This window comes from Odontesthes bonariensis, chromosome 18 (genome assembly GCF_027942865.1).
Source record: "Odontesthes bonariensis isolate fOdoBon6 chromosome 18, fOdoBon6.hap1, whole genome shotgun sequence".
Taxonomy (NCBI): domain Eukaryota; kingdom Metazoa; phylum Chordata; class Actinopteri; order Atheriniformes; family Atherinopsidae; genus Odontesthes; species Odontesthes bonariensis.
This window is the reverse complement of record NC_134523.1, coordinates 28,424,709-28,485,656: the sequence shown is the minus strand read 5'-3', so window position 1 is coordinate 28,485,656 and position 60,948 is coordinate 28,424,709. Positions and strand designations below refer to the sequence as shown.

Here is a 60,948-nt window from a genome sequence, read left to right as displayed (position 1 = left end):
AGGGGACTCCATTTGGCCCTGGGGCCGACGAACCCTTTGCACGCCTGACTACCTCCTCAACCTCCTTCCACCTAGGTGGTCTAATATCCATCTTATGAGCTATCTCTCCTAATGGTGGCATGTCAGGTGGAAGGCCTACTACTCTACGCTGCTCAAGATCTGAATATGTATTTCTTAGATACTCTTCCACCTCTGACTTTGTTGCCTTAAGCTGCCCTCCCTTTTCCTGGTTAAACAATCCTTTAACAAACTTGAACGGGTCCCTGTAAAATGCCGTCCTTACATATTCTTTCTTCTTTCTCTTTTTCCTAAGACATTCAGCCCTTCTGAGTATTGCTAGCCTGCCTCTCAATTCTTCCTGCAAAACATTAATTCCCTCTCTCTCTTCTTCTGTAGCTCTTTTCCACTGCTTTCTTAAATTTCTTCTTTCCTTAACCAATTTCTCCATCTCTTTTTGCCGTCTAGACTTAACAAAATGTACTCTTTCAACCCTCTTTCTATCTTGCACCCCAAATCTTTCTACACCATAGGAATAAATTATATCTCCCATCTTCTCTAGCCTATCTCTTGCATTTCCTCCTAACCTACCTAATATTATTGACAAATCTTTATTGACTGCCTCCCATTCTTTGTTACTACTTGCCCTAGGCCACTTAACTCTTGCTTTCTGCTCCATATTTCTCTCTTTAACTGGCCTATTCACCTCAGTATCAGCTGCATCCCTTCTTAGAACCTCCTCCTCCCCCTCCGTAGCTGTGTTATTGATATCCTTCGGACTGTGGTTTTCTACCTGTCGCTGGACTTCATCCGACTTACTCGATTGACTTTTTAAAAAGTACTGATCGATACGGCCACACTGCCCTTCTTTTACCACACATCTCTTTCTTCCCTGATGCATTTTAAGGCCTCTAACTGATGTTACTTTCTGCCAGCCACAAGGACAAACCTGGAGCTTACTTGCCTCTAGCCTACCACTTTTATTATGTCCAACAATGGTCTCTTTCCTCTGAGAACTATTCTGGTCAGTTCTAGCCCTAGAGAATAGGTCCGTGCCCGTATCCTTCACTGAGTCGCGTATCCACCTCTTAGTCATGTTCGTTCCAGTGTCAGTTGCCATGTAGTCTGCCTGTGAGTCATCTTCCGCCCCTGCTCTCGCTGACTCTAGGGGTATTCTCTTTAATCTGTTTGTAGCTTATGTTGGTTGTAGCAAAGCTGCTAGGCCTCGCTACCGCTACCATGGATTGCTAGCCCATGGCAGCACCTTTGAGGTCTTTGCCTCCTGTCAGCTGTATTTCCAATCTGTCACATGGTCTTTCCCTTGTTGTCAGCTGCCCTATTCAAAACAGTCACTAGCTAGGCTAGATTTGGATTCAAGGTAAACACAAGAAACTTGTGCTAAAGAAAAATAAATAAATAAAAGGACCAGACTCAGTGAGTAATTCCCTATACTACTTATATAGACCAGTGAGCAGTGCTGACCAACATATCATTGGGGTCATCAGGTGGGAACCTCCTTTCATCTGTGTTTCGTCTAGTTGGGCCCACGACACCTCCAGGAGGCTAGACAATGACCACTGGCGTCCCAGAGTCACCCCCCTAATGCCAGCCATCACTGCTCCCCACACCACAACAACCATCTTTTACAGCCACAAGCTACTTCAGCCTCTCACCAACTGCACACCAGTCACAGCGGGGTGGGGATGCAAACCCTGGTTCGGGTAGGGGGAGAAATAAAAGAGGTAAGATAAGCGGGAATGGGATTAAAACCCTGGTTCGGGTAGGGGGTAATGAAAGTATAGAGGGTGCCAGAGGTGGAGGCAGGACAAGACACACGAGCAGACACACGAGCAGATTCAGCAGACAAACTCACCTAAACAGTCCTATAATCAGCAAAAATGCCAGCAAAAACTAAGCCATACAACTCACTCAAAGCCAACTCACCCAAAATGGCCGCCTGATTTCAAAAGGATCACATGGGCCAAACCCTCCACTTAAAGGGACACTATGTAATAAATTAAGTCATTTATTAGCTCAAATCAACATATTCATTCATAAGTTAGTCCTCATTGGTGTAAAATGATCTCTGTCAAAAATCTCACTTATCCTCCTGAGTGAAGAATAACTTGTCTGTATCTACATAGAGCAGGTAAGCTCTATGGAGGCTGCCATGTCCTTCCGGTCTATGAAAAATGACGAAGTGCAGAGAGGGACATAAAGCACTTCGAATCGCGATTTGCCCACCAGGCCTACAAGCAGAAATGACGTCATTGTGACGTCATTTCCGCCAAATGGCTTATTACAGCCGCTAATGCTAAATAGATTTTATTCCTTGGCACATATGTCTTTGTGTTCATTAGCTTTCTTTTTGTAAGTGCATCATCTTCTTCTTTTTATCATTATTCCTATGCTCCCCCTGGATATCTTCTTTTTGGCGTTATGCTCACATTTGTAAACTGTTATTTTGTTGATTTACTAATAAAGTTGAAAAAAAAAAAAAAAAATGCTAAATAGATTTTATCTCGTAAATGATCCCACTAATAATGCATTGATTGTCACCAAACTTCTGCCGTAGTACACATAGGCTCTTAACTCACAAAACGAGGCATTAGAAAGTTTGTAAGTTTACCGGGAGTTTATTTACCGCTGCTAATGCTCCTATTGCTAACGCAGGCTAATGCTAACGCTGCGTCGACGTCACTTCCGGTAACTCCCGGAATATGACTAATTGCATTGCTTGCACACCAAAGGAGATGTTATGTTATCTGACATGTTATCTGTCATCTGTATTCATAGTGTTGTTGTATGTGTGTTATGTAATCCTTTGTACTGTGTGTCTTGATTTCTTTTTGTTTGTATGGACCTTGAGTCTGAAGCTATAGCTTCTTGAATCTTGACACATTCCGCTTGCCGTAGTTCAAGAAGTTGCAGTGCACATTTGAAAACGTGAGGCGCTAGAGAGCAAATTCATTCAACTTTGCAAAATAAAATTGCACCACTAGATGGGGGAAGAAATTACATAGTGTCCCTTTAAAGCTGCAGTCTGCAAGATTTGTTGTTGTCATACGTAAAGTCCTACTTTTTGGCATTTTAAGAGTTTACATGATCTATCAGAACGCTTGAAGTTGAAAACGGTGACCTCCGTAGTCGCAAAATGCAAGAAATGCTTATTTTTTAACCGAAAAATAAAAAGTTATTCAACTTCCTGTCCCGCCCCTTCAAAACACATGAGAACTCGTGCACGTAGACGTGCACGCCAGATGCGCCTACAGGACTCCTCATTCATCAACTCACCTGTCATTTGCGATCATGGAAGACACAGTAAGTAGACAAGCCCGTAATGAAGTTCAATAGTCTAGATAAATAAGCGTGGGGACGAGCCTACCTTGTATCGCGCGTGCACAATCGGTGATTGACAGGCAGCAGAGCCCAGCTCGTAACCTGATTGGTTATCTTTTACCGGTCCGGTCTGCAATTTTGTAAACAAACCTGCTGGCTTTGGAGGGACCTAGCGGGACATATAGGGGACCTAGAGAACTCATTTTTTTTTGTATTGGGGTATTTAATGTACTACTTTCAGAATCCCCGGACAGTTCCAGGCATTATGCTTGAAAAAGAGTTGCAGACTGCAGCTTTAAATATCCTGAATTTCTTCTTTGCTTCTTCCAAGACTCTGCTTACCCTAAGTGCTCCCCCTGCTGGGCCCCCAGCTGCTACTGCTTCTTCTTATCCAAATCCACTGACCGGATTTTACTGCTTCATCTGACAGCTCAAGGCAAGGGTTGGTTCGCCCAAGGTGTAAATCTAGCCAGGACCGCATCCTCATCATTCACACCTTCAGTTTAACTAACTTTAGTTTTATTCATTCAACTCCAAATTACACCAAATGTCACCAAAAGATGCAGTTAATTTACGTTAAGATACGAATAATTAAATTCCAAATTTAGTGCAATTCATACAAAGCCAATTAAAAGGTGTGATTGGTCGTTAAGAGCAAGAATTTTAAATTCTATTCTGAATTTAACAGGCAGCCAATGAAGAGGAGCTAAAACTGGAGAAACGTGATCTCTGCTGTTTGTTCTGATCAAAACATTTTGATAAATAACGGAAAAGGTGATTTATGAGCCTTATGGCGTTCCGTAGTTTGGTTTGTAAACCCGGAAGTGGTCAGCGGGGTCGGTCAGCTGGTGCTGCTGCACAAACTTCAGAGCTTCACCTGCGCGTCCCTGACAGTAAGGTGTGTAAAAGGACAAACGTGCACGTCAGGTTGTTTTATGGGGAAACAGTTAATATTTGTTGAGTGTTTCTAATATTTAGAGTCGTGCTGTTAGCTAACAGCTAACGTTAGCCTGTGGACAGAAGCAGCTAAAAGAGCTTCAAAACAACATGAAGAATAATGTTTTCATTTCATTCTTTTACATTTTTCAAACAAACATTAAATGAATAAACGGGTTTATTCACTAAAAGTAACTGAAAACTGTTCTGATAAATAACTTTCCTTCCTTTAAAAACAGAACATGTTGTTTTTAACGGGATATTTTTGTATTTTGAACTTTTTAACAATCTCATTATTTAATTTCTGGAATGCTAAAACACATATTTGCCACTTTTTTAAATGTGATGTTGGCAGAAGCTTTTATCCAAAGCGACTTGCACTCATATCCCAAGCGGTGGGCAGTGTGAGGGGGGTCTCGCCTAAGGATCCCTGCTGGAGGTAGGACCTTTCATGCAGGGGATTTGAACCCAGGTCACCCACATGAAAGGCAGCAATCTTACTCAACTCAACCCAACTTTATTTATAAAGCCCTTTAAAACAGCCGTGGCTGAAACAAAGTGCTGTACATGAATAAAAACACGAAATATAAGGCATAAAACACTACTATTAATAATGGAGCGTCGCTTTAACTGTTACAGCTATGAATTGTGAGATAGAATGATTTCCTGTGGGTTTTCTATTGTTAAAATTGGCTTTGTTCTTAGACATTATAAGTGCTGTACTTTTCCACTATGCGCACGATATATGACCTTAAATGATCCAGGCATAGGGAGACAAAACAATTAGCCTGGGAAAGCAGGTGCAAGATTCACACACTCACATTGTTTGGCTGATCCAGAGAATATGACAAAGCATGTTGAACCTACTATGTTTTTTTATTTATTTTTTAAAATTTTTTTATGATTTTATTGACTTGTTGTGATTTTATGTGAGATGAGATTCAACTTTATTGTCATTACACATATACAAGTACAGCATAACGAAAAGTAGTTTTTGGCATCTCACCAGAAGTGCAAATAGCAGCAATAAATAAATTAAGTAATGTGCAAGTGAAAGCTATAATATAGTGCATTTTTACAGATTAATAATTACAGATACAAATAAATATACGTATTAAAGTGCAGTGGTAATATATACATCTATATTGAGAGATTGGGGAGCAGAGTTCAAAAGGCAGCTGTAAAGCACTTTGAATTGCCTTGTGTACGAATTGTGCTCTACAAATAAAATTGCCTTGCCTTGCCTACTCATGTCCAATCATACTCGGTTGAATGTGAGTCCAACCTATGTGAAATAATAAGTCATATAAATACAAAATATACCCGGAAATCAAGGCTCGGTCTGACAGATTTCCTGCGAGAGGTCTGTCATACTGGGTCCAGATCTGATATACTCCATTTGGTACCACCAATAAATACTTTATTTAACTTGAGATTCCTCCGGCTTGTTCTTGAGCTTCCAATGAAAGAATCGAGCTAACACTATACTAAAGGAGGTGATAAAGGAGGTTCTGGTGCCTCGACCGGCTCTACAGTAACCGCCACTCAAAGGCTGTGTTCGAAAACGCATACTACATACTACATACTGCATACTCATCGATCAGACAGTATGCAGAGCGTTTACCCACAATGCATTTCGCTCCTGCCCGAGCCGAATCAGCTGGCCTGAAGCTGATTTCCCTTAAGCTCTAAACTCTGTAAACTTTAGCAACATTTGAAACATTTTCAGGCGAGAAAGTAGTCGTTTAGATCCCCAACGTGTTGAAAACTTGACAAAATACCGGCTATTTACAATTTTGTTCCCACGAATTCGGCGCTACTAAAGCTAGCCGCAGTGAGCAACGCACTTCCGGTTATTTTCACAAAATAAAATACCCATTGCCTTTTATCATAGGGAAAGCCATTACGATACAATTGGTGCTTTTGTTTTGAAAACAGGAAGTGAACCTACCCTCGTTGTAGCTAGCTTGAAACTGCCGTTTTGACAGGAAATGACGATCGGCGACGTCACGTTATGTTGCATCTTGGGTAGTTTGAGTATGAGTAGTAACCTCATGATGCATACCCAACATTTCAGAGAATCTAGTATGCATCCGGGAACTTAAAAAAAGTTAAAGTTATTGTGAGTAGTAGGAGAAGTAGGCGGTTTCGAACACAGCCAGAGACTTCAGTCGGATGTGTGACCTGCAACACCTGCAGACTGAACCGCAGCTCCCAGGCTTCCTTCTTCTTCTTCTCTGGTCAGGAGTTTGCACCATCTGGATGTTGAGCGCTCGGGCTCTGTTTGGGATCGGCTTCCTGGTGACCTCGCGAGCCGCAGCAGCCCTCGCTCAGACGGGGACATGCCCGCTGTCCGGTGCAGCTAACCACCAGAAGAAGGACTGTTCCAGCAGCAGACCGGCGTCCACCATGGCCCAAAGCATCAAATTTCTTGGGTGAGGCTGTAAGCGGTGTGCATGTCGGGGTAAAACCAGACTGTGTGAGCACGTGGGCGCCAAACTGACCTGTGGGCGTGTCCGCAGGCAGGAGGAGGCGCAGCACATCGACGAGGAGCTTTTCAGCGAGTACGGCTTCAGCGTGGACCAGCTGATGGAGCTGGCGGGGCTCAGCTGTGCGACCGCCATCACACGGGTCAGAATCCATCATGGCCGTTTGAGTAAAGCCGTTTCATTTGTTGGATTTTATTGACATATTTCTGTGTTTTATTAGCTTCTAGTTATTTTCACGTTTGTTTCTCGGTCCTGTTTGAAAGTTTGCTTTTAGATTTTTTTTTAATTTAATTTTAATTTGATTTAATTTGCTTTAGATTTTTTTTTTTTTTTTAGATTTTTTGCTTTTAGTTTCTCCGGCTGGTTTCTCCAGGTTTTAGATTTAAGTCGGATTACAGGCTGAAGTGGGGATTAATCCGATCGCTCCAACTCCACATCGGAGGAAACATTTCTCTTTGTTAGCCGTCGTAAAGAACATGCTCTTCTCCTTTTTTAATTTCTTTCTGTTGCACAGATCTGCATGTTTTTCCTTCTTTTCCTGCAGGCGTATCCTCTTACATCGCTGGTCAAGGCCAGACCTGCTCTGCTGGTGATCTGCGGACCGGGAAACAATGGGGGCGATGGCCTGGTCGCGGCCAGACATCTGAAACTCTTTGTGAGCGAAACAAAATCGAGTTGAAGTGAAATACTCTGAAGCAGAACTGTGTGGCAGAGTTAAAGGGATAGTTTGCCTCTTTTGACATGAAGCTGTATGACATCCCATATCAGCAACATCATTTATGAACATGTTCTTACCCCCTGCTGCGTCCTGTGAGCCGAGTTCCAGCCTCGTTTTGGTGTTGATGAAGGTAGTCCGGCTAGTTGGCTGGGGTTTAAAAAATAAAGCGTTTTGCTTCTCAAAACAATATGCGTTCAACAGAGTAATACATTTGCATCACAAAATGGTTCTCCAGGAAAAAGTCAGACCTCACAATCTCTTGGCACTGTGTCGCGGCTTTCTAAGTTTCCAAACTACATTTTCTAAGAAAGGCCGTGGGGGGCAACAGGTGGTTTGATTCTTGCACTTCCGACTTGATTGTTTAAAAAATATATGGAGTTTTTTCCAACAAAAAATATGAACAAAACAATAACTAAAAAATCTCTTACAACTTAGATGAAAAACGAAAGTTAACTTAATCTGATTTTACGAGCTCAAAAAGAGGTAAAAAAATAATTTGACCAAAACCGTCTTCACAGCGGACATCTGACCAACAAAAAGCTCCTCCAACACGCCCCCCCGGTGTGTTCTTAATCTCTCTGATTAATGGCAGGGTCTGAAAGTTACCAAAATAATCTAAACAATTTCAAATATAAAAATGAATTACAGATTATGATTCCAAATTAACTAAAGTATATTCTAACTGCCCAAAGAAAACTAAATTGATAGAACTTATGATTTACAAACAGAAATGGCCACAAAAAGCACTATTTTCTCTCCCTTCGTATCACTGCCTGCTGCCGCCTGCCGACAGCCGCGCCTGTTATGGTGTTTGCTGCTCGGAAGTAGGGGACTGCTCGGTCTGCACTTCGGTCTGCACAGCAGGCAGTGATACGAAGGGAGAGAAAATAGGGCCAAGCGATTGTGAGGTCAGACTTTTTCCTGGAGAACGATTTTGTGATGCAAATGTATTACTCTGTTGCACGCATATTGTTTTGAGAAGCAAAACGCTTTATTTTTTAAACCCCAGCCAACTAGCCGGACTACCTTCATCAACACCAAAACGAGGCTGGAACTCTGCTCACAGGACGCAGCAGGGGGTAAGAACATGTTCATAAATGATGTTGCTAATATGGGATGTCATACAGCTTCATGTCAAAAGAGGCAAACTATCCCTTTAACAGGACAGTGGCTGAAAGCTTTTCTTTACTCAGAGCTGCTGCATCAGTCCCCCCGTTTGTGTTTTTTTAACACTTTGTCATTTCTGGAAGTTATTTTTCAACCTTAGAAAATGATTTCCTGTTACTTTGTGTGTGGTGACGCAGGGTTACGAGCCCACCGTCCTGTACCCGAAGAGGCCAAACAAACCGCTGTTCCAGGGTCTGACCACACAGTGCCAGAAAATGGAGATACCCTTCCTCACCGAGATGCCTGAGGTTCGATGGTGATCCACAGTTACACTTCAGTTTGAATGAGATGAGGAGTCGTTTCAGACTTTTTACTGTACTTTGGCTTCACATATGAAAAAATGCATCTCAGGGGTTGTAAGTGAACCCAAATTTTTTCTTTGTCTCAGGCCAAAGTGATCGATGAAGCTTACAACGTGGTGATAGACGCCATCTTTGGCTTCAGTTTTAAGGGGTCCGTGCGCGAGCCTTTTGGCTCCATCCTGGACGTGCTGAAGAAGACCACGGTGCCCATCGCGAGCATCGACATCCCCTCAGGTCAGTCCTCTCAGGCTTCTCCTGTTTCAGAAGTTTCCTCAGGTTAAACTCTGCAGGTTTGCACAGGAGCTTCCTCGTCGTCTGTATCTGTGTGGATAGTTATTGGCTGACCGGAAAAGCAGACGAATCAAAGCTGTCACTGATTTGGAAAGTTTACCATCAAGTTAGAAAGCTGTTTAAACAGTAAATGAACAGAATTTGGTGAGTTTTAAGGTATCTAAACATTGTATTTAATTGAAAATAGCTAAAAGACAACATATCAGATGTTGAAATATTGTTTGACCTCTTTGTTTCCTGCCTTGAGGATGTGGGAAACCTCGGCTGTGAAGATTCTGTCAAATATTTAAAGCGGCGCTATGCAACTTTCAGTAATACGGGGTTTGTTTACCATGCAATACACACCCCAAAGCTGTAGGGGGAGCTCCGTAGAAAATAAGGCGACAGTCTAGCCAGACTGTCGTAAACCCACCAGAGGCAATTTACGGTTTATTTTTCAAGAAACTGGCAGAGAGTTGGAGAGCCGTCGACAGCTAATGGAGAGGGGGTGTGTCTTATCAGGCTACCTGGCTCGGCTCAGAGCCCTTTACGACCTGCCGTGAAGCAGTAGTTCTCGGCTCTTGTGTGTCGCGAGACTTCCAGAGGTAAACAAAGCACGCGGCGCCACAGGCAAAGTTGCAAGCGCTGTTTCGGTCTAGGGCCACCAGATAGAGATGGAAATGTTACCGTTTTCATCAGAACGGGTCAGCCAAGCAACCTGATGACCATGAAAAAGTTGCATTGTGCCGCTTTAAAGAAACGGAGCAAAAGTTTTGTTTGACCCACACAGGCCGAACACACGTTCGACTCTACGTTCTCATCAGATACGTCGGCACTTTGTTAGAACACCTGCCATCTCACCAGAGTTATGCTGCTCTGAGGAGCAGTCGTTCTGAGGAGCAGTCGTTCTGAGGAGCAGTCGTTCTGAGGAGCGGTCGGTCGCTCTGAGGAACGGTCGGTCGCTCTGAGGAACGGTCGGTCGCTCTGAGGAACGGTCGCTCTGAGGAACGGTCCCTCTGAGGAACGGTCGCCTCTGAGGAACGGTCGCCTCTGAGGAACGGTCGCTCAGAGGAACGGTCGCTCTGAGGAACGGTCGCTCTCAGGAACGGTCGCTCTGTGGAACGGTCGGTCGCTCTGAGGAACGGTCGGTCGCTCTGAGGAACGGTCGCTCTGAGGAACGGTCGCTCTGAGGGACGGTCGCCTCTGAGGAACGGTCGCCTCTGAGGAACGGTCGCTCTGAGGAACGGTCGCTCAGAGGAACGGTCGCTCTGAGGAACGGTCGCTCTGAGGAACGGTCGCTCTGAGGAACGGTCGCTCTGAGGAACGGTCGCTCTGTGGAACGGTCGCTCTGAGGAACGGTCGCCTCTGAGGAACGGTCGCCTCTGAGGAACGGTCGCTCGTGTTTCGTTCCCCCGGTGAAGCCGACTCGTGGGCTGGATCGTGATCTCTCGTTTTGCTTCTTCTTGAAGGTTGGGATGTGGAGCAGGGCAGCGCAGACGGGCTCCAGCCCGACATGCTCGTCTCTCTGACCGCGCCGAAGAAATCGGCCTCGCTGTTCAGAGGACGTTACCACTTCCTCGGAGGTCGGTTTGTGCCGCCCGGCTTGGAGAAGAAGTACGAGCTCAACCTGCCTCTGTATCCCGGCACCGACTGCGTCTTTCAGCTGTAGCAGCCGCACGGCGATGACCAACAGAAATGCATCAGCTTTGGCTGATACGGTCTGTTTTTGAAAGGGAAGAGAACATCAGCTCCACTTTCTTTAGAAACAGATTTGATGGTTTGTTTGTGTGATCTTCCTGTTGTAAATCCAGTGTGATTGAGTTTTCTTCATGATAAACCATCAAACTTCATCAAAATTGAGGCAAATGAAAATATGTGATTAAATATAAATATGTTATTGATTAGAGGAAGTGTTGTTATTTCTGTAACAAGCTGTCGATATCATGAAATATTGAACCAGAATAACAGGTTGAAGTAATGTTTCCTCTCATGGTTGAGGAGGAATCTCGGCCCACTCTTCTTTGGTATCCAGAGGAGTTCATGGTGGACTCAATGACTGCGAGGTGCCCAGGTTCTGTGGCTGCAGAACCAGCCCAGATCATCAGCCCTCCACCACATTGCTTGACAGCTGGTGTGAGGTGTTTGTGCTGATATGCTGTGTTTGGTTTCCTCCAAATGTGCTGCTGTGCATTATGAGCAAACATCTCCACTTTGGTCTGCTCTGTCCAAAGGACATTGTTCCAGAAGTCTTGTGGTTTGTTCAGATGCAGCTTTGCAAACCTAAGCTGTGCTGCCATGTTCTTTTTAGAGAGAAGAGGCTTTCTCCTGCAGCCCTTCCACACAAGCCATACTTGTTCAGTCTGTTTCTGACTGTGCTGTCATGACCTTTAACCTTTAACATGCTGACTGAGGCCTGCAGAGTCTGAGATGTAGCTCTTGGGTTTCTGACCTTGGGGTGACCTTTAACCTTTAACATGCTAACTGAGGCCTGTAGAGTCTGAGATGTAGCTCTTGGGTTTCTGACCTTGGGGTGACCTTTAACCTTTAACATGCTAACTGAGGCCTGCGGAGTCTGAGATGTAGCTCTTGAGTTTCTGACCTTGGGGTGACCTTTAACCTTTAACATGCTGACTGAGGCCCGCAGAGTCTGAGATGTAGCTCTTTGGGTTTCTGACCTTGGAGTGACCTTTAACCTTTAACATGCTAACTGAGGCCTGCAGAGTCTGAGATGTAGCTCTTGGGGTTTTTGACCTTGGGGTGACCTTTAACATATTAACTGAGGCCTGCAGAGTCTGAGATGTAGCTCTTGGGTTTCTGACCTTGGGGTGACCTTGCTGGGACGTCCACTCCTGGGAAGATTGACAGCACTGGTTCACACAGAAGACTTTTTCCACCATGTTTTCTCCATTTTTATTAATACTTCTTTAAATGTCACAACTAGCAGTTAAACTGGAAATACAGTCTATCGGAGTCCATCGCATTCTATGTTGGAAACAACAGCCGTAGAGTTCGTGTTGTGCGTTTCATTTATACATCGGGGGGGGGGGGGGGGGGGGGTAAAGATTTAGTAAAAAGCTTTCTTTATAATCAACCTCTTGGAGTTCCAACAGACCACTGCTGTCTCAGCCGTGTGACTACAAAGACTGATGTAGCTGTATATGCTTTCAACAATGTGGCTCATTAATGCATAATGGTTTCTTATATATGTGCTGAACATGCTTCGACAAGCAGAATACTATATACAGTGCTGGTTCCATGCTCTGTTCGTACGTCGTATCCATTCACGGTGTTTGCGGAGCAGAGGGTGAGGCAGAGACTCGAGATGAAGAGGAGGATTTTGTCCAGGTTGTCATGCGGGTCAGCAGTTGGAAACGTGTTTTCAGTCCAAGAAGGAAGCCTGAAGATAAAGAGAGAGAGAGAGAACGCTTCATCAGTCGGAAAAACAACGAGAAACCAGCAGATTTAAGGTGATGTTCAGCTCCAGCTTTGCAGTTCGCCTCTTTTGACATGAAGCTGTATGACATCCCATATCAGCAACATCATTTATGAACATGTTCTTACCCCCTGCTGCGTCCTGTGAGCCGTCGTTTTGGTGTTGATGAAGGTAGTCCGGCTAGTTGGCTGGGGTTTAAAAAATAAAGTGTTTTGCTTCTCAAAACAATAGCAGCTTTCGGACTGTAGGAGCCTTTGGCAGTTCTAATAACCTTTTAATCCGCGGGGCCGTTTTCTCCCGTGTTCAGACATACAGGAACTCGGGGCTATCTCCCTTAGTTCCTATAACTATTTAGCTCCTTCTCCGAGGTCGGGTCTTTTCATGGTTCTATAGAACGCATCTGACGGAGGTGTGTGGTGGTTGGTAGCTACGCCCACAGCCTATCTATCTAACAGCCTTGCCACTTACTATTAAGCCCCATTGTACCGGCTTTTTGGCTGCAGTTCCACCAGAATTCCACTGGGCGCGTCGGTGGAGACCAGAATGAATTGGGCCCAATAGAGCTAGATGCTACAAATGGTCAGTTTCATCTAAGATTTGAATGTAGTTTCTGAGAGCTCAACATGGGTTTCAAGTCAAAAATCTACTGAACGAGTACATATATCCCTTTGATTTTTTACAGGTTGGCTTCTTGCTGTCCACAACGCGCTAGCATTGTGCTAATGACAGCTGGTCGACCGGCGAAAGAATGAATTACGACCAGAGGCACCGCTTGACGGCTGGCTCCATACCAAGCGACAACAGAATTAAGATGGACTTTTTCCGCTTATGTTACCACAGCCTAAGAATCTGTGATGTTACCACACATTCTCTCTTACTACAGCTCTTCCTTGAAAACGCTGCTGCCTTTGAGTCCAACAACAAGCAGGATTGTCGCCGTAAAGCGGCATCTCCGGTCGTAAGCTATGTATGACGTCATATACACTTCAAATCCTTTTTTTAAGCAAATGAGTGGCTCTAAAAATCTAAAACTCAGCCATGGGTATTTTCTAAACATCCTCTTTCGAAAACAACATTCGAATTACTAGAGAAAAAATTATATCATGAGATAAGGGCACGCTAGGGCGTATAGCTCCATAGGACTCCAGTCATTCTGGTCTCCAAAAATCGAGCGCCCCATGTGGAAAGAGGATGGAACTGCAACCAAAATCGCCTCGTTGGAAACCGGAAATGCACCGCGAGTTGCGTATCTGTACTATTATAGAATCTGTGCTACGCCCCATGTCATGCTATCACGGCTGAAATGTTTCCTCATAAGACACAGACAGAACCGGCGGGTGTTTAACCCTCTGGAGTCTAAGGCCTTTTCAGAGACTTTGATACCCAGGCTCCGCCCTCGCAGTGACGCAACACCTTCAGCTCTGCTACACTTACTCAGGCAAACTGCTCATTCAGTTGGATTCGAGTTCCCGAAAAAATGGGAACTCCACCCACTTTGTCGGGAAGCAATCAACTTTGAGCAGCGCCAACGGCCCAGGGTAGAGGCGTGTTCAAGGTAGTGACGTGGTTGAACTGCCACTCAACCCATGGATTGTACACGGAAGCGCCTGCGCTTCATTCAATATCAACATGGAGCAGCGTCAAGCTTTTGACACTGCTGTAGATGCTGTAATGAAAGTGTTCGACGGGAGATTCTCGTTAAAAATCGAGCAAAGAACAGCCCTTGAATCATTTCTTGACAGGAAAGACGTTTTCGCCTTGCTCCCTACTGGCTTTGGTAAGAGTTTAATCTACCAGTTAGCCCCGCTGGTAGCTAAATCATACGTCAGAGGAAAGAGTGGTGTGATTGGCTTAAGCTTAGGCACAGCCTTTTCTGGCCACAACCAGTAGCAACCTGAGGGAGGCGGGTTGACCAGGCCATTTCGAATCGTATTCGTTATGGTCTTGGTCAGACCAGAATCTCGAAGAGATTTGAAAGTCTATGTTAATCAGGCTAAGACTTTGAGGCAGTTGTCACCACCTTGACATTTTCAAGTATTTCAACTAACTGTAAACATCTATGCAAAAGTGACACATATGGTTGTATTCTGAAAAGCCTAACAAAAAACAATATGAGAGTGAAGTGAATGTAATACAAACAAGTTTTATTTAAATTGAGGGGAAACACAACTGTACAAAAAAATAAGTTTTAGAGGTCTTCAAACAGTGCAAGAAAACACACTATGAATATACCTAGCCAAGACTTTTGAAGATTGAACCTTGAAAACAAAAGTGTTGGCTGCATAAAAGTAAAAAGTGCAGTCAGAAATGTTTTTTGGTTTTCACACAAACTGTAAAAAAGTGATTGTAAATCCAGGTAGTGTCTCTGTTAGTTGAATACTAATTAGATGGGTGTGTAACACCCCTGATTGCCCCCACCCCCCTGTCACTCTCCATGTGATAATTGTCTGTCACTGGCAGGACATTGCTGCCTTCCCCCACATGCTGGCTGAATGGGGCGTGTTCTCACCTGTGAATAGCCACTCAATCACCTGGTACTTTACATGTGAATAGCGATAGGTGTGGCCTAGGAAGCTGCTGCAGTCTGAGACTACAGAAAATCCAAAGATTTCTGTTCACTCTCTTTAAAAAGGGCCAGCTATATAATTTATTTTAATATATATATATATATATTTGAAAACTAGAAGTTTCAAGGTTTTTAATGGTGTAACTTATATGTTTGAATGACAAAAACTCACAGTTACAGATGTGTTTTTGGAGAAGTGTCAAAAATCCCGCCGGCGGGTTTTAGACTCCAGAGTGAACTTACACTGGTCTCATTTGTCTGCAGCGCTCTGCTCTCCTTTCTTCCTTCATGAAATGAAAAAGTATCGTCTCCTGACTCTCTCTGTGAGCTCTTCCAGCCTCGACATTAGACGCCTGATGTGATCGTCCATGATTAATATCACCATCATGCAGACCATGAACACGGTGGCCTCCCCGCTCTCCATGTTAGCTTCTTTGTGGTGTGTTTTCTTCTCTCCTACTTTTACGGGTTTTGTTTTGTTGTTAAATGTGGCGCTAAACGGCTAACGGCTAACACGTCACTGACGCAGACGGCTGCGCGCGGCGCATCAGTCCCTATTAGGTCCCGACTCATGTGCGAATGCAGACTGAAACAGAAGGACAGTTATCAGAACGAAATTCGAGTAGGACAGTTCTGATAACTGCGTTCTTAGAACTGTCTGTCCGAAAGCGGCTATTATGCGTTCAACAGAGTAATACATTTGCATCACAAAATCGTTCTCCAGGAAAAAGTCAGACCTCACAATCGCTTTCCAAAGCGCACATTATTTATCCCATTAAAGTCAGAAGGTTTTAAGCTACGTACTAACAGCTTGTCCAGTCAGAAGTTCGTTAGCATGTTAGCTACTTTGGCATCTTTAGCTACATCCAACTTCCAAAAAAGTTGGATTTAAAAAATCCACCTCAAAACTTCAACTTTTTAAACGTACTTGCCCCACATATTAAAGAATTAATCTTTAACTCAGTATAATCATGCACAGCATCAGAATCACAAAGACAATGTGACCAACATTGTTGGCCAACGACGATTTTGTGATGCAAATGTATTACTCTGTTGAACGCATATTGTTTTGAGAAGCAAAACGCTTTATTTTCTAAACCCCAGCCAACTAGCCGGACTACCTTCATCAACCCCAAAACGAGGCTGGAACTCTGCTCACAGGACGCAGCAGGGGGTAAGAAAATGTTCATAAATGATGTTGCTGATATGGGATGTCATACAGCTTCATGTCAAAAGAGGCGAACTATCCCTTTAAACAAGCTTCTAAGAAAAAGAGTCTCCTTTACTGTTTGGGATCGTGATGAATTATCATAAAAACTCTGACACTTACCTGTGTTATTCTCCGACCTGCACCCCTGCACAGTTATCTTTACCCTCCGAAGCTATCGCTAAATATTCAGCATTTCTGAAAATGAAAACGTTAAAAAAAAACAAGCCGTTAGACTTCAGGAGAAATGTGGAACTCTTCTCACAGTGAAACGGGTGAAAAATGCCCAAAAATAAAATGATACACGACTTACAGGAGGGAGGTTTTTGTTTTGACTGAGGAGGAGGAGGATGATGGGATGAAAAGTCGACAGAGGTGTGGACACAAAGACACAGGTGAACAAACACAAGGGAAACAGTGACAGTAGAGAAACACAAGAGGACGGACGGTGGGAGCCAAAGAGGGGACGGAACGACGGTCAGAGCCCCAGAATGGCATGAATCCAGCAGCCGGATTCATGGGCACATCCCCCCTATAACACTCAGGGTTATAGATCCCGTTTGTTTTCGGAGGACGACTCGGTGTCGGAGACATTCAGCAGCAGAGATGGGACCAAGTCACACATGTGCAAGTCGCAAGTAAGTCCCAAGTCTTAGCTTTCAAGTCTCAAGTAAGTCCCAAGTCTCAAGTAAGTCCCAAGTCTTAGCTTTCAAGTCTCAGGTAAGTCCCAAGTCTTAGCTTTTAAGTCTCAAGTAAGTCTCAAGTCTTAGCTTTCAAGTCTCAAGTAAGTCTCAAGTCTTAGCTTTCAAGTCTCAAGTAAGTCCCAAGTCTTAGCTTTCAAGTCTCAAGTAAGTCTCAAGTCTTAGCTTTCAAGTCTCAAGTAAGTCCCAAGTCTTCGCTTTCAAGTCTCAAGTAAGTCTCAAGTCTTAGCTTTGAAGTCTCAAGTAAGTCCCAAGTCTCAAGTAAGTCCCAAGTTTTAGCTTTCAAGTCTCAAGTAAGTCCCAAGTCTCAAGTAAGTCCCAAGTCTTAGCTTTCAAGTCTCAAGTAAGTCTCACGTCTTAGCTTTCAGGTCTCAAGTAAGTCCCAAGTCTTAAATTTCAAGTCTCAAGTAAGTCCCAAGTCGTAGCTTTCAAGTCTCAAGTAAGTCTCAAGTCTTAGCTTTCAAGTCTCAGGTAAGTCCCAAGTCTTAGCTTTTAAGTCTCAAGTAAGTCCCAAGTCTTAGCTTTCAAGTCTCAGGTAAGTCCCAAGTCTTAGCTTTTAAGTCTCAAATAAGTCCCAAGTCTTAGCTTTCAAGTCTCAAGTAAGTCTCAAGTCTTAGCTTTCAAGTCTCAAGTAAGTCCCAAGTCTTAGCTTTCAAGTCTCAAGTAAGTCTCAAGTCTTAGCTTTCAAGTCTCAAGTAAGTCCCAAGTCTTCGCTTTCAAGTCTCAAGTAAGTCTCAAGTCTTAGCTTTCAAGTCTCAAGTAAGTCCCAAGTCTCAAGTAAGTCCCAAGTTTTAGTTTTCAAGTCTCAAGTAAGTCCCAAGTTTTAGTTTTCAAGTCTCAAGTAAGTCTCAAGTCTTAGCTTTCAAGTCTCAAGTAAGTCTCAAGTCTTAGCTTTCAGGTCTCAAGTAAGTCCCAAGTCTTAACTTTCAAGTCTCAAGTAAGTCCCAAGTTGTAGCTTTCAAGTCTCAAGTAAGTCCCAAGTCTTAGCTTTCAAGTCTCAAGTAAGTCTCAAGTCTTAGCTTTCAAGTCTCAGGTAAGTCCCAAGTCTTAGCTTTTAAGTCTCAAGTAAGTCCCAAGTCTTAGCTTTCAAGTCTCAAGTCCCAAGTCTTAGCTTTCAAGTCTCAAGTAAGTCTCAAGTCTTAGCTTTCAAGTCTCAAGTAAGTCCCAAGTCTTAGCTTTCAAGTCTCAAGTAAGTCTCAAGTCTTAGCTTTCAAGTCTCAAGTAAGTCCCAAGTCTCAAGTAAGTCCCAAGTTTTAGTTTTCAAGTCTCAAGTAAGTCTCAAGTCTTAGCTTTCAAGTCTCAAGTAAGTCTCATGTCTTAGCTTTCAAGTCTCAAGTAAGTCCCAAGTCTTAACTTTCAAGTCTCAAGTAAGTCCCAAGTCGTAGCTTTCAAGTCTCAAGTAAGTCCCAAGTCTTAGCTTTCAAGTCTCAAGTAAGTCTCAAGTCTTAGCTTTCAAGTCTCAAGTAAGTCTCAAGTCTTAGCTTTCAAGTCTCAAGTAAGTCTCAAGTCTTAGCTTTCAAGTCTCAAGTAAGTCCCAAGTCTTAGCTTTCAAGTCTCAAGTAAGTCTCAAGTCTTAGCTTTCAAGTCTCAAGTAAGTCTCACGTCTTAGCTTTCAGGTCTCAAGTCCCAAGTCTTAACTTTCAAGTCTCAAGTAAGTCCCAAGTCGTAGCTTTCAAGTCTCAAGTAAGTCCCAAGTCTTAGCTTTCAAGTCTCAAGTAAGTCTCAAGTCTTAGCTTTCAAGTCTCAGGTAAGTCCCAAGTCTTAGCTTTTAAGTCTCAAGTAAGTCCCAAGTCTTAGCTTTCAAGTCTCAAGTCCCAAGTCTTAGCTTTCAAGTCTCAAGTAAGTCTCAAGTCTTAGCTTTCAAGTCTCAAGTAAGTCCCAAGTCGTAGCTTTCAAGTCTCAAGTAAGTCTCAAGTCTTAGCTTTCAAGTCTCAGGTAAGTCCCAAGTCTTAGCTTTTAAGTCTCAAGTAAGTCCCAAGTCTTAGCTTTCAAGTCTCAGGTAAGTCCCAAGTCTTAGCTTTTAAGTCTCAAATAAGTCCCAAGTCTTAGCTTTCAAGTCTCAAGTAAGTCTCAAGTCTTAGCTTTCAAGTCTCAAGTAAGTCCCAAGTCTTAGCTTTCAAGTCTCAAGTAAGTCTCAAGTCTTAGCTTTCAAGTCTCAAGTAAGTCCCAAGTCTTCGCTTTCAAGTCTCAAGTAAGTCTCAAGTCTTAGCTTTCAAGTCTCAAGTAAGTCCCAAGTCTCAAGTAAGTCCCAAGTTTTAGTTTTCAAGTCTCAAGTAAGTCCCAAGTTTTAGTTTTCAAGTCTCAAGTAAGTCTCAAGTCTTAGCTTTCAAGTCTCAAGTAAGTCTCAAGTCTTAGCTTTCAGGTCTCAAGTAAGTCCCAAGTCTTAACTTTCAAGTCTCAAGTAAGTCCCAAGTTGTAGCTTTCAAGTCTCAAGTAAGTCCCAAGTCTTAGCTTTCAAGTCTCAAGTAAGTCTCAAGTCTTAGCTTTCAAGTCTCAGGTAAGTCCCAAGTCTTAGCTTTTAAGTCTCAAGTAAGTCCCAAGTCTTAGCTTTCAAGTCTCAAGTCCCAAGTCTTAGCTTTCAAGTCTCAAGTAAGTCTCAAGTCTTAGCTTTCAAGTCTCAAGTAAGTCCCAAGTCTTAGCTTTCAAGTCTCAAGTAAGTCTCAAGTCTTAGCTTTCAAGTCTCAAGTAAGTCCCAAGTCTTCGCTTTCAAGTCTCAAGTAAGTCCCAAGTCTCAAGTAAGTCCCAAGTTTTAGTTTTCAAGTCTCAAGTAAGTCTCAAGTCTTAGCTTTCAAGTCTCAAGTAAGTCTCATGTCTTAGCTTTCAAGTCTCAAGTAAGTCCCAAGTCTTAACTTTCAAGTCTCAAGTAAGTCCCAAGTCGTAGCTTTCAAGTCTCAAGTAAGTCCCAAGTCTTAGCTTTCAAGTCTCAAGTAAGTCTCAAGTCTTAGCTTTCAAGTCTCAAGTAAGTCTCAAGTCTTAGCTTTCAAGTCTCAAGTAAGTCTCAAGTCTTAGCTTTCAAGTCTCAAGTAAGTCCCAAGTCTTAGCTTTCAAGTCTCAAGTAAGTCTCAAGTCTTAGCTTTCAAGTCTCAAGTAAGTCTCACGTCTTAGCTTTCAGGTCTCAAGTCCCAAGTCTTAACTTTCAAGTCTCAAGTAAGTCCCAAGTCGTAGCTTTCAAGTCTCAAGTAAGTCCCAAGTCTTAGCTTTCAAGTCTCAAGTAAGTCTCAAGTCTTAGCTTTCAAGTCTCAGGTAAGTCCCAAGTCTTAGCTTTTAAGTCTCAAGTAAGTCCCAAGTCTTAGCTTTCAAGTCTCAAGTCCCAAGTCTTAGCTTTCAAGTCTCAAGTAAGTCTCAAGTCTTAGCTTTCAAGTCTCAAGTAAGTCCCAAGTCTTAGCTTTCAAGTCTCAAGTAAGTCTCAAGTCTTAGCTTTCAAGTCTCAAGTAAGTCCCAAGTCTTAGCTTTCAAGTCTCAAGTAAGTCTCAAGTCTTAGCTTTCAAGTCTCAAGTAAGTCCCAAGTCTCAAGTAAGTCCCAAGTTTTAGTTTTCAAGTCTCAAGTAAGTCTCAAGTCTTAGCTTTCAAGTCTCAAGTAAGTCCCAAGTCTTAGCTTTCAAGTCTCAAGTAAGTCTCACGTCTTAGCTTTCAAGTCTCAAGTAAGTCCCAAGTCCTAACTTTCAAGTCTCAAGTAAGTCCCAAGTCGTAGCTTTCAAGTCTCAAGTAAGTCCCAAGTCTTAGCTTTCAAGTCTCAAGTAAGTCTCAAGTCTTAGCTTTCAAGTCTCAAGTAAGTCTCAAGTCTTAGCTTTCAAGTCTCAAGTAAGTCTCAAGTCTTAGCTTTCAAGTCTCAAGTAAGTCCCAAGTCTTAGCTTTCAAGTACTTTTTTCTTGGGCAAATCAAGTCAAGTCAAGTCAAAGTCACCTTATTATTGCAATTTTACCTGCAGAATCTGATCTTAATAAAGTGAAAAGACAAGATATAAGTAACTATCAGTAAACATCATTGGCCAATGTGTCCAACCTGTCTACCCTGTATCATATCAAGCTAACGTTAGCTAACTACCGATAAGGCTAACAGGATAATATTAGCTAATTTGACAAGCACTTACTGGTCAGAATGGATCTTCAAATGACGAACAAAGTTGGAAGTTATGCTAGATGCTTAACACTCAAGTCATTCAAGTCATCGTGTCTCAAGTCAAGTCAAGTGCCGAGTCTTTAACTTCCAAGTCTGAGTCGAGTCTCAAGTCTTTTATTTTTTGTAAAGTCAAGTCACAAGTCATCAAAACAGCGACTCAAGTCGACTTCAGTCCAAGTCACAGTGACTCGAGTCCACATCTCTGTTCAGCAGCACAAGAAATCAGCTTCTACAAACACTTGAAATCAAACTGGAGACAGAAAAGTGAGTGGAGTTCCTGTTTGCTTCTAAAGCTGGTGTGACCAGGCCTCCTGAACCCATTAAGACGGGGAGATTTAAGCCTCTCATCATTTCCAGGAGCCTCGATCATCCTCTCATTGAATTACTGCCAAAGATAAGGTCAGCTGTTTCACAGCTCTCAAATGTTTTCATTTCATTTGTGGATTCTTCAGAGGCTGAGAAACCCTGAGTTAACCCATTTTCCTTTAATAGGTTAACCCAGATCTGCGTCTACATCCATAAAAGCAAATATGACGGCCAAGAAGTGACGAGAAAATCCGTTTGTCCACCACGAAGTAGCAACAACATTTTCCAAATGATGAAAATCTAACAGTCCAAATTACTGGCTGACATATTTGCTTTCAAAATCTAGTAAATCAGTCCCTCCAGGATGTTACTGTACTGGCACACATTCCCTGTCGGATTTGACTGAGAAACACTGATTTGAATCCAGCTTTGCAGTGTTTTCTGTCTTCAGTAAATCCAAAGGGTTTTTGTTTTGTGAGGTCGGAGCTGTTTTTGAGCATCTGAGAGCGACTCTCAGCCTCCTGTCCTCATATTTATGAACCAGAGTTGGTATAAAAGGCTGCAGCTGCAAGGAATTCTGGGTCAGAAGAAGCTCCTTTCTCTCATAAAGGATGGCTGTTTGAAACGCATACTTCTCCTACTACTCCTACTAACTTTTTAAGCGAGAAGTTCCCGGATGCATACTAGATTCTCCGAAATGTTGGGTATGCATCATGAGGTTACTACTCATACTCAAACTACCCAAGATGCAACGTAACGTGACGTCGCCGATCGTCATTTCCTGTCAAAACGGCAGTTTCAAGCTAGCTACAACGAGGGTCGGTTCACTTCCTGTTTTCAAAACAAAAGCACCAATTATATCGTAATGGCTTTCCCTATGATAAAAGGCAACAGGTATTTTATTTTGGTGAAAATAACCGGAAGTGTGTTGCTCACTCCGGCTAGCTTTAGTAGCGCCGAATTCGTGGGAACAAAATTGTAAATAGCCGGTATTTTGTCAGATTTTCAACACGTTGGGGATCTAAACGACTACTTTCTCGCCTGAAAATGTTTCAAATGTTGCTAAAGTTTACAGAGTTTAGAGCTTAAGCGAAATCAGCTTCAGGCCGGCTGATTTCGGCTCGGGCAGGAGCGAAATGCATTGTGGGTAAACGCTCTGCATACTGTCTGATCGATGAGTATACCGTATGCAAGTATGTAGTATGCGGCTTCGAACATAGCCCATGTGTGACGGTGAGGATCTGGCAATGATGCATGGAAAACCTGGATCTGCATACTGTCTGATCAATGAGTATGTAGTATGGAGTATGGAAGTATGCAGTATGTAGTATGCAGAATGTAGTATGCGGTTTGCAAGTATGTAGTACTTGCAAGCGGCCGTGTTCGAAACCGCAAACTACATACTACATACTGCATACTACATACTACATACTTCCATACTGCATGCTTCCATACTACATACTGCATACTTCCATACTACATACTGATCGATCAGACAGTATGCAGGGCGTTTCAATGCATTTCGCTCCTGCCCGAGCCAAAATCAGCCGACCTGAAGCTGATTTCTCTTAAGCTCTAAACTCTGTAAACTTTAGCAACATTTGAAACATTTTCAGGCGAGAAAGTAGTCGTTTAGATCCCCAACATGTTGAAAACCTGATAAAATACCGGCTATTTACAATATTGTTCCCGACGAATTCGGTGCTACTAAAGCTAGCCGCAGTGAGCAACACACTTCTGATTATTTTCACAAAATAAAATACCCGTTGCCTTTTGTCATAGGGAAAGCCATTACGATACAATTGGTACTTTTATTTTGAAAACAGGAAGTGAACTTACCCTCGTTGTAGCTAGCTTGAAACTGCCGTTTTGACAGGAAATGACGATCGGCGACGTCACGTTACGTTGCATCTTGGGTAGTTTGAGTATGAGTAGTAACCTCATGATGCATACCCAACATTTCAGAGAATCTAGTATGCATCCGGGAACTTCTCGCTTACTCAAACTCGCATACTAACTCAGAAAGTTAGTATGAGTAGTAGGAGAAGTATGCGGTTTCGAACACAGCCGATGTTTCCTTCAGCTTCGGAGCTCCTTTCCTTAGTTCAAGGTGATCAACGACACTTGTTTTCTCTTTTGTTTTGACAGTGACATCCTGCCCTTGGAAATCTTTTTAAAAAGCCGCCACAGATGCTCTAAAAGTGCTGTGTGGAGTCCTGCAGGGACTGATAAACACTTGGGTTTAAAAGCTTTTATTGCTACAGGCTAAAATCTTTGCATCTACTCTAAAGAGGCGAGAAATGCAGTCGTGGTTTAATAAAAACCGGCCGCTTCTTATGTGAATAACCAACCAAGTTTCTTATAAAATCCCCATGTTTGTATCTGAGATACAAGCTTCCCACATGCAGTGAGCCTCCATGCAAACAGCTGAGACAGAAAGACTCACGCTGCCTCTCGTAGCGCCTCCTCCCCGGCCGCTGCGATCTTTCTGTAGCAGTAAATCATCTCTATGAGGAGCCAGACCTGCAGGCCGATGATGGACACGTACATCATGACCTCGGACACGATGGAGGCCGTCCCTCTGGTGGCTGCACATAGGAAAAGCCAAAAGATCAATTAGTCACACGGAAACTACAGAGGAGGCCCGAGGAGGCTCCAAGGATGCAGAAACTGCAGTGGAGAGGGAGTTAAACATCGGCGGGAGGGCAACTATCAACGCGCTCGCTGGGATTTCTGGGTGATTGTTTGGCGTCGGGGTTAAATGAGGGAATAATATGGAAGTTTTTCTGTGCCATCAGAGTTTGAATACGAATTTCTAATATTGAATTTTTACAGCATCAAAATCAGACTTTGAATTTGAAAAACCAACAGTGTAAAAAAAAAAATCAATTTCTAAAAACAAAAATCAGTGTAAAAAAATTCAACATCTAAAAAAAAATTCACTGGAAAAAAATTCAATGGACAAAAATTCAGTGAAAAAAATTCAATGGAAAAAAATTCAGTGGTTCTTTTTCCACTGAATTTTTTGAAGATGAATTTTTCTCCACAGAATTTTTTGATGTTGAATTTTTTTACACTGATTTTTGTTTTTAGAAATTGATTTTTTTTACACTGTTTTACTCATTTTTCAAATTCAAAGTCTCATTTTGATGCTGTAAAAATTCAATATTAGAAATTCGTATTCAAACTGATGGCACAGAAAAACTTCCATAGAATAATTCCCTCAGTCAACAGTATGCACAGCAGATGGCTGATAACGCATCCTGGTTTAGAGAAGCAGACAGAAGAGCAGCTCAGAGCAGAAGGCACTGCTGTGAGCAGGCTTGGCGTTAAAACTAATGGAAGCACATACTTTTCCCCTGGGTGGTAACCTTTAAAAGATCATTATGCTCTTTTAAAGACATAAAGGACAGAATCAGTCTTAACTGACTTAGAAATGTCCCTTCATCCCTGCTTTTTAAGCATTCTCATATCAAACGTATTTATAAAAGTGGATGAGAAGAGATGCAGAAATAAACAGCAACACAATCCCCACATTTTACATCTGACCAAATGGTAAAACTACACCTGCTGGCCTAAACTGGTAACTGCATGGTCTTCATCAGTATATCTTTTATATTATTCGTCTTTGTAGGTAGTTCTGCTGCTTTCAAGACACGATAACACTCATACAAATACACATATTTTCAACCACTAATTAAAGGGATAGTTCGGGATATTTGACATGAATCTGTATGGCATCACCATAACCAGTGTCGTGCATTCAAACTGACTTACCCCCGACAGTGTCCTGTGAGCCGAGTTCTTGTCCAGTGTTGGTCAAGGCGAAAGTAGTCCGGCTTGTTTGCTGGGGTCAAGAAATTAGTGCGTTTTTCTTCCCAAAACAGTACGTGTGCTAAAGAGTGATTTATTTCATCACAAAAACCGAAGCCGGCAAAAGTCACTCCTCGTTATCACTTGGGCCCTACTGTCTCTCATTGTGTATCAGTGCACACGTCATTCTGACCGCGAGCTGTGCGCACGAGTTCACTTTGTTTACTGCTCGGGAAGATGTCTGACTACGAGAGCGACGAGGAACATATTGACTTCCGTTCAGAGCCAAGGGGGTATCTTTATGAACCCGTTTATACTGAGGAGGAAGTTCGCCAAATGGACTTGGATCGGGCAGAAAGAGAGAGGGTGGACAGAGAAGTGATGGAAACAGAAGCTGGAGCCACTGCTGGAGCTGCGATACCCGGGGTGGCCGACAAATCCTGGTGCACTTGTTTGAAGTGTTAAGTAATGCAGACAGAGGTGGAATGTTACTGCTGCCACGAGTGGGATTTAGTTATGCCCCAGATACAAAACCTTTCCATAGATGAGGATGTCGGCGGCCGCGGGACAGCTGCTGCCTGCATCACAAATAACGGTGACTTCCCTGCACTCCTGAATGCAGGCGTCTGAGAACTTTTTTCCATGTTCCCAAGATCAACTGGAAGAGGCGTCCCAGACCAGCTGGACCCGATGGCCAGTTGTCTGCAGAGTAAGACAGTGTTGAGCACTGCCAAAGAACAGAAAGACTCGTGCGCACAGCTCGCGGTCAGAATGACGTGCGCACTGATACACAATGAGAGACAGTATAGGGCCCAAGTGATAACGAGGAGTGACTTTTGCCGGCTTCGGTTTTTGTGATGAAATAAATCACTCTTTAGCACACGTACTGTTTTGGGAAGAAAAACGCGCTAATTTCTTGACCCCAGCAAACAAGCCGGACTACTTTCGCCTTGACCAACACTGGACAAGAACTCGGCTCACAGGACACTGTCGGGGGTAAGTCAGTTTGAATGCACGACACTGGTTATGGTGATGCCATACAGATTCATGTCAAATATCCCGAACTATCCCTTTAAGGATAGGTAGCGACTAAATGGAAAACACATTTAAGGTCAACACAGGCCACATTTTGAGTGGTCAGATGCAGGCTGCAGAGCAAAGCTTCCTTATCGTCGCAGCAGGGCGCCACTGCTCTACCTGGTCACCAGGTGTTGGAGCTAATGTTTGAAAAACTTCAACCTCTTTAACAGCAGCACTTTGCTTTTCTTCTCATGCTGCTGTCAGCGTTTCACAGAGATAATCTCTGGATATGCACCATAAGCAGCACAGCTCATACAACCCAAACCGTCCCTTTAACCCGGACTCTACATCGTTTCCAGTAACCCTCACCTCTGCATTGGGTTTTCATGTTTCTACATGCAGGTCTTTGGAGGATATCTCTGCATCATCAAGGTTTCAGGCTGCAGCAAACTGTTTTTTCTCTTATGCGTTCACTGATTCCACCACTTCTCAGTGGAATCATATCTTTAAGTCTATGTTGATCGCACACAAAGTGTAAAACCTTTGCAATACTAACATTTTAATTAGGGCTGGGCAACGATTAAAACGTTTAATCTAATTAATCACATGATTTCCCTGATTAATCACGATTAATCGCATTTGTACGCAGAATCCAAAAATGAATCCAAAAGTAGTGTAAAGCTTTTAGCATTTAGTTTTATTTAAATGTGTTGCCATATAAATGAAAGTGCCATAACATAGTTGGGCCAGTTTTTAACATGTAAATGTTACATCTTTACAGCACGAATGGAGCCAGATTCCTCTGAAAAAGTGCCACGATAATTATGACGCCATTAAAAAGTGTCATGAAAGGGAAGCCGATGGGGAAACGTGACTTTTACTGAGTGTCGATGCTTCATATTGTTCGTTTGCTTCTGTTTCCTGAACACAAAGAAGACTGAAAATCATTTATCATCTGTTGAAATAAATGTCCAAACTGGTTAAATTACCGGTTTTATTTCCCCACCTCTGAGCTGGAATAAGTGTTATTTTCAGTGGTTGTAAAGAACATTCTGGTTAATTACAGAGATGAGATAAAGAAGGTCCAAACTTCTTCTCTCACTTTTTACCTGCTTTTTTTTGTCTTTATTCTAGGGCTGGGCAACGATTAAAATGTTTAATCTAATTAATCACATGATTTCCCTGATTAATCACGATTAATCGCATTTGTACGCAGAATCCAAAAATGAATCCAAAAGTAGTGTATAGATTTTAGCATTTAGTTTTATTTTAAATGTGCTGCAATATGAATGAAAGTGCCATAACATTTGTTGGGCAAACACACTTTTAACATCAGCATCTTTCTGTAGTTTTTATGTAGAAGCCTCGCTCCACTGTCTGTTTCCTTGAATGACTTGCTGCTATCAGTTGTGTGTTTTGCCTTTAAGTGGCGCCCCATGTACAGAGGCTATAGTCCTTGCTGCGTGTTGTTCTCCCTCTCTTTTCCCCCTGCTTCCTGTCTCTCTGAACTTTCCTATCCATTAAAGGCACAAAAGCCCCCCCAAAATGTTTGTTTTTTTTAATAAAAAAAAAACAAAACAAAAGCGCTAATGCGCGATAAAATATTTATCGGCGTTAGATCATTAATGCGTTAACGCGATAACAACGAGTTAACTCACCCCAGGCCTAGTTTTCATGCCTTAAGATGACTATTTTACAGGCTCAGTTCTGTCTGTTATCTCCCCGCTAAGTTGCTCTGCATTTAAAGGGAAACGGGACATATTCCATTAACATCCATCATGATGGAGGTGGCTGGGGGTGCTCAAATACACCGACTTTCATTCAGTAGCAGCTCCTCACTTTAGGCTCTTTAAATAAAAGATAATTAAAGAATTCCTCTTTAATATATTCTCCAAAATGCTGATGTTTTTACTGTAAATCAGAGAGTGGATAAGAGACTGTGGATCCCGGTTTCAAAACGATTCATAGAGTCTGAAACGGTACCTTTGGCCACCACGTTGAGGTGCACCACCTTGTCCACGAGGACGTTGTACTCGTAGTTTTCGTAGAAGAGGAAGCGGTTCAGGAAGCAGCGGTAGGTGCCCGTGTCATTGAAGGTGACGTTGAGCAGGTAGATGGAGCCATCTTGGATGTCGTGGCTCCTTTTGCTTCCACTCCAGCTGATGCGGTCCATGAAGAGGTCGTCTTCGATGGTGGGGCCGTCTTCTTTGTAGCTGTAGATCTGGTGTCACAGAGGGGCTTGAGAGGTCATCACTTCTATAAGCTCACATGCATGAACAGCCTTTTAACATTCATTATAAGCTCACATGCATGAACAGTCTTTAAATATTCGTAGAATAGAGGTCAGCATCTTCAATGTGAAGTGTTTCATTACTCAGGACTGATGGCGTGCACTTTTTACTTCATTCAGGCTTTAGTCACGACGGATTGCCGACAAAAAATGGTGAAAAGTGACACTTTTAAGCCTTTCCAGCTGACAAACTAACGTTCCGGTAGGAATATTTCCATGTTTTGTTGTGTGATGTAAGAGAAGATTTTATCTGATTTGAGTTTTTGTAGAATGTTTCAAAAAGATTTCTGATCGAACATTAATCATAACAGAATATTCCCTTCCATTAGTGTTTCAGTGTAATTATCTATCTATCTATCTATCTATCTATCTATCTATCTATCTATCTATCTATCTATCTATCTATCTATCTATCTATCTATCTATCTATCCACCTATCAATCCATCCCTCCATCCATCCCTCCATCTATACAGCCATCTATCTATCCATCCATCCCTCCATCTATACAGCCATCTATCTATCCATCCATCCCTCCATCTATACAGCCATCTATCTATCCACCTATCCATCCATCCATCCATCCATCCATCCACATACAGTATATCCATCTATCCACCTATGCATTCATCTATCCATCCATCCCTCCATCTATACAGCCATCTATCTATCCATCCATCCATCCATCCATCCACATATATCCACCTATCCACCTATCCATTCATCTATCCATCCATCCACCCATCCATCCCTCCATTCATCTTTCCCTCCATCCATCCACCTATCCATCCATCCATCCATCCATCCATCCATCCATCCGTCCATCCACCTATCCATTGATCTATCTATCCATCCATCCATCCACCTATCCATCCATCCCTCCATTCATCTTTCCATCCATCCATCCACCTATCCATCCATCCCTCCATTCATCTTTCCATCCATCCCTCCATCCATCCATCCACCTATCCATCCATCCATCCACCTATCCATCCATCCATCCATCCATCCATCCATCCATCCATCCATCCATCCATCCACCCAAGGACAACACTCCCGGCTGCTCATCAGTTGAAACATTTTGGTTTGTCTGGATTTAAAACAAACTCAGCAGTGACGCAGTGCATGCTGGGTGATGCTCCACTGACTCATGTGTGCATCTACTTCACAGCAGAGTGCACCAATGACACGCCAGCTCAGCTATATGTCACCTCTGAGGTGTCAGTGATGTCTGTGGTTGATTCCACCGCATGCTGACCTCGGCTATCATGTGACTGAGGACAGAAAGGATGGAAGGCAGCCTGGGGGGGCTCTACATGTGAAAGCTGGTATTAATAGCTGGCGTCTGGGGAAATGCAGCTGTGGACGGTTTGATTCAGGTTAAAGACGCCCTCTCGGGTGGATTTGAACTCACGTGAAGAAAGTCGGACTCCCCTTTGGGCCTGAAGTACCACTCCACAGTGGCGGATCCGGGCACCTCACTCCGCCTCTTGCAGGAGATGCAGCCCAGTTTGAAGCCTTTGCCCGCCACGGCCTCCGTGTCGGAGTCCACCTCCGCGCAGGCGCCATCACACCGGCACGCTGTGAGAAGAACAACACGGAGTCAGCCTTCAGCCTGGGCTCGCATGACGCAGCGACACACACTGCCAAGGCTGCAAAGGACGGGCCGGACTCACCGAAGAGGGTGCAGAGCAGAGCGAGGAGCAGCAGGTGTGCAGGGGCCATGGTGGTGGCGTCTTCTCGGGCCTCAGAGAGCGACACTGGGGCTTAACTCACTCATAAACTGAGCACCTTTCTCACTGAACTGATATCTGCAAACGCTTTTCCATGCAGGTTAATTCATCAGTGAAGTGCAGCAGCAGCTAAGCATGCATTAGAAAGTGCAAACTGTCTTTATAATCAGGCCTTCCACTAAAAACTGTCAAGTCTCTCGGATCTTTGGCTCAATCCAGCTGCAGATTCGCGTCGGTTACAGAATCTATTAATCCGGTTTTCTTATTCTCTCTTTGCTGGATGCCTGCAGTCAAACTCTGCTATCAATCACCAAGCGGATTATTAAACGATCCAGATAAATGCTGCCTCACAGTCCCCCCGGACGTCCACACCCTGAGATTGAATTATTGCTGTCCCCGAGGTCCTTGTGTAAAATGCACAGAGCAGATTATTCCAAGCGCCGCTCTGTGACGTCGGAAAATGACGGATTCACTGCAATAAATATGCTTTTATATGTGAGAAACGCATATAGAATTAATTTACATGCTCTATTAGAAGAATAAATGGCTACCAGAGTTAAATACAGACCCGTTTATCGGTCTAATGATAATTCTCCCGCATGGGATCAGAAATCGGAGCCCGCTGTCCTGAATTACAGGCCTCCTCTCCCGGAGCCGAGTCCTCTCCTGCGATGGCAGCAGCAGAACGTGGAAAACAACCTGGAATTTATTTCACCTATCTGGTGACCCCGTGCTCGTAGAAGCGATGCTTGGCTCGCGCTGGCATTGCAGATGCAGACATAAAGAAGCCAGACGGAGATGGCTTTAAAAAAAAAAAGAAGCGGGGTCTGGAGAGGACGCGCAGAGCTCAGCTCACCGTGTTTTTTCCGTGCGCGACGCCAACAGCGGCACCTCTGTCGCCCTCTTCAGAGGATGCTGCAGATGCACTGCGGTAAAACGGCGCGTGCGCGCGAGTCCGAGGGGATGCTGACTGTGTGACGCTGCTTTTAAAACCGGCGCGAGCTCAGCTTGGTCATCAAACAGCTGCAAATATAATATAATGTAATATAATATAATATAATGTGTGGGGTAGTCATAGCATTTACTTCCCTGATTGCAAGACGGCTCATTCTTCTCTCCTGGAGGAAAGCCACCCCTCCCACCTTTCCAAAATGGATAAAAGATATAATGCACTTTCTTACACTTGAGAAAATCAGATATACCCTTAAAGGCTCCTTGCAAAAATTTGAGAGGATTTGGACCCCCTTTCTAGAACATTACAAAAGCTTACAAACTCCATTTCCAGAAGTGAGAACGGAATCCCCCCCCCCCCTTTCCTTCGTCAAACTATTAGTATTATTATTATTGTTATTTACTTTATTTTATTTATTTACTTATTCATTTATTTATTTTATTTTATCTTTTAATTAATCTTACTTTATTCTATTTTACCCTTATTATCATTATTATTACTACTATTGTTATTATTTTTATTACACATTTATTTATTTTATATTTATTTTATTTACCCTTTTTAAATATATACAGTATATGTATATTTCTTAAGATATCTGAATGTACTTATCTATTACTTATTTTATTTCATTATTGTTATTGCTGTCTGCTCGATAATTCATTGTGAAAAATCAATAAAAGTAGTTGAAACTATAATATAATGTGTGATTATATTCATCACACATCTAATATAATAAACAGAAGGTTACAGTTGTGACGCAAAGAGGAGGGATTTTCAGGGTGTACTGGCCCTTTAATTTAACTCGGGCAGTTCGGGTCGGGACGGGGAGGCGGGGGGCGTCCAGTTATGGCACCTTCCTGGATTAATAACCGTAATCACACCGATTAACCGACCACGCAGGTGTGTATTAAGCTCCAATGAGCTCATTGTGACCACGGACACACGCGCGCGCGGCGTATGACGCGCTCTCAGCGTCAGCTGGACCTCCGAACAGGTTGATGCCGTGATGCTGCATTCACTGGCAACTGAAAAAATGGGAATTTCTGCCACCACACTCGGAAACGTTGCAGAAAAACGTGAAAAGAAATCGGATTTTACTCATAAATTTGGTTAAGTTTCCCATCTCCGACGTCAGTATTCAACAATGTATGTTTTGTAAGCTGAATGTCAGCCATTTACTGATCTGTTTAAACACCAAAGTACGTTTGTGTATGTTTAGCTCATTTATTACCTCAGTAATAAATAAAGTATCAGTAATATAATCACTACGGACGAGCATTTATTTTCTATAGCAAAGTAGAAAAGCACCTTTAAAGTCCCTGAGTTCAGAAAACCATAAAAAGTTAAAAAGTGACGTGATTTGGGCTTGTACGTTTCCATTTCCGTAGTACAGTGAATGCAGCATCAGCTAGCTTGATTTACTTTTTGTATCTGAACATCTCGAATTACGATGTTTTGCTGCAAATAACTCACACATTATCTTGTAAAGGTAAAGATCTGGACACCTTAAGGTAAAGTACTTAAAGTAATCAACGTTAATCACGCTAACTGCTAGCAGCTAGCTCACTGGTTAGCTAGTGTACAGATAGCACAATGTAGAAAGTGGCAACATACGAACTAAGCAAATTGGCAGGGAACCAAAAACTGTTCCAGTTGTCAGCTGGTCCTTTCATTCAGACCTAATTTTACTCTGTGTGTAACTTTAAATGTGTGCAAAGCGGTGCATTTTAAGCTTATAATTTCATTAAGCTAACGTTAGCTCATGTAGCTAATTAATGTTTTTTTTTATCAGACACAAGAGGTTAAACGGTGAGTTAGCACCTTAGTTATTCTGCTGTCAAACATTAAATAATCTGTAGAAAAATCTGTAGAAAAAAAAGCTTGTTTCATGTGAAATATGACTCAAAACAATTTTGTTTTCAAGACTTTTTCATTTTACAAAATATTCAAGATGTATTGTCTTCAAACAAGTCCCTATATCTGGCTGAAATGGTGCTTGTTAGGCAGTTGTGTCTTATATCAAGTGTAATGAGATATCCAATGAGACATATACCTGGTAAGATTTAGATTTTTTCCAGTGTAGGGACTTGTTTTAATACAATTCAATTCAATGAATTTTTATTTATATAGCGCCAAACACAACACATGTCATCTCAAGGCACTTAGGTAATAAAGTCCAATTCAAGCCAATTGGAATTCAATTAATTGTAATCATAATTATTCATAAAATAGTGCAATTCGTTCATATAGAGCCAATTCAAAAACAATTTCTTAACTAAGGAAACCAACAGATTGCACTGAAACTTTTTTTTTTTTTTCGGTCCAATATCCCAGTACAATACATCTGGAATATCTTGTTAAATGAAAAAGTCTTGAAAAATCTTCTTTTGAGTCACGTATCACATGAAACAAGCTTTTTTTTTTCATTTGAAGAGGTTTTTAAGCTAATTTCAAGATCACTTTTAACTCAAAAGTCCTAAATATCATATTTTATTTCAAGAAATCTTGACAAGCCGATTTTCACTAGTTCCATTGGCAGATTTTTTTTTGCTTATTTCAAGCAAAAACGTCTTTTATTTGCTGTTTTTTTACTTTTTAATCTGCAGTTTTAAAGTGTGTGCAAAGACAGAAATGGTTTATTTTCAGCAGTTACTGAACAGTCAAGTTGAAATTAAATTGTAATTTACATCATTTATATCAGACACATTCAGTTATGTGAAAAGCAAAGATCTTAGAGAAGCAGCTGCTGCTGCCCATCAACCTGGGAAGGGTTATAAGGCCGTTTCCAAACTATCTGGCCCTAATTAAAATGTTAGTATTGCAAAGGTTTTACACTTTGTGTGCGATCAACATAGACTTAAAGATATGATTCCACTGAGAAGTGGTGGAATCAGTGAACGCATAAGAGAAAAAACAGTTTGCTGCAGCCTGAAACCTTGATGATGCAGAGATATCGTCTGAGTCCATCAGAGAGAAATATTATTCACAGGTGGAAAACATTCAGGACAGCTGTCAGTCTTCCCAGGAGTGGACGTCCCAGCAAGGTCACCCCAAGGTCAGAAATCCAAGAGCTACATCTCAGACTCTGCAGGCCTCAGTTGGCATGTTAAAGGTTAAAGGTCACCCCAAGGTCAGAAAGTCAAGAGCTACATCTCAGACTCTACAGGCCTCAGTTGGCATGTTAAAGGTTAAAGGTCACCCCAAGGTCAGAAACCCAAGAGCTACATCTCAGACTCTGCAGGCCTCAGTTAGCATGTTAAAGGTTAAAGGTCACCCCAAGGTCAGAAACCCAAGAGCTACATCTCAGACTCTGCAGGCCTCAGTTAGCATGTTAAAGGTGAAAGGTCACCCCAAGGTCAGAAACCCAAGAGCTACATCTCAGACTCTGCGGGCCTCAGTCAGCATGTTAAAGGTTAAAGGTCATGACAGCACAGTTAGAAACAGACTGAACAAGTATGGCTTGTTTGGAAGGGCTGCAGGAGCTACCAGCTGCTGGATCAGGGGTTCACTTAGTTTCTCACTGCTGCCACCAGCTGCTGGATCAGGGGTTCACTTAGTTTCTCACTGCTGCCACCAGCTGCTGGATCAGGGGTTCACTTAGTTTCTCACTCACAAAAACGTGCATCAAACACTCTTTCCCATGAAAGAAAAACCAGTTTGTTCAGACTCAGAATATTCAACATGAGCGATCTATGGTGTTTTGGTCTCGTCTGTAGTTCTGTGTGACCATGGATCCGACCTGCTGTGATTCTGTGGCTCCAGCTGGTTTGACGGTCCAGGTGTGTTTCCCTGGCGCCCGGGCGGCTGTTTTGGACAATCTGAACCGACAGCGGGAGGAAGGCAGGCTGTGTGACCTGTCCATCCAGGTGCAAGGCCGAGTGTTCAGGGCCCACCGCTGTGTGCTCGCCGCATCCTCACCTTACTTCCACGACCAGGTGGGCCGGCTTACTTTCACGTGTAATACACACAAACGCTTTTACACCCGAGATCCGTGACATTCGTGACTTTGTCCAGCTTCATTTAAACAAACATGTGGCAGATAGTGACAGAGAAAAGTCCCTATTGATGCGAAAGTAGTACATCAAGTAATGTATAACACCAAAGTACTCTTAGAGTCACAGTTTGCAGACGTTTGATGTAAGATAGTGATGAGGGATGGAAGCAGCTGAAAGACTTACTAATTGTGAGAATGCTTTAAGGCAGAGGTCTTCAACAGGGGGTCGCGGACCCCCTTTCTCACAAATTGTGTGCAAACGTGTGCCATCGACAGATGGTTTGAGGATTCATTGTCCCATCTACATGCATGTTTAAAGTTAAAATCTGTGGATTATTTGAATAGCTCAGTGTTGTATGCAAGATGTTTGTTTATAAATGGCAGTGGCACGGCCACCCTGTACCTTGCACATGTTTAAAATAAAAACATGAATATATTAACCTGTGTATTATTTGAATAGCTTAGTATTGAATGTACAATAACAGAGTAGCTATGTTTATACACGGCACTAGGCCCCGTTAAATATAAAACACAATTGTATGCCATATAAATAGTAGGGGGTCCCTGCTCCAAGTCTCCATCAGTTTGGGGGTCCCTGGCCTAAAAAACATTGAAGACCCCTGCTTTAAGGCATTCTCACTCTTTATTATTATTATTCCACCAGTTTTTCGCCACCTAACTACTCCTGCATACTTCCATCTATTTCTACAATTTTGGTATCAAAACGTTCAGCTCTTTCAGCAGATTCCTTCTATCATTTTTGGTGTTTTTAACTTTTACACCTTTTAACATATTCAACTTTTATTCAAATTTTCCCGTCATTCAAATGAATTGAAACTGCTTTCAGCTCTTCCAAATCATCTTCCTCTTTACAATCTTCAGCCAATTTTGAAATATGACAGTTTCAAAAATATGAACATTTTGCTCCTTCTTGATTTTTATGAATGAGCACACAGTTGAGTGCGTGCTGATAAGTTTAAAATTTTTCAGTTTTTTTCAAATAAATTCCTCTAACTTTCATACAGTTTAACTTAGAGAAACAAATCATACCTTGAAATGTAGGACAAATTGTCCTCTTTCAGCCAATGTAACTACTAAAGAGCTCACATTTACAGAATTTCAGCTATGAGCCTTGAACCGAGACCAACCTCTCAAATTCTTTGACTAACTCCAATGTTAAGTTTGGTAGTACACAAAAATCACAAAATCCTTTCAACCAATACCTCAGCAACAGTTTTTACTGCTAAAATTGGACTATTTTCAGTTTCTTTAGCATGGTCAGCTATCCCCATTCAGCTCATAAGCATTTTCACTGCTGTTTCGCAGGAATAGCTCTTTCTAGTTATTATTATTCCTTAAGTTTTCGGCACCTAACTACTCCTGCATACTTTCGGCTATTTCTACAATTTTGGTATCAAAACGTTCAGCTCTTTCAGCAGATTCCTATCATCATTTTAGGTGTTTTTAACCTTTACACTTTTTAAGATATTCAACTTTTATTCAAATTTTCCCGTCATTCAAATGAATGGAAACTGCTTTCAGCTCTTCCAAATCATCTTCCTCTTTCCAACTACTGCATGCTTTCAGCTAGAGAAACCATTCAAACTTTAAATGGGTCACAAGACATTCAGCTATTACCAAATTGTTTCAGCTTTTTCAAATCTTAGGCCAATTTTGAAATATGACAGTTTCAAAAACATGAACATTTTGCTCCTTCTTGATTTTTATGAATAAGCACACAGTTGAGTGCGTGCTGATAAGTTTCAAATGTTTCAAACAAATTCCTCTAACTTTCATACAGTTTAACTTAGAGAAACAAATTATACCTTAAAATGTGGGAAAACTTGTCCTCTTTCAGCCAAAGTAACTACTAAAGAGCTCACATTTACAGAATTTCAGCTATGAGCCTTGAACCGAGATCAACCTCTCAAATTCTCTGACTGACTCCAATGTTAAGTTTGGTAGTACACAAAAATAACAAAATCCCTTCAATCAATACCTTAGCAACAGTTTTTACTGCTAAAATTGAACTATTTTCAGTTCTTTTAGCATGGTCAGCCATCCCCATTCAGCTCATAAGCATTCTCACTGCTGTTTCACAGGAATAGCTCTTTCTAGTCCTTCTTATGGTTCCTTATAGTGACACAATTAGAAAATTTTTGGACTACCGATTTGTCATCTCCCACACTCGTTGGAAGTTATGTCACTTATAGAAGATAGAAAACATTTAAAATGTTAGAAATGAGACATTTTGATCTTTCATGAAAAACAGGAACTCATCTTGAATTTGATGGCAGAGACAAAAAAAAGTCTCAAAAAAGTTGGGGCAGGTGCAACAGAAGGCGGAAAAAGGGAGCCTTTTTAGTTGTTATGTACCATGGTCCCTTCGATCAGTGAGGGTCGTGTGTTGGTCTCTATAGTCAGTGAGAGTCGTGTGTTGGTCTCTATAGTCAGTGAGGGTCGTGTGTTGGTCTCTATAGTCAGTGAGAGTCGTGTGTTGGTCTCTATAGTCAGTGAGAGTCGTGTGTTGGTCTCTATAGTCAGTGAGGGTCGTGTGTTGGTCTCTATAGTCAGTGAGAGTCGTGTGTTGGTCTCTTTAGTCAGTGAGAGTCGTGTGTTGGTCTCTATAGTCAGTGAGAGTCGTGTGTTGGTCTCTATAGTGAGTGAGAGTCGTGTGTTGGTCTCTTTAGTCAGTGAGAGTCGTGTGTTGGTCTCTATAGTCAGTGAGAGTCGTGTGTTGGTCTGTATAGTCAGTGAGAGTCGTGTGTTGGTCTCTTTAGTCAGTGAGAGTCGTGTGTTGGTCTCTATAGTCAGTGAGAGTCGTGTGTTGGTCTCTATAGTCAGTGAGGGTCGTGTGTTGGTCTCTATAGTCAGTGAGGGTCGTGTGTTGGTCTCTATAGTCAGTGAGGGTCGTGTGTTGGTCTCTATAGTCAGTGAGAGTCGTGTGTTGGTCTCTATAGTCAGTGAGAGTCGTGTGTTGGTCTCTTTAGTCAGTGAGAGTCGTGTGTTGGTCTCTATAGTCAGTGAGAGTCGTGTGTTGGTCTCTATAGTCAGTGAGGGTCGTGTGTTGGTCTCTATAGTCAGTGAGAGTCGTGTGTTGGTCTCTATAGTCAGTGAGAGTCGTGTGTTGGTCTCTATAGTCAGTGAGAGTCGTGTGTTGGTCTCTATAGTCAGTGAGGGTCGTATCGTCGTCCTCGCTTCTTCACAGGAGAAAATAAAATGTGAACACTGGGTGCACCAGAGTTTCATACCGGGTGTATTTCAGGACGCCAGTGAGCCAGTTTCCATGGCTGTGTTCGAAACCGCCTACTTCTCCTACTACTCATACTAACTTTTTTTAAGTTCCCGGATGCATACTAGATTCTCCGAAATGTTGGGTATGCATCATGAGGTTACTACTCATACTCAAACTACCCAAGATGCAACGTAACGTGACGTCGCCGATCGTCATTTCCTGTTAAAACGGCAGTTTCAAGCTAGCTACAACGAGGGTCGGTTCACTTCCTGTTTTCAAAACAAAAGCACCAATTGTATCGTAATGGCTTTCCCTATGATAAAAAGCAACGGGTATTTTATTTTGTGAAAATAACCGGAAGTGCGTTGCTCACTGCGGCTAGCTTTAGTAGCGCCGAATTCATGGGAACAAAATTGTAAATAGCCGGTATTTTATCAGGTTTTCAACACGTTGGGGATCTAAACGACTACTTTCTCGCCTGAAAATGTTTCAAATGTTGCTAAAGTTTACAGAGTTTAGAGCTTAAGAGAAATCAGCTTCAGGCCGGCTGATTTCGGCTCTGGCAGGAGCGAAATGCATTGTGGGTAAACGCTCTGCATACTGTCTGATCGATCAGTATGCAGAATGGAAGTATGTAGTAGGCGGTTTCGAACACAGCCCATGAGTTAAACCTGTATTCAGACTCAGTCTGTTTGTGAGTTTACATTTGGATGTGGGTGTTTGTATGTACGGTGGCTCCTAGGGGTCAAACAGCTCTCAAACCTTTTCCCAAAACTTTAATGACAGACGAACGATTGCGAGTCCGTGTGTAAAGGTTTGACCTGTGAGAAATCGGTCACAGATCATCATCTTTCAGACATCAGATTGGGCCTAAAAAGGTTTTAGAGGTTTTCGTGGTCACAAAAGCCTCGTTTCCACTATGCAGTCCGGTACGGGTCGGTTCAGAACGGTTCCCTTATTTCAGTGTTTCCATTACCACAAAAGCGTACCGGTCCCATAGTACCTGTTACCATTTTTGTAACCCTTCTGCTTGGGGTACTGAGCACACAGGACCGGTTCCCTTGGGGAGGATAAACAGGTTCGCTTCGGCGCTCTCTCCGCCTACTCCGGGGGTCCCCTTTGTACAGTGGGAACGCAAAGCTGACCCCAAAGCGACCCGACCTGTACCGTACTGACAGTGGAAACGAGGCTAAAGGCGCTCTAATTTGACTTATCGACGTTCTGACGCTCAGAGCGGTCCAGGAGTGTGAAATGCAAAACCACCCGATTTAAAAATTCTTTTTTTCCCACTGCCATCAGATCACTGAATTCTGCCAAAGACTGAACGGACCCCCTTGGTCCTACTGCAACTGTCTTTTACTCACCGTGACTACTTGAATGTACTTGCAATTTTGCCTAATCATCACCAACCACCTCACTGCTGACTGCTGCACAAAGACAGCTAATGTAGCGCACTACTGCACATTTATGTACACAGGCTATATTTCTATATTTTTATTTCTATATTTCGATTTTACTTAAGAATCCTGTTATAATATTGTTGTTGCATGCTTGTTTTATCTTATCTTTTATTATATTTGCTGCGCGGGCAGCAAAGCAAAGAATTTCATTTTACAGGGAAACACGTTTCTAACTGCACATATGATAATAAACCTTTGAATCTTGAACTCGGCTTGCTCTTGTTCGTGTCTCCTGACAGGTGTTGCTGAAGAACGTGACCACGGTTTCCCTTCCCTCAGTCATGGACCCCGTTGCCTTTGAGAGTGTCCTTAGCTCTGCCTACACGGGCCAGCTGAGCATCGTGCACGATGACATCGTCAACTACGTGACGGTGGCCAGCTTCCTTCAGATGTGGCATATTGTGGACAAATGCACCGAGATCCTGAAGAGGCCCCGGCCCTCCGGAGAAGCCGCCGCCGCCCATCCTTGTTCTGCCTCCCGTCAGCAGTCTCCAAGCAGCACAGAGAGCTTGTACGTGGAAAGGGAGGGCAGGAGGAGGGACAGGAAGCCTGATGCCTTGCCGCCATTAGCCACTTGGAGACGCCCGCAGCAGTTAGCTCGATGGGGTCGCTCGCGGCCCTCGGCGGCCCAGCACTTAGCCGACTCCCAGCTGGACAGCCTCCCGAGCTACGAGGAGAGTGATTACACCGGCTGTGAGGAGGTGTGGGCTTCCTGCCACGTTAAGACCGGCCTGTCGGCCCACGATGGACCCGGCCACAGTAACCGACACCACGGGGGCGTTCCCGGGGGAGAGGCGTTAAAGCAGAAAGTCAGGCTTCAGCAGCGGGTCGCCCCGCAGAGCGCCGACCGGCTGAGCGACAAGACCAGAGAGAGCGATGAGACGCTGGACCGGAGGAGGGCGGAGAGGATAGAGACCGAGGCCGACGAAGGGGTCGGAGAAGGAGTGGAGAGGAGGGAAGGCTTCGCTCACATGCGGCACGCCGGTAAGATTCAGATGTGGTAACTCAATCCGTCTCTGATTCTCTTTAGTGTGTTTTCTTTTTTTTTTTAGAAACTCTAAAGGAGGGGTGGGACTATGTGCTTTGGTCACGATTCTTGATAATTGCGATTCGATATAATCAGTAATTGCAATTTTCTTCCTCCTTAAAAAAGAAACGAGTTGAATCATACCAGAGATGGGGACTCAAGTCACTGTGACTTGGACTCGAGTCGACTTGAGTCGCTGTTTTGATGACTTGTGACTTGACAAAAAATAAAAGACTCGACTCGGACTTGGAAGTTAAAGACTCGGCACTTGACTTGACTTGAGACACTATGACTTGAGTTATTCAGTTCATGTTTTGAGTTTGAATATAAAATTAATAAATTAATTGAAAATATAATATGGATTACCCTTTAGGAGCGCTGAGAATGGCGTCATGGTTGGATCCCTACCCTGTCAATCAGTCATGCCCTCTCTACATACCTTAGTGTTTATTGGAGAGAAAAAACTCATATCAGATATGCATCAACATGTCAGCAGGAGGGGGACCGAGTTATTGTCTTCGGCTTTCCTAATTACCATTTTGACGGCAAAAGACGGACAGCACAGTGCAAGACATGCGGCATCAACATCTCAGACAGCCAGACGAGAACTTTGTTCGTCATTTGAAGATCCATTCTGACCAGTAAGTGCTCGTCAAATTTGCTAATATTATCCTGTTAGCCTAGTCGGTAGTTAGCTAACGTTAGCTTGATATGATACGGGGTGGACAGGTTGGACACATTGGCCAGTTTAAGACTGGTAATCCCTGGTGGGGTGAGTAACTCGTTCCACCTGGTTGTGCTGGGAGCCGCCATCATTGGGACTGCTATTCTGCGGACGTATGCTAAATAAGTGCTATCAGGCCTGCAACGATTTATAAAGCTACGGGACTGATTTATTCCTGCAAGAGACTGATTATGTTTTTTGATAACTTTTTTTGTTTAAAGTTGTCTTTTTGTTTTGATTTGGGATTTATCTGTTCTAGCACTGGTTGTGTTTATTATCCAATTAACAGGCGTGAAACCTCCTTGTGCTATTGTTGATTGATAATAATATTACTGGGATGAGAGTGAACTGTTACATGTTAATGTGCATTGCCCTTGGTTTATTCTACTGACCAGTACCGATTATTAAACTGGCATGTTATTTCATATTACCATTTTTCCTTTTTTATTTTAGTATAAGGTTAAAGCTACACTGCACTTTGCTTTCCGTTGTACGGTAAGCGAGCCTAGTCTGGTTAATGGGATCAGTTGCGCACTCTATGCACAAGATACACTGTTACCTGTTAAAACACTCATTACTCGTGAGAGCACAGGTGTGTAGAAGTCATTAGAGTGTAGGTCAGAGAATCTGGGCGTTGTTCATAGGGGAAACGTGAGCAACGGGTTACATAAATGGAGGCACTGCTGGGATAAATCAGTCCCGTAGCTTTATAAATCGTTGCAGGCCTGATAGCACTTATTTAGCATACGTCCGCAGAATAGCAGTCCCAGCACAACCAGGTGGAACGAGTTACTCACCCCACCTGGGATTTCCAGTCTTAAACGAACGGCAACAAAACTGCTCCAACTCCGGTCCAACAGTCCACTCTGGATCACGTGCGTGGTCTGATTCTGTAACTCCAAAATCCAGGCAACATGTCCCAAAACGTTCATAGCTCCCGCTAGTTGGTAAAACATCAGATAATCCACAACGGCATAAAGTCCAGCTTCTTCGAGAGCCGCCACCTGCCGACTGAAGCTGGATTTACAGTGGACGCGTCTGTCACGGCGGTGGCGGACCGTGACGTCAAAATGACGTTTCAGGCATGGTGCTTACCTTGAAAAGACGGCGCATCGCGTTGTCGTGCACCAGTCGATTTTTGTAACTTGGCGGCGCCAACGACAGACCGGATGGACCAATGTGAGACCAGGCTCAGTCAGGAGGTGCGTTTGTACACCACCTGTACGAAACAGCACAGGGAGCACGTAAACTCCCAAAACTGGTGGACAGATGGCAGAACTTTGGGGAAAGAGGGAGAGTTCTGTAATAATGTGTGGAAGAAGCTACGGGACAGATACATGAAGGCAAAGAAGAGGGCAGAGACTCTGTTGATGCCGGGGGCTTCAGACCTTCACCTCTATTAACTGAATTAAAAAATTAAAATGATCCGAATACTGCAGCAGTATCAGTAGCCCCTTTCACACTGAGGAAGAACCCGCGTTTAATTCGCGAATTTAGCGTGTCCGCTGTTCCTTTCACACTGACGACCCGGGCTGGCGTGTCAATTCGACTCGCCTTTCGACCCGCGTCGGACCCTAGTCTTTTTGCCGAGCCGAGTTTGGTGTGAAAGCAATTGACGCGGGTCGGACGTGGGCGTGGCGTGAGGAGACAGGATGAACAGCTGATGAGATCAACAGCGACAGGTGAGGACAAGTTTTACTCTGTTTTACATCAAGTTGGAGACATTTTTTAAGATGGCCAACTGGGGAGACAAGGAGGTCCGCGAGCTCCTCAGCCTCCGAGCAGAGGACGTTATTTACCGCCACATGTCGGGGACGGTGAAAGATGGACCTCTGCTGGAAGGGCTGGCGAGAAAGATGGGAGAGCGCGCTTTCCCACGCAGCAAGACGCAGGTGACCAACAAACTGAAAGCCATGAGGAAAAAGTTCCATGCTGTTAATGACCACAACGGCAGGAGTGGCAGAGGGCGATTGGACTGGCCATATTTTGACATGTGCCACGCCATCTGGGGAGGAAGCCACTCTGTATTTAACCCTACCTCCGACGCATAGCTTGTGCCTACGTCATTGTACACGCCCAGCATTTTATGTGTTTCGTGTGACGCTCTGCCACTAGGCAACGCTCCCTGAACTCGGCTTCAGGCGACACGGGTCACCTAACACGCCAAGCTTACACATTGCTCGACGCGGGTCGAAGTGGCAATTTGGACCCGCTAAGGTAGCGGGTCTCAGTGTGAAAGGGGCTATTAATTACAATATTCCTGCTCTTGACAGTGGCATTGTTTTCTTCTCCACTTTCGTGGTTGTAGAATAGCGGTAACCTTAACGTAGCAGCGCCACCTCTGTGACGGAGAAGATTGCAACTACTGGCGCATCGACTTGCGCCACTATATATTGCGGGCACGAAATCATCATCAACACCGCTCGTGCTAGCAGACGCGGCAACCATGACGCTGTTCGTATAGCTGGCGCATACACCTCCGTTACCGTTCCCACCCCCCAGCCATCACAGCCAATCAAATTGCTCAAACTTGATATTGCCCTTGACTGACCAGTAAGGTAGAAACAGGGGAAACTGATGCATTTACTGGCGGTAGTAAATAGTAGGTAATAGCAAACACAACATTTACTGCGTGTTTTAAAGTCAACAAAAATACATGTGTATATTGTAATATTTAAGACTTTGGCAAGGCGCAAAGCATCAAAGGTAAGTGTCATACACTAACAACATTAAATAGAAAAGTAATTATTACAGTTTAAGATGGGAAAGGCCTACAATGCATTGCATTTAAAGAAATGTATAAGGTGAGTAAGAAAAAAGGAGGTTATATATAACCTAGGGGGTTACAGATGTTTACTGACAGTTACTTATATCTTTGTCTTTTCACTTTATAAAGATCAGATTCTGCAGGTAAAATTGCAATAACAAGGTGACTTGACTTGACTTGACTTGAGAAAAAATTACTTGAGACTTATGTGTGACTTGGTCCCATCTCTAAATCATACGCAGGGCCGGTTTTTGCTATGGGCAATGTGGGCAACCGCCCAGGGCGCACTCTATGTTTAAGGTAGGTAGACTGATCCCAGGCCACAACACAAACTGCTTCCAATCCAAATAAACTGTATTTCATTCCTAAAAAGAACATAGACCCATATACCTTCATGTAAGTAACTGGGTTTTGTGAAAAAATGTAATAAAAATAAAAATCTGTGCAGCCATCTCCGTGAATCTGTTTACGTCACGTGACTCCGGTTGATTGACGGGTGAACGGACGGCGTTAATGGGAAAAGCAAAGGTAATAATGTGGAGTCATCATGGATCATCATCATGGTGAAAGACCAAAGAAGCCATCAGGTGCCCAGTTTAGAAAGAGAAGAAGAAGAGAAATGGGCAAAAGATAAAGGGATGCAGATTTCTATGAGTGACCTGAGGGACATAGCCTATAGGCTATCTGTTAGCCTCTTGCTAACATGTTGCTATTAGCCACGACTGTATTTGATTTTTAGTTTTGCTCAGCTAGAATTAGAATTGAGGCATCATTTCATGCAGCTAATTTCACCCAAAGGCAACCTGGACTGGTTTGTGTTTGCAACACAACAAGAAGTCCCGACTGTGGATTATTTTTATTGTTATGAGCTATATTTAATTAATGCTAAATTAAATAATTTAAATTAATAAACTTCTGATATACATTGACATGGCATTTTGTAAGCTACATGTGGTATCTTTTTGTACCTTTTTGTATTTAAGATTAGAATTATAATATGTTGTTGTGTCGTGGCGGGGCAAGTTTTTTTTTTTTTTGGGGTGGGGCGGCGGCAAGGGATGGTTCGCCCAGGGCGTAAATCTAGCCTGGACCGCCGCTGATCATACGCTTCCAGAATGAAAGTCGTTCCCATAAACGATGCACATCAGCCTGTGTCAGTCAGTCCAGCAGCTGAGAGACAAAAAGAGGTATTTAACATGAACTGCATTTTTTAAAGTTTACAGTTACACAATGAATTGAAATGTCCACACAGCACAAACGTGGGATAGTTTTTCTGGACACGGATATGACGTAATATAATTGATTCCGGGGAGAAAAATCGATTTTTAAAATCATCCCATAAAAAAAAAAATCGCGATATGTACATGAATCGATTTTTTTTTTTTTTCGCCCACCCCTACTTTAAAGTGTATAAAACCACCTGTGGAAATTAGAAGTATCTCACTGATAACATTCCTCCATCTCCACCTCACCTACACCACCTTCCACCTTTTGACCATCTCCTCCACTCATTCCACTCGCTGTCAGCTGTTTCTAACCGGCAGCTTGTTGTTGTTTTCTGTGACAGATCTCCTCCCAGTTTCCAGCGAACAGGAGGAGGCCGGACATGCTGCAGGGAAACAGAGTGTGGAGGTGATGAGGGAGAAAGCCCAGAGAGATGTGGCTGGAAGCGATGCCCCCTCCGACCTTTCCAGCGCTCACGGCTGTGGGACGGGGGGCACCGCTCCGGGCCCCTCGTGTCCGGCCTCAGCCAGACCCCAGTGGCAGACGGCCCCCTGGTCTCAGCAGGAAGGCCAGGGCGGCCACGGCAACCACGGCGATAAAGATGAGGAGGAGGACTTTGAATGTTTCTCCGGAGGAACCTTTAACAAAGACACCTACGATGAGATCGAGGACGGGACGGGTCAGGTGTCCCAGAGGCAGCTGGCGTCTCCTGACTTCAGCCTGACGGGGTCAGAGGTGAACTGGCCCTCCACCAGTGGGCCACTGGGGGGCTCAGTGACTCCCACCTCCAGCCGCCATCTGTCCCCGTCCTCCGCCGCGTTTCCACCTCCGCCCTCACCTCCCACCCCGTCTTCGTCGTCCTCGGTGTCCCTCGCCGGCGCCTCCTACTCGGGGAAGGTCCACTTCTGCCACTGCGGGAAGGCCTACACCCTTAAGAGCATGCGCGACCGCCACGTGAAGATGCAGCACCTCAACCTCCGGCCCTTCGGGTGTCCCGTTTGCACCAAATCCTTCAAGATGAAGCACCACCTGACCAAGCACCTGAAGACGCACGGCGGGCTGCGGCCGTACGAGTGCAGCCTGTGTGGGAAGAAGGTGATCTGGAGGGACAGCTTCCTGAGGCACCAGGCGCGGTGCGAGAGGCTGGCGTCCAGCAGCGGGGCGAGCGCGCGGGTGGCGGGCGTGGACGGCGGCTACGGCTACGCCTTTGACGAAGGGGAAGCCTTTCTGCCAGCGGGACAGGTGAAGGTGGAGCAGGTGGACTTCCACAGGGACGTGGAGGACGGGATGGGCGGGTTGCTGGACAACGTTTCTGGGATGGTGGACGAGCTGAGAACGCAGAGTCTGAACACGGCGTGTCACGTTTTCAAAGAAGAGGCCACGGAGGGCTTCAGCGGGAGTTAGACCTTATCCTGAAATGGGTTTTCAGCACTTAAAGGGATAGTTCGCCTCTTTTGACATGAAGCTGTATGACATCCCATATCAGCAACATCATTTATGAACATGTTCTTACCCCCTGCTGCGTCCTGTGAGCCGAGTTCCAGCCTCGTTTTGGTGTTGATTAAGGTAGTCCGGCTAGTTGGCTGGGGTTTAAAATATAAAGCGTTTTGCGTCTCAAAACAATATAGAATAGAAAGATACTTTATTCATCCCCCAATGGGGGAAATTCAAATTAGTCAAGTAGCTCAAAAAATTATCAATATTTACAATGATTGTATATTAACAACAACAATAATAATAACAATTCTAATAAAAATACTACTTCTAACTGGGGTGGTCGGTGGCGTAGTGGGTTAAGCAGCCGCCCCATGTACAGAGGCTATAGTCCTCGATGCAGCGGGCCCCGGTTCGACTCCCGCACCGAGCAGCCCTTTGCTGTGTGTCTTCCCCTCTCTCTGCCCCCTGCTTCCTGTCTCTCTCACACTGTCCTATCATTAAAGGCATAAAAATACTTTAAAAAAAATAAAAATAAAAACTACTACTAACTAACTAATAATAATAATAAATGACTAAATAAAATAAATAAATAAATTTAAAAAATATATATATTTTTTTTATTAAATTAAATTAAAAAAAAATGCGTTCAAAAGAGTAATACACAAAACTGTTCTGTTATGTTTACTGCTTTTTTATTAAGCTATTTGCAAAACTATTCTGCTTCTTTTTTATTATTTTAGGTTCTCATGTTCTAAAGTGTTTTAAAACAAGCAGCTTTAAAATGATAAAAATCTGGATTACAGTTTTTAACCAACAAAAGAAATCTATCCCTACTCTTAGCTCTTAGCTTACACTAGTTAGCTACAACTAAACATGCTAAAAATCCAAAAGTGTCAGTATCCCAAATGTTTGCACTTCTTTGGAAAAAATAGGCCTTCGTATCACTGCCTGCTGCCGCCTGCCGACAGCCGCGCCTGTTACGGTGTTAGCTGCTCGGAAGCATGGGACTGCTCGGTCTGCACAGCAGGCAGTGATAGGAAGGGAGAGAAAATAGGGCCAAGCGATTGTGAGGTCTGACTTTTTCCTGGAGAACGATTTTGTGATGCAAATGAATTACTCTGTTGAACGCATATTGTTTTGAGAAGCAAAACGCTTTATTTTTTAAACCCCAGCCAACTATCTGGACTACCTTCATCAACACCAAAACGAGGCTGGAACTCGGCTCACAGGACGCAGCAGGGGGTAATAAAATGTTCATAAATGATGTTGCTGATATGGGATGTCATACAGCTTCATGTCAAAAGAGGCGAACTATCCCTTTAAGGCTCGTGTTCATAAAGACGGTCGGTTTAAAAGCCCTCGATTCTTTTTACGAGGAACAATCTTACAATTCATACAGGTGACTCTTCCTCGTGTCTGCAGATTTTTAAGTGATGCTGTAATTCACCAAGCAGTGTTGTGAATGTACACTTTGAGAATAAAGAAAATTTGCATTTTGCACATAAACTATTTTCTACGGAAGCCCAGAGAGGACGTGGGTACGTATAAACTTTTTTTCTGATGGTTTTCTCGAGATAACGAGTTAATATACCGATGGTTTTCTCTCCAGTCCGCCCCTGATTATATGTGTTTATATGTATTTCTGGCAAAGGTTTTTACCCATCTTTATCCCCCTTTAATTGAAAACTGAATAAAGGAGCCTATGAATCAAACATGGAATGTGGAGCGTTTGTGAAAATGCACAAAGCAAATCCCACTGGTGTGACGAGCATCTGAAGAATGGAATCAGGTTTAACACACACCAATCATGCCGATATCGTTATCTCGATAAAATGATAATGGCACCTCTCGTGCATCGTTCGGTAACCATGGAGACGGCCTGGTATGGAAGTTTTTCTGTGTCATCAGAGTTTGAATATGAATTTCTAATATTGATTTTTTTTTTTTTTTTTTTTTTTTTTTTTTTTTTACAGCATCAAAATTAGACTTTGAATTTGAAAAACCAACAGTGTAAAAAAAAATATCAATTTCTAAAAACAAAATTCAGTGGAAAAAAAATTCAACATCTAAAAAAAAATTCAGTGGAAAAAAATTCATAATCTAAAAATTCAACTTCAAAAAATTAAATGGAAAAAAAATTCAGTGAAAAAAAATTAAATGGAAAAAAATACAACTTCAAAAAATTAAATGCAAAAAAAATTCAGTGGAAAAAAATTAAATGCAAAAAAAATTCAGTGGAAAAAAATTCAACTTAAAAAAAATTCAATGGAAAAAAAATCAGTGGAAAAAAAATCAATGGAAAAAAATGTAGTGATGTCCCAAGCACAGTCTTCAATGGGATCTTAATTTAGAACCCAACAGCCAAGCGAGTGCAGCAAAATCTCAGAGCACAAGAGGTCTCTCCAGCTCAACATTAGAGCATCTCTATCGAGTCAAATGTTCCCTCTAAAGACTCCAAAAGAACAACGAATGGGACACTGTTCAAAGCAGCCCCATGAGGTCTGTGTTTTAAGGCCAAAGATCCAACAGATGTGTTAATAGTTGCACCTTACGTGTAACCGTGAGTATAAAAGAAATCGTATGAATTCAGATTCAGTGTAAAGACTAAGCTGCCCTTTATATGAACACCAACATGTTTGATGCCAATTATTGGAGCCTGCAGGAGAGCTGTGGCTCTGTGCTTGTTGTGGTCTCAGCTGTCCTTGAAAAGTTCACTTTCAGGATTATTTCTGAAGATGAGAAAGTGTTTTCACCTCCGAGCCTCAGGAGAATGACTCATCCTTGTTTGGTGCTTAGCGGCAGGATGAAACGAACTCCTGAATGTGGTTTTTCAGTCCTTAGAGACCTCTATTATGGGATTATTGTCGGATGTGGATGACTGGCCTCCAGAGGGTATTTCAGCTGTGAGTGGGAGTCTTTCAGGGACAGATCTTTGTTCAGTTACAACGGGTTCATTCAGCTCGCCACCCCTGAACCTGGCGATGACATAATGCTTCAGAGGATGATATATCAGCTTCTCAATGAGATGAAAATTACTCACACACACACACTGCTGTTGTGTTTCTATTTATTTGGACATAAAAACTTATTTTGAACGGTTCAAGGTCAAAATGTTTCATGTCTCTGTGGCATTTTAAAGGGGAAGTTCATGTTTTTTTTTTTTTAAACCTGGACCTTATTTCTGGCATAAAATACGTTCATCTACTCACCGATAACAGTTTGGTATGGAAACCCGTTTTCGCCACTTAATAAAAATAAATTTAGAAATACTCTCATATTATGAGATATTAAGTCAAAAGTATGAGATACTATCTCATAATTATGAGATATTAAGTCAAAATTATGAGATACTGCACTCTCAGAAAATAAAGTACAGAATTGTACCTTTAGGGGTACGATGGCTTGTCACTGGGGCAGTACCCTCAGAAGGTATAGTTTTGTACCCTTGTGGTTTGTACCAGACCAATCTTGTACCTCTGGTGGCAATTTTGTACCCATATTCTGAAGTAGCCTAACACAGACTGTCTATTGTACCCCAACATGTAGAAAAAAGGTACATATAGTTACCTTTTGGACCAATAATTAACCCTAGGGGGTACATTAGTATAGATTGTACCTCAGGTGACAAAAAAGGACTCATACTGTACCCCTATTTCTGAGAGTGTATCTCATAATTATGAGATATTAAGTCAAAATAATGAGATAGTAAGTTGAAAATATGAGATACTATCTCATAATTATGAGATACTAAGTTGAAATTATGAGATATGTCTCATAAATATGAAATACTAAGTCATAATTATGAGATATTAAGTCAAAATGATGAGATACTATTTCATAATTATGAGATATTAAAGGGGCACCAGGTAGCATTTTCACCTAAAATTATAGCCTTCAGGAGTTTACCAATGGTTAAACAAGTCAATAGTAAGCGAATGAAGCCTGTCTCGCTCCCAACAGGGGTCTGTATGGTCTGTATTCTGCAGGAGCGACCCGCTTCTGAAGTCTCGCGATGCGCGAGAAGAGTCGTTTGTGTTTACGGCACTTAGCTAGGTACTATATGCTAGTTGTAGTTTTTGTAGCTTATTAGCAGTCATTTGCGAGCGGTGAAAGCGTTTGGGTCATGGCTGAGCCACCGAGGAAGACACCGTTAACCGACGACTTAAAGTGATGGTTCGGAGTAGATTCACCCTAGGGTCATTTGAACCGTGACATCCGACCAGCCAAGTTGCCCACCCGAAGTTTTTCCGATCTTGGCCGAACATCAGCCGAGTTACTAATAGCTTAGTACAAGCGCTAACGGACCCTGGCAGTATCTCCAAAATTACCACACTAAAATCACATGCCATGACACCAAACTTCTACAGTAGTACAAATATGGTCTGTACTCACAAAACGATGCATTTGGAAGTTCGTACATAGTCCAGGAGTTTATTATTATCAACACAAGCCTAATAGCTTCTCTGCTGCTAAAGCTGCGTCGACGTCATTTCCTTGATCTGGGAGCTTCAATGTAAGATGAGGGTTGATCTACTACTGTAGACAACAAAGTATATGCTATATTCTACATGAATTTTTATATTGTAGAGTTGTGGATTTATTTTATCAATGGAGAAATTGAGCAGCCTTGGAGCAAAACTGTGCGTTCTACTCGACACACCTTTTTGAGCTACCATTCATTGCCTCCACCTGCCTCCACCTGCCTCCACCTTCCTTTATTCATGTCCTCACCACTGATACATACAACCGCTGACAAACGGTGTTAAAGAGCCGGAGTAATGAGCTGCGAGTGAAGGAGATGAGTGATTCAATGAAGAGCTGCAGCAGGAACAGACAAACGAACAGAAAAGAAGAGCACAAATGACACGCCATAACAAATGTAATTAAAAATGTATTTACATGAAAGAAGAAGTATATATTAAAGGGGAACTCCGGGGCATTTGAAGCGCAATCCCATTGCTAGCGCTCCCTGTGCGGCGATTGCGCTGTTTGCGCAGCCTGTCATGCTAGCCAAATACGTGGTGGCCAAGGGGCAAATTCTAAACCTTCCACGTAAAACAACAACTTGCACACTGCAGAAACGTCACACCACTTTATAAACCATCCGACAATAAAGTCACAAGCCTTACCATCAAAACCATATGCATGGTTGTCACATTACTGGCATGGGGACGTTACAAAACAACTTTATAATCAGCATGTCACTTACCTGTTGTTGGTATGCGTGCGCATGTGAAAGCCCAAAAGAGTCAATGGACTATACTCCCATATACGAAGCAATTATCTTCTCTAGAACAGCCATGATAAACTATTTAAAACATTACAACAATATTACTGGGCATGAAACAACATGAAGTAATGCTAACCTAGCAGTATATGGTATTGTTGTTGCACTGATTTGAAAACGAATACAAGTCTCGTTCCGGTTGTGAAATCACGTGAGAGTTTCGTTGCATGGATCCGAGTGTTTCCCAATATAAATGTATATAAAGTTACAGAGGTGTAATTGGTCGGATTTGAGTTGATTAATGACATTTACAATTTTTATGGTACCGCAAAATAATTGATAATGATCAATGCTTTCATTTCTGTGGATCTCACAAGTCTTGCGCTGAAGTCACGTGAGTTTAGTTGCAGGAAGTAGGAACTTCACCGGCAGCGAAGCAAAACATAGCAGTGCTTATGAATCAATGCAACAATACCATATACTGCTTGGTTAGCATTACTACATGTTGTTACATGGCCAGTAATATTGTTGTAATGTTTTAAATACTTGAACGCAGTTTTTCTAGAGAAGATAATTGTTTTTTGTTTTGTATATGGGAGTATCGTCCATTGACTGTTTTGGGCTTTCACATGCGCGCGCATACCAACAACAGGTAAGTGACATGCTGTTTATAAAGTTGTTTTGTAACGTCCCCATGCCAGTAATGTGAGAACCATGCATATGGTTTTGATGGTAAGGCTTGTGACTTTATTGTCGGATGGTTTATAAAGTGGTGTGACGTTTCTGCAGTGTGCAAGTTGTTGTTTTACGTGGAAGGTTTGGAATTTGCCCCTTGGCCACCACGTATTTGGCTAGCATGACAGGCTGCGCAAACAGCGCAATCGCCGCACAGGGAGCGCCGATTTGCACCAGTCTGTGTCCTACTGTCAGTATTTGACAATATTTGTATTTGACCTCTAGCAATGGGATTGCGCTTCAAATGCCCCAGAGTTCTCCTTTAACGGAGGACGATGAGGGATAAATATATGAATAGAATAGGGTTAATTGTTATATCGTAATTTAATTAGTATATGGTATATATGGTATATATTTATTTATGGGGATAGTTATATATATATATATATATATATATATATATTCATATTTACAAGGATATGTGTATAGTATATATTTATTTTGTGATGATATATTTATCTAGATATTTAGGAAGTGTATATATGGCATATATATATATATATATATATTCATATTTACATTTATATTTACAAGGTTATGTGTGTAGTATATATTTATTTTTGTGATTATATATTTATCTAGAAATTTAGAAAGTGTATATATGGCATGTATTTATATAGGTGTATTGTAGTTAGGATATTTACAAACTGAAGAGTAGTTAAAAGGGGTGGGAAACTAAAAAAAGTCTTGTACTTCTTCCCATTCCTTTTTCGAACAATGTGTGGTGTTTTGTTACGTATTAGCACTTTATGTGATTTAATTCATTAATTTATTTTAAATTTCTCTTTTTCTTTCGTTTGTATGTACAAATAGTTACATACATTTTCTTTTTTATAAATGTTCGAAAATAAAATATCTATCTATCTATCTATCTATCTATCTATCTATCCAGCTGCCCCCAGAGAGCATTTATCTGTTGAAAACACATTTAAAAATTACTCCCATTAGTGTGACCGCTGGTGAAAAGATGCATTTATTTCTTCATTGAATAATTCTTTATATACCTTTCTACCCAATGCTCACATTTAGCCTGGATTTCATTGAGAAAGGCAGAAAATAAACCATATTTCAAACCTGAGACTTTTTCTTACGAGCACCCCTTCTAACCACATCCTTGTTAAAAGAATCACCGCTACGTGATCACATTTCTGATACCAGGAAAATTAGATAAACAATGTTGTACAGGTTAGCCTAAGTGTAGTTAACTTTGAGACCAAATATATAATTACAAAGTTAAAAAATATCATCCAGTTGTTGCAGTGTTTAACCTTCCAGTGAAATATCACTGAATCTGACATCATCTCTGTTTTAACTGACAACTGAACTAATAATAACCTTTATGAAAGAATCGTGCACTTTTCAAAGTCTCGGTCAGATTTCTGTTTGTTGAGAACTGGGTGGAAAAGGATCTTTGGGATTCAGACTGCTATCCAGCCAGTTTTCAACCAAAAAATGGAAGTTTGGCTACTGGTTCAGCTAATGTTAGCATCCTGGCTATAGTTAGCATCCTGGCTACAGCTAGCATCCTGGCTACAGTTAGAATCAGCCATTTTAACTGAGAGCTTAGCTGCTAAGCTAGCACTTGCTAACTGTAGCTTGTGTTCTTTGGCTTTGAGTTGTTTTGTTTCCATGTTTACATGCTAGCAATGTATACAAAGCCAATAATGCCGTATTTCGCCACAAGAGTCATATTGAAAAATACCCATTTTGCACATATTGCAGCGTTAACAAGTGCTGTTGTGATGTGCCTGGCTAATGCGCCATAAAAACAAGCGCTTTGTGCATTCTGTGGATTAAAAATGCCCATTTAATGTGACACACAGCGTGTTTTCAGACTTTCCCGTTCCATCGCTAGCTGGAAGTTGTGGAACTGAATGTTATGGAGTTCTTCTACACTGGAAAAAATGCCCCTCCAAAAATAAGTAAAAAAACAACAAATACAAGACGTTTTTTGCTTGAAATAAGCAAAAAAATCTGCCAATGGAACTAGTGAAAATCGGCTTGTCAAGATTTCTTGAAATAAAATGTGATATTTAGGACTTTTGAGTTGAAAGTGATCTTGAAATTAGCTTAAAAGCCTCTTCAAATGAAAAAAAAAGCTTGTTTCATGTGAAATATGACTCAAAACAATTTGTTTTCAAGACTTTTTCACTTAACTCTTTCGGTGCCAAAGACGTCTATAGACGTCAATTGCGTTTTTTAACGGAGCGGGCTGGGGGACAATCTAGCGGAGTTCGTCACTAAATCTTAGGCTTGTAAACACTAAACAGAGAATATACTGGCAAAATTACCCGCAAGGTGGGAGCAGTGCCACTTTGCACAAAAAAAGAAAAAAAAGAAAGTTGCACACCAACTGAAATATTTCAGGTCTTTTATTGTTTTAATACTGATGATTTTGGCATACAGCTCATGAAAACTCAAAATTCCTATCTCAAAAAATTTGCATATGTCATCCGACCAATAAAAGAAAAGTGTTTTTAATACAAAAAAAGTCAACCTTCAAATAATTGTGTTCAGTTATACACTCAATACTTGGTTGGGAATCCATTTGCAGAAATGACTGCTTCAATGCGGCTTGGCATGGAGGAAATCAGCCTGTGACACTGCTGAGGTGTAATGGAGGCCCAGGATGCTGTGATACCGGCCTTAAGCTCATCCACAGTGTTGGGTCTGGTGTCTCTCAACTTCCTCTTCACAATATCCCACAGATTCTCTATGGGGTTCAGGCCAGGAGAGTTGGCAGGCCAATTGAGCACAGCAATACCATGGTCAGTAAACCATTTACCAGTGGTTTTGTCACTGTAAGCAGGTGCCAGGTCGTGCTGAAAAATTAAATCTTCATCTCCATAAAGCTTTTCAGCAGATGGAAGCATGAAGTGCTCCAAAATCTCCTGATAGCTAGCTGCATTGACCCTGCCCTTGATAAAAACACAGTGGACCAACACCAGCAGCTGACATAGCACTCCAGACCATCACTGACTGTGGGTACTTGACACTGGACTTCAGGGATTTTGGCATTTCTTTCTCCCCAGTCTTCCTCCAGACTCTGGCACCTTGATTTCCGAATGACATGCAAAATTTGCTTTCATCCGAAAAAAGTACTTTGGACCACTGAGCAACAGTGCAGTGCTGCTTCTCTGTAGCCCAGGTCAGGCGCTTCTGCTGCTGTTTCTGGTTCAAAAGTGGCTTGACCTGGGGAATGCGGCACCTGTAGCCCATTTCCTGCACACGCTTGTGCACGGTGGCTCTGGATGTTTGTACTCCAGACTCAGTCCACTGCTTCCGCAGGTCCCCCAAGGTCTGGAATCGGCCCTTCTCCACAATCCTCCTCAGGGTCCGGTCCCCTCTTCTGGTTGTGCCGCGTTTTCTGCCACACTTTTTCCTTCCCACAGACTTCCCACTGAGGTGCCTTGATACAGCACTCTGGGAACAGCCTATTCGCTCAGAAATTTCTTTCTGTGTCTTACCCTCTTGCTTGAGGGTGTCAATGATGGCCTTCTGGACAGCAGTCAGGTCGCCAGTCTTACCCATGATTGCGGTTTTGAGTAATGAACCAGGCTGGGAGTTTTTAAAAGCCTCAGGAATCTTTTGCAGGTGTTTAGAGTTAATTCGTTGATTCAGATGATTAGGTTAATAGCTCGTTTAGAGTACCTTTTCATGATATGCTAATTTTTTGAGAAGGACCTGTACTAGGTAAGATTTTTTCCAGTGTAAGAATTTATGTACGCATGGGTGCCTCCTGACGGCAACAAAAAGTTGAAAATGAAGACAATAGAATGATCGTACTTTGAAACATTTAATAACTCTGAACAAAGAAGACGAAATGAGTTAATTATCAGTTAGGCTCTACATTTAGAGAAAACTACAATTTTCTAAGTGGGTCATCAACCTCAGGAGAAATGTATTTACAGTACTTTTCCGTTAAAGAGAACACATAAATAGCTCAAAATGAGAAATCAATTGGATCCAACATACACTTCTACAGTACTGTGCTCCTCACACCATCTTTCCGCTTCTGCCTGAATCCTTCAAACCACTTACGATCAAACCATCGACTGAACAAACCACGTCTGTTATCACCCAAATAAAACACAAAATTACATCAAAACTCAATCTAAGATGCAAACAAACAAACAAAGAAAAGACGACAGATCAGCTCTTAGTTTTCAGGACGCTTTCAGTTACGGGACAGTGCATTTTGAAGGGCAGTTTTACTTTTCCATAGACTTTGGTATCATCAGACTGTACACTGGAAAAAATGCCCCTCCAAAAATAAGTAAAAAAAACAATAAATACAAGACGTTTTTGCTTGAAATAAGCAAAAAAATATGCCAATGGAACTAGTGAAAATCGGCTTGTCAAAATTTCTTGAAATAAGATGTGATATTTAGGACTTTTGAGATAAATGTGATCTTGAAATTAGCTTAAAAACCTCTTCAAATGAAAAAAAAGCTTGTTTCATGTGAAATCCAACTCAATATATACTTGGGAAGACTTTGATTTTTTCCAGTGTACATGTTCATTAATAACAGGTTTAATTCAAATAAAACAGGTACATTAACGCAATATTAAAGAGCTTCTCGTACAAAGAAAAGCTCTTTTTGCCACACAGAGCAGGACCAATTTCTGTCTGGATTTGACGTGAAACAACAAAAAAACAAAACAGTTTGTGTTGAACTCGTTTGTGAGCTGAGCTGCAGGATCCGTGAAGCTTCGCTCGAGTACAAAAGGCAGACGACAGCAGACAAATAGAAAAAACGAACATCTGCAGTGAACGAACCTCAGACAGCAGACAGTAGCACCGTCGGACGAAGATGATTTTTTTACAGTAGGATACTCTACGAAAAGCAGGACCGAACCTCGTATAAACAGCTGAATGGTTTCTAAGAAGTAGGGTTAAAAAGGACGATGTAAAAGGATGTAGAAGGATGTAGAAGGATGTATCTGTGGCTAAAGACACAGCAGGTTGGTGTTAGTGGGTTAATGTTTTCTGAGGTTGGGAGTCTTTCTCCCCTCCTTTTCCGTCTGGTCCCATCCGTGTTGAATCTGTGGTTTTGTCCTCGGCGAACGGATTAAAAGATGGTGCTCCAGCGTTTTGGGGGGGGGCGGGACTTGGCTTCTCCCTGCAGAGAGGACGGGACAAGATGAGAAGGTTGATGAAAACATTGATTTTCTGTCCCCAGCTGGCAGGTCAGAGTAATCTGGGGATGTTCAGCAGATAAAAAACCGAGCTTCAAAGTTCATGAAAGAGTTGATTGTCAGCTACTGGACCTCATGGAGACACGATCCACGCTGAAAATAGAGCTGAGGTAGACGGTGTTTCCAGGAGAATGATCGGTGGGTATTTGGGTTTAAAGGGACAGTTCGCCTCTTTTGACATGAAGCTGTATGACATCCCATATCAGCAACATCATTTATGAACATTTTCTTACCCCCTGCTGCGTCCTGTGAGCCGAGTTCCAGCCTCGTTTTGGGGTTGATGAAGGTAGTCCGGCTAGTTGGCTGGGGTTTAAAAAATAAAGTGTTTTGCTTCTCAAAACAATATGCGTTCAACAGAGTAAAACATTTGCATCACAAAATCGTTCTCCAGGAAAAAGTCAGACCTTTCCTTTCCTTTCCTTTTGTTTCCTTTCCTTTCGTTTCATTTCCTTTCTTTGTCTTTCCTTTCTTTCCTTTCCCTTAGTTTCCTTACCTTTCCTTTCCTTGTCTTTCCTTTCCTTTTGTTTCCTTTCCTTTCCTTTCGTGTCCTTTCGTTTCCTTTCCTTGTCTTTCCTTTCTTTCCTTTCGTTTAGTTTCCTTTTGTTTCTTTTCCTTTCCATTCCTTCTCTTTCCTTTCTTTTCCTTGTCTTTCCTTTCCTTTCCTTTTGTTTCCTTTCCTTTCGTTTAGTTTCCTTTCCTTTCCTTCTCTTTCCTTTCTTTCCTTTTGTTTAGTTTCCTTTTCTTTTGTTTCCTTTCCTTTTGTTTTGTTTCCTTTCCTTTCATTTCCTTTTTTTTACCTGCCGTGCAGACTGTGCAGACCGAGCACTCCCCTGCTTCCGAGCAGCAAACACCGTAATGGGCGCGGCTGTCGGCAGGCGGCAGCAGGCAGTGATACGAAGGGAGAGAAAATAGGGCCAAGAGATTGTGAGGTCTGACTTTTTCCTGGAGAACGATTTTGTGATGCAAATGTATTACTCTGTTGAACGCATATTGTTTTGGGAAGCAAAACACTTTATTTTTTAAACCCCAGCCAACTAGCCGGACTACCTTCATCAACACCAAAACGAGGCTGGAACTCGGCTCACAGGACGCAGCAGGGGGTAAGAAAATGTTCATAAATGATGTTGCTGATATGGGATGTCATACAGCTTCATATCAAAAGAGGCGAACTATCCCTTTAAGTGTAGTATCAAAGTAACAATGGAAATGTTGCCTTTTAGCTTGTTAGTTCATTATGATGACAGGCTGCTGTGAAAGCGTGTTGATGTGTTTTAAATGGCATCAAACCGAAGAGATGAATCATTATGTCGTATTTATCTGTACTCACAGGTCTCTGGTGAGAGCGTCACTGTTGCATTCGAGCAAACACAGACAGTAAAACAGCGTTCATGAAGCCCAGATTCACAGGTAGAAATGGATTTTGTGTTAAACAGAGAGTGCTGGGCGCTCACCAGGTTGAAGAGTCTGGACAGCGTGCTTTGGTCTCTGCGTCTCCTGACCGGCGACTTTGTGCTCTCGGGACGCGACGACGAGGCCTAGAAAAAGACGCTCTATGAGCACAGGTGGAGACCTAAAACCAGAACCTTTGCTGCTTTGTGTCTGTCTAACCTTTAAGCAGGGGGTTAATCTATTTCACTTTACAAGAAGAGTCGCATTTTTACCTCTGAGCAGCTACTGACAGAATCAGGAGCACTAAAACCGGCTGCTCAAAGTGTTTTGTTGTTATTTTCATCACTGTTGTTGAACAAAAAACACATACAGTTACTGCCAAAAAGGATTTCTGTTACAGTAATGCTTCAAATCTTGCACTGTTTGTGCATTTTTTCACATGTCTCCTGGTTTTCCATCCTTTTCCATCCTCTTTAGATACATTAGCAGAGATGGGACCAAGTCACACATGTGCAAGTCTCAAGTAAGTCTCAAGTCTTAGCTTTCAAGTCTAAAGTAAGACTCAAGTTTTAGCTTTCAAGTCCCAAGTATGTCCCAAGTCTTAGCTTTCAAGTCTAAAGTAAGACTCAAGTCTTAGCTTTCAAGTCCCAAGTAAGTCCCAAGTCTTAGCTTCCAAGTCTCAAGTAAGTCCCAAGTCTTAGGCCCATTTCAGACCAGGGCGGCAAAGCGTGGCGGAACGGAAGCGATTTTCACCGGCGGAGGTGAAAATACATGGAAACAGATCTGTCCTTGCACACCGACACGGCGGTAGTCGGGCGGTAGCGGCGCGGAGACGCCTCCGTCCCGCGCTGCTTTTGGAAAATAGAACTCGAGCGGAATTTGGACGGCAGCGGCCGGCGGTGTCTCGTTGAAATGAATGGGGAAATTAAACCAGCTATGTATTCATGTCTTCGAACTTTTTATTTAAACGGTGATGACCACCCACCGGTTTTAAGGAGCGCTGCTGCTCTTCTTCTGTCGAAGTAAACACGACGGTTTAGAGTAACATGAAATGAAATTAAATGAAATGAAACAATGAAATGAAGTTATCAACAATAATAAACCAATAATGTAAAACTTCACTGCGGAGTTATAAAATAGTCAACTCGGAGAGGCAAAGACAAAACTTACC

At 42.6% G+C, this 60,948-nt stretch overlaps 4 protein-coding genes across 5 annotated transcripts in view; 2 read left to right on the top strand and 2 right to left on the bottom strand.

The window, feature by feature from the left end:
- The first annotated feature begins 4,145 nt into the window (after window positions 1-4,145).
- On the top strand, window positions 4,146-11,122 carry naxe (NAD(P)HX epimerase). Its single transcript, XM_075450034.1, has 7 exons — window positions 4,146-4,234; window positions 6,518-6,707; window positions 6,795-6,903; window positions 7,306-7,416; window positions 8,784-8,894; window positions 9,035-9,182; window positions 10,688-11,122. Exons 2-7 carry the CDS (start codon window positions 6,535-6,537, stop codon window positions 10,885-10,887), a joined length of 852 nt encoding a protein of 283 aa, XP_075306149.1. The 5' UTR covers window positions 4,146-4,234; window positions 6,518-6,534; the 3' UTR covers window positions 10,888-11,122.
- A 981-nt stretch (window positions 11,123-12,103) lies between these two features.
- Window positions 12,104-31,515, bottom strand: scn1bb (sodium channel, voltage-gated, type I, beta b). The gene is made up of 6 exons (XM_075450061.1): window positions 30,348-31,515; window positions 30,086-30,252; window positions 28,367-28,604; window positions 23,997-24,138; window positions 16,548-16,622; window positions 12,104-12,615 (listed from the first exon to the last, which is right to left on the bottom strand). Exons 1-5 carry the CDS (start codon window positions 30,394-30,396, stop codon window positions 16,553-16,555), a joined length of 666 nt encoding a protein of 221 aa, XP_075306176.1. The 5' UTR covers window positions 30,397-31,515; the 3' UTR covers window positions 12,104-12,615; window positions 16,548-16,552.
- Window positions 31,516-32,168: 653 nt separating this feature from the next.
- zbtb22a (zinc finger and BTB domain containing 22a) lies at window positions 32,169-47,253 on the top strand. 2 transcript variants are annotated; one of them, XM_075449514.1, is made up of 4 exons: window positions 32,169-32,259; window positions 35,076-35,294; window positions 40,288-41,032; window positions 46,134-47,253. In XM_075449514.1, exons 2-4 carry the CDS (start codon window positions 35,088-35,090, stop codon window positions 47,192-47,194), a joined length of 2,013 nt encoding a protein of 670 aa, XP_075305629.1. In that variant the 5' UTR covers window positions 32,169-32,259; window positions 35,076-35,087; the 3' UTR covers window positions 47,195-47,253. The 2 variants fall into 2 exon arrangements, with proteins under 2 accessions (XP_075305629.1, XP_075305630.1); XM_075449515.1 differs by lacking the exon at window positions 32,169-32,259 and adding an exon at window positions 32,285-32,870.
- Window positions 47,254-56,971: 9,718 nt separating this feature from the next.
- Window positions 56,972-60,948, bottom strand: part of mbpa (myelin basic protein a) — a 10,818-nt gene continuing 6,841 nt past the window's right edge. The window contains exons 5-6 of the mRNA XM_075449517.1: window positions 59,840-59,923; window positions 56,972-58,312 (exon numbers count right to left, since the gene is read on the bottom strand). Of these exons, the coding sequence (XP_075305632.1) occupies window positions 58,262-58,312; window positions 59,840-59,923 (135 nt within the window). The 3' untranslated portion in view covers window positions 56,972-58,261. The remainder of the gene's footprint in view (window positions 58,313-59,839; window positions 59,924-60,948) is intronic.

Bases quoted from the DNA above. Each gene is read 5' to 3' on its own strand.
- scn1bb (XM_075450061.1), bottom strand. From the start codon at position 30,396: ATGGCCCCTGCACACCTGCTGCTCCTCGCTCTGCTCTGCACCCTCTTC. The intron at 28,605-30,085 runs GTGAGTTCAAAT...CTGTGACACCAG, and splicing joins GGGAGTCCGACTTTCTTCAC to ATCTACAGCTACAAAGAAGA. The intron at 16,623-23,996 runs GTGAGTCTTTCT...TTTCATTTTCAG, and splicing joins GAGGCGCTACGAGAGGCAGC to AAATGCTGAATATTTAGCGA.
- zbtb22a (XM_075449514.1), top strand. From the start codon at position 35,088: ATGGATCCGACCTGCTGTGATTCTGTGGCTCCAGCTGGTTTGACGGTC. The intron at 35,295-40,287 runs GTGGGCCGGCTT...GTCTCCTGACAG, and splicing joins CACCTTACTTCCACGACCAG to GTGTTGCTGAAGAACGTGAC. The intron at 41,033-46,133 runs GTAAGATTCAGA...TTTCTGTGACAG, and splicing joins CGCTCACATGCGGCACGCCG to ATCTCCTCCCAGTTTCCAGC.
- naxe (XM_075450034.1), top strand. From the start codon at position 6,535: ATGTTGAGCGCTCGGGCTCTGTTTGGGATCGGCTTCCTGGTGACCTCG. The intron at 6,708-6,794 runs GTGAGGCTGTAA...GCGTGTCCGCAG, and splicing joins CAAAGCATCAAATTTCTTGG to GCAGGAGGAGGCGCAGCACA. The intron at 8,895-9,034 runs GTTCGATGGTGA...TCTTTGTCTCAG, and splicing joins TCCTCACCGAGATGCCTGAG to GCCAAAGTGATCGATGAAGC.